The 72089-nt window shown below is 36.4% G+C and overlaps 1 protein-coding gene across 1 annotated transcript; it reads left to right on the top strand.

The window, feature by feature from the left end:
• Window positions 1–30863: 30863 nt before the first annotated feature.
• SH3GLB1 (SH3 domain containing GRB2 like, endophilin B1) lies at window positions 30864–69402 on the top strand. Its single transcript, XM_024767843.1, has 9 exons — window positions 30864–31089; window positions 40095–40236; window positions 42910–43038; window positions 45192–45325; window positions 46774–46866; window positions 57571–57660; window positions 58047–58147; window positions 63935–64163; window positions 64550–69402. Exons 1-9 carry the CDS (start codon window positions 31018–31020, stop codon window positions 64655–64657), a joined length of 1098 nt encoding a protein of 365 aa, XP_024623611.1. The 5' UTR covers window positions 30864–31017; the 3' UTR covers window positions 64658–69402.
• Window positions 69403–72089: the final 2687 nt, after the last annotated feature.

Genomic DNA, 72089 nt, shown 5'->3' with positions numbered 1-72089 from the left:
TGGCAGGCTGTCCAAGGGTAATGTCTATCAAGACCCTTCCATTAGCATCTCTACCTTAGCTGAGCCAGGCCTGCATCATTTCTCTAATGAGTATTTCTCAACTCCCTGGTTTTCGTCAAAACAAACTCCAAAAGACAAAAATTTCACCATGAGTGTTTCAGTTCCTTTTTTGACTTATTATTATCAATTAGATGTCAACTCAAGATAATAGATGTGAAATAACATTTTAGGTCTCTAGATTCAATTCTATTGATCTGGCTGACTAGATAAACAAGGAAAAATCATGCAAGATCTGTAGGACAGGTTATAGATTTTGTTCTTTATTCTACAAATATTGAGAAACCACTAAAGGTTTACAATCAAGTAACTTGATTAGAATCTGAATTTTATGATATTTATGAGACAATTGGAAAGTTGCCACTGACCCAGTATTTGCCAATATTAAGGAATTATTATTACTTTTGTTTTGGGTATGATAATAGTATTATGGTTACGTTTAACCAAAAAAAAAAAAAAAAGAGTTCTTATCTTTTAAAGAATTACATGCTGAAATACTAGTGGATGAAATGAACATAAAATTGAAAGTCATCTGTGTATATATAGACATATATGAGTGGAAGCAATATCTGTGGTATAAAGTGAGAAGAATAGAGGAATAAGGATGATGCCTTGAGGAACTCCATCTATTAAAGATGAAGAGATGAGGATGAGCAAAGAAACCAGAGTATCTACTTGAGAAGTAGAAGGAAAATCAGAGGGGTGTTATGTCATAGAAGCCAAAGGAAGAGAGGTTTCAAGAAGGAAATAATACACATAAAGTGCTTAAAACAGTTTCCGGCATATGGTAAATGCTCAGTAAATACTGCACTATGATGATGGATAAGAAGGAAATAGTGCGGAATAAGTAATGGTAAGAGGTCAAGACAGAGAAATCACTGGTGACCTTAAGGAGAATAATTTTTGTGGAATGGGGGTCGGGGGAGGAGTTACATTAGAGTGGTTTCAGAGGTAAATGGGAGGTACAGACATTGAGACGCTAATTGGAGATAATTCTTTTAAGATGTTTGACATGGGAAGGAGATAAAAAAGGCAGTGGTTGGAATAGGACTGTGAGAGTGGAAAGAGGCAGTATTTGGTTTCGCAGCAATCGGGGAAGAGGAGTTTAAAAAAAGGAGAGACCTAAGCATGTTTAAATATTGGAAAGGAACTTGTAGAAAGGGAGAAAATGAAAATATAGGAAAGAAAGGGGTAAATATATGGACCCTAAAAAGGTGGAAGAGGTAGGATCCAGAACACACAGAGAAAGGACTGATATTTGATGGGCAGAGGGACATCTCTTTTACTATAACAGGAGGGGAGAAATGATAGGAACACATGTAGGCAGACTAGAATGGATGTTTTCATTCTCCCTTCTCTAGGAAAACAATTCTCTGGAGCGTATTCAGTGGGCTTTAAGTATCCAAATCTGTGGAATTTCCTGTTCTCATTTTCTCATGCAATATTTGATATTGTAGATCATTCCTTTTCTTAAAACTCCCTACTCCCTTTTTAAATATATTTCAAGTAGACCAAAAAATGCCTTAAAAAATAGAATGAATGCCTGTATAACTAGCTTAAAAAATACAAACGAAGCTCTAATTCCATTCTCTTCTCTCCTCTCACAGATAAACACTATTTTGAATTATGTGTTTTTTCATTCCCATGCTTGTTTTTATTTTTTTTTATTATTTTTTTCCCTTATTTTATTTTTTATATCATCTTTATTGGAGTATAATTGCTTTACAATGTTGTGTTAGTTTCTGCTGTATAACAAAGTGAATCAGCTATACATATATATATATCCCCATATATGCTTGTTTTTATAATTTTACCATTTACATGTACTGTATATGATACATATGTAAGACATATGAATATATCTTTAAACAATGTACAGAATTAATGTGGATATTTTAGTCTTTCAATGACAATCTGTGAGAGGTAAGTTTTCTCAATCTTTGTCTGAAAAGTGTCATTATTTGGAACTATTAAGCGATACTTTAGTTGTGTATTAAAGTCTAAGTTTATTGGCTTTTCCTCAGCTCCTTGAAGATACTGTTTAATTAACTTCTGGCTTCCACTGTTCTTGAGAAATCTGTTGCTACTCTATTGCTAATCCAATAGTTATTTCTTTGCAAGTAACCTATCTTTTATATCTGATTCCTTTCTAGATTTTATCTTTTTTTTTTGCAGTATTCCAATTTGCTACAATGTGCCTAGAGTATACTTCTTTTTATTTTGCTTGAGACTTCTGATTATTGACCTTGAGACATTATTTCATCAATTCTTTCAAAGTTTTGAAATTATCCACCATTATCTCCTCAAACTTGTCTGTCTCCTTCTTTCTTATCTTGCTTTCTGGAAATCTTATTGGATAATATATTGAACTTTCTCACCCTATCATTTTTCTTAATTCATACTTTTCATTCCTTATTTCTTCATGCTGCCTTTCTGTATAATTTCCTCAGAACTATCTTCATTTACTAATATCTCTTCATCTGCATCTAATAAGCTATTAATCAGTCCATAAGATTTTTATTTTAATGACTGTATTTTAAATTTCCAAATGTTCTACTATTTTTAAAAATCTGTCTTTTCTTATTTTCACAGTGTCTTACTCTTTTCTTCAAGCTTTAACCTTCCTTTCCTTCTCACTGTATATCTCCTGATGGAAATCTTATCTATCACATCTACGCAAATACTCAAACAATTGTACCTTTAACCTGGTGTTCTTTCCCAAGCTTTAGTTACATATTTCCAACTGCCTCCTAATTATTAGACGTCTCCTGTCTCATGCTCTAGGGTTTACCTGACTACTCTATGTGTAGTAGAGTAATAATGTGTCCTTTCTGTGACTTTCTATAACACTTATCTGTTCTGTTCAATTAATACTTGGTATCACACAACCTCACAGTGTAGGTTTTCTTTGCACATGAACAAAACAAGATTATATGCCCTCGGAGCACAAGGATCACATTTTGTGCTTCTGAGTAAGACTTGTGGATATCCTTAACTCCAGCACAATCACTAGAATGCATTCAAAACTAGACTTTCTTAGATTTGACTTTCCATAAAATCTTATGTGGGTCTGTCCTTTGATAGAAGGGGCAATCTTATATTGGTTGGTGTACTGTATTGAATTTACCAAAGGGATTGCTCATAATAGGTGTCTGTTAGTTGATCTGACTGGTAAGCAACAGGTAAGTGGGTCTTTTGGAAATTTTCCTTGGGAACTTAAGAGTTTAAACTTACACCACTGCATTTGATGATATTGTCTCCTTATTCCCATACTTCAAAGCATCAGTGAATAACTGATGTGTACCTTTCAGTATAGGAAGTTTATTGCTAGTAAGAGTCATATTAACCTAAATTACAACAATGTGGGTCAACCTGTTATTTTACTCTTTCTTTTAGATTTCATCTCAAGTCACAAAGTAGTATCATTAACTAAAGTATAAAACAAAAGTATAATCAAGCAGAATGAGTGGAATGAGTATTCAGTTCTTCCAGTGAAAACTTGGGCATAAAGACCAAGATATTTCTAGAAATACTTTGAAAGAGAATAACATTGCTGTTAACCTAGCACTTTTACTCAGGAACAAAGAAGGTGGCAAATTAAATTATTCCAAGATCCTAAGCATAACAGGAGAGAAATTATGTCATTTTGAGGTGAGGGAAAGTTTTTACTTTTTGGCCAGTATCTATGGCAAGTCATATGGATTGTGTCAGAAGCTGCTTTGCTTTTTTCACTTGAAATATAATGCAGATTTAATGATCATATTAATCCTTAAATATGAATTACTAGACAAAATTAATTAGGTATCTTACTCTCACATATTAATATTAAATTTTTGAGAAGAAACTAGTTATTTTTTCTTTTTTCTCCTCCCTATCTTTTGTTTTTTTTGCAGTACACGGGCCTCTCACTGTTGTGGCCTCTCCCATTGTGGAGCACAGGCTCTGGATGCACAGGCTCAGCGGCCATGGCTCATGGGCCTAGCCGCTCCGCAGCACGTGGGATATTCCTGGACCGGGGCACGAACCCGTGTCCCCTGCATCAGTAGGCGGACTCTCAACCTCTGCGCCACCAGGGAAGCCCCCCTCTATCTTTTATACAACATATACATTCCTATTGTAAAACACTAAAGCAGTTTTTAAGTATATACAGTTAAATGTTAAAGTTCCTTTTTATCCACCCAGTCTCTTCCTCTTTGTCTTTTTCTCTACGTGTACCATTCTGTACCAATGTGGGTATGTAAATTTTATGCTTATGTATAAATATATATATTTTTTTATAATAAATAAATGGAATCACACTGTAGGTATAATATATGACTTGCTTTTTTTCTCTTAACAACATAATTGAGACTTTTTTTCCATTTTAGTACATATTTATCTCCATCATTCTTTTAACAAGTGTATACTATTCCAAATTATGAATGCACTATAAGTCATAAAACTATTTCCTTACTGATTAATATTTAAGTTGTTTCCAATTTTTTGGTATTAAAACAGTGTTACAAAAGTATCTTTGTATACTTATCTCTGTACAAACATGTCTTTGGATAGATTCCTACAGGTAGAATTGCTGGGTCAAAGACCTTATACATTTCATATGCTGATAAATAATTATCATCCCAAATGTCTTTATCAATGTATAAGTTCCTTCAACAGTATATGAGAGTACTTGTTTTCCTACATCCTCTAGTGACACTGAACATTAATCCTGACTCTCTGTTTAATTCTCTACTGAAAATTAGAAATAATAAAAGCAGTATAAGTTTGTAGGGAGACAAAGGAAAGGTAAAAAAATATGAGTTCTTATTATCTCATCTTTCATATAATAAGTTAATAGACAATGTCTAAGATTGAAACCAGTAGTCAAAGGAGGGGGGGGAAAAAACTCATACAAAAAGATTCCAATGACTCCAAGAGGGGTCCTTTAGGATCTAATACCTCTTGCAGAAAAGAAATAATGAAGTTTAGCTATTCATTTTTCATTCTAGTTTTTTGTTTCTGTTAAATTCAAGTAAACTTAATTTAATGCCTTTTATAACTGTCCCTTTCTCTTTTTTATCTTTCCTTCTGTGTCTCTCTCACTCATTCTTCATCTGTATTTATATAGAAAGAGATTTTCACCAAATGTTTACACTGGCTATTTCTGGGTGGTGGTTCTGGGTTGCTGCTTGCTTTCTTCCTTGTCCATTGCTTTGCCATTTCAATATTTTTAATGAGCATGCATCATATTTATTAAATCCATGAAATTGTTAGAGTACTCTAAAACTAAAAAATTAAAATATGAAAGAAATGTTATATATAAGTGTGTATACACACACACACACACACACACACACACACAAGCAAACAGACACACACAGGCTGAAAATCCAAGCGGTAAAGAAAGATACAAAATGAAAAGTGAAAGACTTCAACCCTTCCCACTCCTTGCCCCACTGTACTTTTTCCCCAAAGATAACCACTGAAAAAAAGTTTCTTAAAATTATTGCATATACAAAGTACTTATATATACTTAACAAACACATTCATTTTTTATTTACACAGACTCACACACTGTTCCACATGTTGTTTTTTTTATTATTATGTCTTAGAAATCTTTCCATATCAGCACTTTCAGATACACATATTCACTGCCAGTCCTTGCTGCCACATTCACACAGTGTTAACACTTCATGAATAAAGAATTCCAGCAGACCAATGAGAGAATAAGGTAAGTTTATATGGAAGCTTCTAACCAATGACACTGAAAATGATGAGAGAAGGAAAGGGCAATCTATAGTTCATCTTCCTTTCAGTCCTTCCTTATTCATCATTAAGCCAAAGGTACAGAATATTGGTAGAATGTGCATATATCAAGAAATGAAATTTTAAAAACTGAATTAGATTTGTACAGCATTTCTACTACTTTGGTAAGAATGAAATAGAAATGTATGGACACACTAAGAATTACAAATTGTGTAATTTCAATGATTATGCATACATGTTAAATGGTCTTATATTTGCGTTTTAAAACTGGCATTTACAATATGAAGATGCAAGGTAAAATTCATGCTAATAATCTAAATTTTTATTTATTTATTTTTTGCTTAGAATGACATTAAGTAGCAAATTAAAAACACTATGAAAGTTGAGAGACCACAGAAGAAAGGAAAAAGTTTTCTACTTTTGTACCTTTGACACTTTTCTCCTATTTCTTGAACAAGGATTTCCATACTTCCATTTTGTACTCTGCCCTGCGAGTTATGTTGCCTACTCTGTTCAGTCTAAAAACTGAAAGGAAGTTGCAGTGCAGCAGAAAGAACACAGGAGATTTTCAGTTCTTGCCGCACAGAAGCATGGCAGATATTGATAGTTGCTTGTCCTATAACTCTTCTCCACTTCTTTGCTAACAGTACCCCCGTCTTGTTCAGCATGACAATGTGCCTTGTTAAAAAAAAAAAAAAGGGTATTTTTCAACAGCGCACACTGCATTTATCAAACTCTATTGCTTTTAGAAGGAATCAAATGACCCACGTCTGGTCAAAGAGATGCAAATAAAAGTTTACTAGGTGGCGCTTATGAAAATGCTATTTTCTTGATTTAAAAAAAGAAAAAGAGAAAGCAGAATCAGTTGCAAGTACCTTTTGATTTCACCTTTCATCTTTTTTCTGCCTTTAAGACATACGTAATGCCTAGAAGTATAGGAACCATCCTGAGATATGGGGATGAAAGCTACATGCTACAAATAGCAAAATAGAAACATAGAAAGCTGCCAACCTCTGAACTTCTTAGCAGGTGAAAAAATGAATCCCTATTTTAGTAAGTCACTTTACCCAGGTTTCTGTAACTTAAGCTGAACACAATCAATTCCTAACTAATACAGTCAGGCCAGATAACATGAAAGCTCTTCCATTACAAACAGCTAGTAATGCTATGTAGAGTGAAAAAAAAAATTTTAATACATATTTGAGTTTGCAAAAACAGAGAGAAATACTTAGGTGTCAGAAATAAAGAAAGAACTGAACACTGGAACTCTGAGCACACAGTATGATCCTATCCTGAGTGGGAAGGGGGTTGGATGAGGAAGGTAGCTTTAAACTCATATGGTAGCTGGAGATAAGAATTTGGGCCCTTGGTGCACACAGAAATTAGAAACTATGAGCCCCTCCTCATGCCCTCCCCCCATAAAAAGATCTGGGAAGTTCTGTACCCTCAGCGAAAAAGTCAATCCCTGGCACAGCAAGATGACAAGGAAGATTTTCTGTCATGGAGTAAGCTCTGAAAAGGGCGGAGAGAAAGGTCTCCCAAGAGAATTTATAATCATGATTTGTGTTCCTACTGATAGGGTTTCAAATTTACCATATCTGAATGATCTTAGAACTTCTAAGTCCAGAAAGAAATTCATATAAAAATTGGTCACTGCAACATTTTTTGTAAGTTTGAAACTCTTTCAATATTTTTAAAAAATGTTTTCAAAAAGAGGATGGGTTACGGTTCAACACAGCAATATAAGAAGATCATGAACTCACCTCCTCCCATGGACATACAGTCTACAGCTACATATGGAACAATTTCCTCTTAAAAAAAAAAAAAGCCCTAAAGGCTGGCTGAACAATGACTACACATCAGGAAAATGAGAAGAAAAACACATTGAAATGGGTAGGGGAGGCTGGGACACAATCTCACCATAAACTCCACCCCCAGCATGCAATCCAGAATCAGGAGGGAATTCAAACCCAGAGCTGAGGAGCGCAGGGTTGGAACCCCACATCCAGCACCCCAGCTTTTAAGACCTGCACTTGAGAGATGAGCCCCCAAAATATCTAGTTTTGAAAACCAATGAGGCTTGCATTCACCAAACCCACAAGACTCAGAATTGGCTTTTAAAAGGCTTGAGTGCTAGGACTCATCCTCCCCAGGGCCCAGCACAGAGACAGACAATAACAAAGTGAAAGAGGCTCACTCTACTTATGTTAAAGCATTAGCCTGACAGGCAGGCATCTAATTTAACTCACACATGTAGGAGACTGCTGAAACCTTTCCTGGGGACAGAGACTGGTGATGCCATCTTTATACTCTCCCTCTGCCTTGCTCTAGCCCCCTAGGGGACACCACAACCTCTTTTTTTTTCTTTTTCCAGTGGGTACCATCTTTATTCTCCCCCCTCTGCCTCACTACAGTCAGTGGGCACCATCTTCACGCTGCCCCTCTACAGTGCTCCAGAGTACCAGTATCTCCCAGAAGGGAGTTTTTACACATGTCTGCAAGCCTGATTTGTACAGCTACTGCCCAGGGGATGCCCCTTGATTGCTGACTCTGGAGGCCAGGGGAGTTTGTGTTCCTGGGCCTGAAGGGACTGTAACAATCAGAGAGACAGTTCTAGGAAGGCTACCACCCTGGTGCACTGTCCAGACAGCAGACTGAAACACAACCCCAAGTGTGTGAAAGGAGTCTATTTGCTAGTCCAGGAGCTTTAGCCTGAGGTGCACGCCTCTGCCTTGACACATATCTAGTGGCCTAAGGAAGTGCTCGCAGGGAATACAGGCCGGTGGATGGAATCTTTGCACAGTCCCTCTGCCTTACTCCAAATCACCAGTATCTTCCAGAAAGGAACATATACCTTTGTCATATACCCCAATTTTTGCAGTTTCTACACAGGACACCTCTACATGGCCTGGCTCTGGTGGCCAGTGGAGCTTCTGCTTGCGAGTCACACAAGACTGTAATAAACGGAAAAAGAGTTCTTAAACAGATACCACCCCCAGAGCACAGAAAGAGGCAACAAAGTTCAGTCTCTGTGAAAGAGGCCTATTAGCTAATCATCATACATGCAGCCTAGAAGCAGGTTTCTAGTTAAACACACATGTAAGGGCTGACTGTAATCCCTGCCACAGACCTCAGAGGGCAACTGCTATCTTCGCACTCTCTCTCTGCTATGCACCAGAGTGCTAGTATCTCCTAGCGGGGAAATCTTACACATATCTGGTCCCTTGGTTTTTATGTCTAGTACCCAGTTTTTGAGGATACTGTCCAGGTGACACCCCTTGACTGCTTGCTTCTTGTGGCAGGGGACTTGTATGTACCAATCAGAGACACAACTCTTGACAGGCTACTATCCCCAAGGTACTACACAGACAACAGACAGACATTCCCAGGCTTTTTGTGAAAGAGGCCTATTTTCTTGTCCTGGAGCTTTGGCCAGATGGGCAAGCTTCAGGTCTGGCACACACCTAAGGGCCTATGCAGCTACTCTCAGAGAACATGGCCCAAAGGATGCCATATTTGTGGTCTCCCTCTGCCTCGCTATGTCTCACCAGTATCACAGAAAAGAGCTTATACACTTGTCTAGAGCCCTGATTTTTATGACTGCCACCAGGGGAGACCTCCATATTACCTGGTTCTGGTGACCAGTGGGGCAAACACTTGTGGTCCCACAGGACTATGTATATTTGCATATTTTAAAAGCTGCTGTCTGAGGGTCTGGCTTCCAATCAGCCTGAACCTACATGCTGACTGAGATCCTCCCCTCTGGGACTTTGACAAGTGTTGGCACACCCTTGACTACTGAGAACTATTTAAAATATAATAGGCTCCTTGGATAATCACAAAGGTTTGAGAGACAACCAACACCTAGGGCAGGGTTGAATGACAAAGTTCATCTCTTACATGAAGCCACTATTTCTAGAATGGGAGAGGTGGTTATTTCATCAAATGCATAGAAACCAACAGAACGAGTTAGCAAACAACAAAACAAACAACAAAATAAAACCTCAGAAAAAAAACTTTAATGAAATAGAGATAAGTAATTTATCTGATAAAGCATTCAAAGGATGGTCATAAAGATGCTCACCAAACTCAGGAGAAAAATGTATGAACACAGTGAGGACTTCAAAAAATATTAGAAAATACAAGAAAGAACCAAGCAGAAGTCACAGAGTTGAAGAATACAATAACTGAACTGAAAAATACACTAGAGTGGTTAAACAGCAGGCTAGATGAAACAGAAGGAAAGACCAGTCAACTCGAAGACAAGGCACCCAATCAAAGAACTCACCCCATCAGAGCATCAGAAAGAAAAAAGAAGAGAGGAGACCTTCAAGATGGCAGAGAAGTAAGATGTGGAGATCACCTTCCTCCCCACAAATACATCAAAAATACCTCTACATGTGGAACTCCTACTGAACACCTACTGAATGCTGGCAGAAGACCTCAGACTTCCCAAAACGCAAGAAACTCCCCATGTACCTGGGTAGGGCAAAAGAAAAAAGAAAAAACAGAGACAAATGAATAGGGATGGGACCCACACCTCTGGGAGGGACCTATGAAGGAGGAAGTTTCCACACACTAGGAAGCCCCTCCACTAGTGGGGACAGGGGAGATGGGGGGGAAGCTTCGGAGCCACAGAGGAGAGCACAGCAACAGGGGTGCAGAGGGCAAAGTGGAGAGATTCCCACACAAAGGATCAGTGCCGACCAGCACTCACCAGCCTGAGAGGCTTTTCTGTTCACCCACCAGGGCAGGTCGGGGGTGGGAGCTGAGGCTTGGGCTTTGGAGGTCAGACCCCAGGGAGAGGACTGAGGCTGGCTGCATGAAGACAGCTTAAAGGGGGCTAGCACACCACAGCTAGCTGGGAGGGAGCCCAGGAAAAAGTCTGGACCTACTGGAGAAGCAAGAAACCATTGTTTTGGGGTGCGTGAGGAGAGGGGATTCCTGCTCTGTGTTCCCACAGACAGCACAGAACTGCCTAAGTGAGCTCCAGAGATGGGCACGAGTCACAGCTCTCATCTCTGACTGCAGAGATAGGCATGGACTGCTAATGCTGCTGCCGCTGCCACCAAGAATCCTGTGTGCAAGCGCAGGTAATGACCCACAGCTCCCTGGGAGCCTGTGCAGCACATCACTGCCAGGGTCCCGTGATCCAGGGACAACTTCCCCGGGAGAACACACGGTGCATCTCAGGCTGTTACAATGTCATGCTGGCCTCTGCAGGCTCACCCCGTATTCCAATTATGACTACCATACCCCTCCCTCTCCCCAGCCTGAGTGAGCAAGAGAGCCCTAATCAGCTGCTGAGTTAACCCCCTTCTGTCTGGGTGGGAAACAGACACCTGAAGGTGGCCTATACGCAGAGGTGGGGTCAAAACGAAAGCTGAATCCCAGGAGCTGTGCAAACAAAGGAGAGAAAGGGAAATTTCTCTGTGAAGTTCCAGAGCAGTGGATTAAATCCCCACAATCAACTTGATAAACCCTTTATCTGTGGAATACCTGAATAGACAATGAATGTTCCCAAAATTGAGTCAATGGACATTGGGAGCAACTGTAGACTTGGGGTTTGCTTTCTGCATCTGATTCGTTTTTGGTTTTATGTTTATCTTAGTTTAGTTTTTATTATCACTGGTGGTTTTTTTTTTTTATTTTTTCTCTTTTTGTGAGCATGCATGTGTATGTTTCTTTGTGTGATTTTGTCTGTTTAGGTTTGCTTTTACCATTTGTCCTAGGATTCTGTCTGTCTGGTTTTTTTTGGGTTTTTTTTGTTTCTTTGTGTCTTTTTATGACTGTGTACATGTATGTTTCTTTGTGTGACGTCAGTTTAGTTTTGCTTTTACCATTTGTTTTGGCGTTCTATCTGTTCATTTGTTTGTTTGTTTGTTTTTCTTCCTTTTCTTCTGAGCCATGTGGCTCGTGTGGCTGGCAGGGTCTGGCCAGGTGTCGGACCTGAGCCTCTGAGGTGCTAGAGGCGAGTCCAGGACATTGGACCACCAGAGACCTCATGGCCCCACATAATATTAATCAGCATAAGCTCTCCCAGATATCTCTGTCTCAACACTAAGACTGAGCTCCACACAATGGCCAGCAAGCTACAGTGCTAGACACCGCATGCCAAACAACTAGCAAGACAGGAACACAACCCCACCCGTTAGCAGAGAGGCTGCCTAAAGTCATCCTAAACTCACAGACACACTAAAACACAACACTGGACAAAGCCCTGCCTGCCAGAATGACAAGATATAGGCCTAACCACCAGAACACCAGGCATCAATCCACTGCACCAGGAAGCCTACACAAGCCACTGAATGAACCTCACCCACTGGGGACAGACACCAAAAATAACAGGAACTATGAACCTGCAGCCTGCGATAAAGGAGACTCCAAAAGCAGTAAGCTAAACAAAATGAGAAGACAAGAATATGCAGCAGATGAAGGCACAAGGTAAAAACCCACCACACCAAACAAATGAAGAGGAAATAGGCAGTCTACCTGAAAAAAAATTCAGAGCAATGATAGTAAAGATGATGTAAAATCTCAGAAACAGAATGGAGAAAATTCAAGAAAAGTTTAACAAGGACCTAGAAGAACTAAAGATGAAACAAACAACGATGAACAACACAATAAATGAAATTAAAAATACTCTAGAGGGAATCAATAGCAGAATAACTGAGGCAGAAGAACAGATAAGTGACCTGGAAGATAGAATAGTGGAAATAACTTCTGCAGAGCCGAATAAAGAAAAAAGAATAAAAAGAATTGAGGAAAGTCTCAGAGACTTCTGATACAATATTAAACGCACCAACAACGAATTACAGGGGTCTCAGAAGAAGAAGAGAAAAAGAAAGGGACTGAGAAAATATTTGAAGAGATTATACTTGAAAACTTCCCTAATATGGGAAAGGAAATAGTCAGTCAAGTCAAGGAAGTGCAGACAGTCCCATACAGGATAAACCCAAGGAGGAACATGCCAAAACACATATTAATCAAACTACCAAAAATTAAACACAAAGAAAAAATATAAAAGTACCAAGGGGAAAAAAAACAAATAACATACAAAGGAATCCCCATAAGGTTAACAGCTGATCTTTCAGCAAAAACTCTGCAAGCCAGAAGGGAGTGGCAGGACAGAGTTAAAGTGAGGAAAGGGAAAATCCTACAACTAAGATTACTCTATGCAGCAGGGATCTCATTCAGATTCGACAGAGAAATTAAAACCTTTACAGACAAGCAAAAGCTAAGAGAGTTCAGCACCACCAAACCAGCTTTACAGCAAATGCTAAAGGAAAGGAACTTCTCTAGGCAGGAAACACAAGAGAAGGAAAAGACCTACCATAAAAAACCCAAAACAATTAAGAAAATGGTAATAGGAACATACATATGGATAACTACCTGAAAGTAAATGGATTAAATGCTCCAAACAAAAGGCACAGACTGGTTGAATGGATACAAAAACAAGACCCTTATATATGCTGTCTACAAGAGACCCACTTCAGACCTAGGGACACATACAGACTGAAAGTGAGGGGATGGAAAAAGATATTCCTTGCAAATGGAAATCAAAGGAAAGCTGGAGTAGCAATACTCATATCAGATATAATAGACTTTAAAATAAAGAATGTTACAAGAAACAAGAAAGGACATGACATAATGATAAAGGGATCAATCCAAAAAGAAGATATAACAATTATAAATATATATGCACCCAACATAGGAGCACCTCAATACATAAGGCAACTGCTAACAGCTATAAAAGAAGAAATCGACAGTAACACAAAAATAGTGGGGGACTTTAACACCTCACTTACACCAATGGACAGATCATCCAAAGTGAAAATAAATAAGGAAACAGAAGGTTTAAATCACACAATAGACCAGATAGATTTAATTGATATTTATAGGACATTCCATCCAAAAACAGCATTTTATACTTTCTTCTCAAGTGTGAAAGGAACATTCTCCAAGATAGATCATATTGTGGGTCACAAATCAAGCCTCAGTAAATTTAAGAAAATTGAAATCATATCAAGCATCTCTTCTGACCACAATGCTATGAGATTAGAAATGAATTACAGGGAAAAAAACGTAAAATACACAAACACATAGAGGTTAAACAATATGTTACTAAATAACAAAGAGATCACTGAGGAAATCAAAGAGGAAATGAAAAAATTCCTAGAAACAAATGACAATGAAAACATGACGACCCAAAACCTGTGGGATGTAGCAAGAAGAGTTCTAAGAGGGAAGTTTATAGCAATACACTCCTACATCAAGAAACAAGAAACATTTCAAATAAACAACTTAACCTTACACCTAAAGCAATTAGAGAAAGAAAAACAAAAAAAAAACACCAAAGTTAACAGAAGGAAAGAAATCATAAAGATCAGATCAGAAACAAAGGAAAAAGAAATGAAGAGAAAAATACCAAAGACCAATAAAACTAAAAGCCGGTTCTTTGAGAAGATAAACAAAATTCATAAACCATTAGCCAGACTCATCAAGAAAAAAAAGAAGACTCAAAAAACAGAATTAGAAATGAAAAAGGAGAAGTAAAACCGACATTGCAGAAATACGAAGGATCATGAGAGATTAATACAAGCAAATATACGCCAATAAAATGGACAACCTAGAAGAAATGGACAAATTCTTAGAAACGTATAACCTTCCAAGACTGAAACAGGAAGAAACAGAAAATATGAGCAGAGCAATCACAAGCACTGAAATTGAAACTGTGATTAAAAATCTTCCAATAAACAAAAGCCCAGGACCAGATGGCTTTACAGGTGAATTCTATTAAACATTTAGTAAAGAGCTAACACCTATCCTCTCAAACTCTTCCAAAATATAGCAGAGGGAGGAACACTCCCAAACTCATTCTACAAGGGTACCATCACCATGATACCAAAGCAAGACAAAGATGTCACAAAAACAGAAAACTACAGGTCAATATCACTGATGAACATAAATACAAAAATTCTCAACAAAATACTACCAAACAGAATCCAACAGCACATTAAAAGGATCATACACCATGATCAAGTGGGGTTTATCCCAGGAATGCAAGGGATTCTTCAATATATGAAAATCAATCAATGTGATACACCATATTAACAAATTGAAGAATAAAAACCATATGATTATATCAATAGATGCAGAAAAAGTTTGTGACAAAATTCAACACCCATTTATGATAAAAACTCTCCAGAAAGTGGAGACATAATAAAGGCCAAATATAGAGTCCGCCTGCCGATGCAGTGGACACGGGTTCGTGCCCCGGTCCTGGAGGATCCCACATGCTGCGGAGTGGCTGCGCCCGTGAGCCATGGCCGCTGAGCCAGCGCGTCCGGGGCCTGTGCTCCGCAAAGGGAAAGGCCACAACCGTAAGAGGCCCGCGTATTGCAAAAAAACAGAAGAAAAACAAATAAAGGCCAAATATGACAAACCTCAGACAACACTATTCTCAGTGGTGAAAAACTGAAACCATTTCCTCTAAGATAAGGAAAAAGACAAGGTTTCCCACTCTCACCACTCTTATTCAACATAGTTTTGGAAGTTTTAGCCACAGCAATCAGAGAAGAAAAAGAAATAAACGGAATCCACATCTGAAAAGAAGAAATTAAACTGTCACTCTTTGCAGATGACATGATAGTATACATAGAGAATCCAAAAGATGCTACCAGAAAACTATAAGAATGAAATTAGAACACTCCCTAACACCATACACAAAAATAAGCTCCAAATGGATTAAAGACCTAAATGTAAGGCCAGACACTATAAAACTCTTAGAGGAAAACATAGGCAGAACACTCTTCGACATAAATCACAGCAAGATCTTTTTTGCTCCACCTCCTAGAGTAATGGGAATAAAAACAAAAACAAACAAATGGGACCTAATGAAACTTAAAAGCCTTTGCACAGCAAAGGAAACCATAAAAAAGACGAAAAGACAACCCACAGAATGGGAGAAAATATTTGCAAACAAAGCAACTGACAAAGGATTAATCTCCAAAAAATAAAAGCAGCTTATACAGCACAGTATCAAAAAAGCAAAATGACTATATTGCCCATCCAAAAATGGGCAGAAGACCTAAACAGACATTTCTCCAAAGAAGATAGACAGATTGCCAACAAACACGTGAAAGGATGCTCAACAGCACTAATCATTAGAGAAATGCAAATCAAAACTACAATGAGATATCACCTCACACTGGTCAGAATGGCCATCATCAAAAAATCTACAAACAATAAATGCTGGAGAGGGTGTGGAGAAAAAGGAACCCTCTTGCACTGTTGTTGGGAATGCAAATTGATACTGCCACTATGGAAAACATTATGGAGGTTCCTTATAAAACTAAAAATTTAACTACCATACAACCCAGCAATCCCACTACTGGGCATATACCCTGAGAAAACCATAATTCAAAAAGAGTCATATACCACAATGTTCACTGCAGCTCTATTTACAATCACCAGGTCATGGAAGCAACCTAAGTGTCCATCGACAGATGAATGCATAAAGATGTGGCACATATATACAATGGAATATTACTTGGCAATAAAAAGAAACGAAATTGAGTTATTTATAGTGAAGTGGATGGACCTACAATCTGTCATACACAGTGAAGTAAATCAGAAGGAGAAAAACAAATACCATATGCTAACACATATATATGGAATCTAAAAATAAATGGTTCTGATGAACTTAGGGGTAGGACAGGAATAAAGATGCAGAAATAGAAAATGGAGTTGAGGACATGGGGGGGGAAGGGTAAGCTGGGATGAAGTGAGAGAGTGGCATTGATGTATATATACTACCAAATGTAAAATAGATAGCTAGTAGGAAGCAGCTGCATAGCACAGGGAGATCAGCCTGGTGCTTTGTGACCATCTAGAGGGGTGGGATAGGGAGGGTGGGAGTGAAGCACAGGAGGGAGGGAATATGGGGATATATGTATACATGTAACTTATTTACTTTGTTATACAGCAGAAGCTTACACAACATTGTAAAGCAATTATACTCCAATAAAAATGTTAAAATATAAAAAGAAAGAAAAAAGAATGAATAAAGGTGGAGATAGCTTAAGAAACTTATGGGACAACATCAAGCAGATAAACACTCACATAGGGGTTCCAAAAGAAGAAGAAGAGAGAAAAGGGCAGAAAAAATTATTGGAAGAAATAATGACTGAAAACTTCCATAACCTGGGGAAGGAACCAGATATCCAGACCTAGGAAACCCAGAGAGTTCCAAATAAGATGAATCCAAAGAGACCCACACAAAGGGGCATTATAATTAAAATGTTAAAAGTTAAAGACAAGGAGAGAATCTTAAAAACAGCAGTATAAAAATAACTTGTTACCCACAAGGTAACCCCCATAAGACTACGAGCAGTATTAAACTTTTCAGTATAAACTATGCAGGCCAAACAGGGTGGCATAATACATTCAAAGTGCTGAAAGGAAAAACTAACAACCAAGAATACTCTACTCAGGGCTTCCCTGGTTGCACAGTGGTTGAGAGTCTGCCTGCTGATGCAGGGGCCACAGGTTCATGACCCGGTGTGGGAAGATCCCACATGCCGCGGAGCGGCTGGGCCCGTGAGCCATGGCCGCTGAACTTGCCCGTACAGAGCCTGTGCTCCGCAACGGGAGAGGCCACAACAGTGAGAGGCCCGCATACCGAAAAAAAAAAAAAAGAATACTCTACCCAGCTAAATTATCATTCAGAATGATAATTGATAAGGAGAGAGAAAGAGTTTATCAGACAAGGGAAAGCTAAAAAAGTCTATCATCACTAAATGCAATTCACATGAAATGTTAAAGGGACCTTTTTAAGCTGAAAAGAAAGGGTACTAATTAGTAACATGAAAGAATAAATCTCAATAGAAAGGTAAATACACAGTAAAGTAGTGGATTAATTATTTATAAAGCTAGTATGAAGATTAAAAGACAAAAGTAGTAAAAGAAAAATAACTATAACTAAAATAATTAGTTAAGGGAGACACAAAATAAAAATATGGAAATTTGACATCCAAAACATAAAATGGGGAAGGATGTTCTCTCACACCTTCTTGTGAGAACACCAGAATCACAACTAACTGCTGACCAGTCATCGACAGGAAGACACTAGAACTCACCAAAAAAGATTCCCCACATCCAAAGACAAAGGAGAAGCCACAATGAGATGGTAGGAGGGGCACAATCACAGTAAAGTCAAATCCCATAACTGCTGGATGCATGACTCATAAACTGGAGAACACTTATACCACAGAAGTCTACCCACTGGAGTGAAGGTTCTGAGCCCCACGTCAGGCTTCCGAACCTCGGGGTCCGGCAACAGGAGGAGGAATTCCTAGAGAATCAGACTTTGAAGGCTAGGGGGATTTGATTGCAGGACTCTGACAGAACTCGGGGAAACAGAGACTCCACCCTTGGAGGGCACACACAAAGTAGTGTGTGCATCGGGACCCAGGGGAGGGAGCAATGACCCAAGGGGAGACTGAATCAGACCTACCTGCTAGTGTTGGAGGGTCTCCTGCAGAGGTGGGGGGCGGCTGAGGCTCACCGTGAGGACAAAGACACTAGCAGCAGAAGTTCTGGGAAGTACTCCTTGGCGCGAGCCCTCCCAGAGTCCATCATTAGCCCCACCAAAGAGCCTCGGTAGGCTGCAGAGTTGGGTTGCCTCAGGCCAAACAACCAACAAGGAGGGAAACCAGTCCCACCCATCAGCAGTCAAACGGATTAAAGTTTTACTAAGCTCTGCCCACTAGAGCAACAGCCAGCTCTACCCACCACCAGCCCCTCCCGTCATGAAACTTGCACAAGCCCCTTAGATCCACCAGAGGGCAGACAGCAGAAGCAAGAAGAACTACAATCCTGCAGCCTGTGGAACAAAAACCACATTCACAGAAAGTCAGACAAGATGAAAAAGCAGAGGGCTAAGTACCAGATGAAGGAACAAGATAAAACCCAAGAAAAACAACTACATGAAGTGGAGATAGGAAACCTTCCAGAAAAAGAATTCAGAATAATGATAGTGAAGATGATCCAGGACCTTGGAAAAAGAATGGAGGCAAAGATCGAGAAGATGCAAGAAATGTTTAACAAAGACCTAGAAGAATTAAAGAACAAACAAACAGAGATGAACAATACAATAACTGAAATGAAAACTATACTAGAAGGAATTAATAGCAGAATAACTGAGGCAGAAGAACGGATAAGTGACCTGGAAGACAGAATGGTGGAATTCACTGCTACAGAACAGAATAAAGAAAAAAGAATGAAAAGAAATGAAGACCGCCTAAGAGACCTCTGGGACAACATGAAACATAACAACATTCGTATTATAGGGGTCCCAGAAGGAGAAGAGACATAGAAAGCACCTAAGAAAATATTTCCAGAGATTATACTCGAAAACTTCCTTAACATGGGAAAGGAAATAGCCACCCAACTCCAGGAAGTGCAGAGAGTCCTATACAGGATAAACCCAAGGAGAAACATGCCGAAACTCATAGTAATCAAATTGGCAAAAATTAAAGACAAAGAAAAATTATTGAAAGTAACAAGGGAAAAACGACAAATAACATACAAGGGAATTCCCATAAGGTTAACAGCTGATTTCTCAGCAGAAACTGTACAAGCCAGAAGGGAGTGGCATGATATACTTAAAGTGATGAAAGGGAACAACCTACAACCAAGATTACTCTACCCGGCAAGGATCCCATTCAGATTCGATGGAGAAATAAAAAGTTTTACAGAGAAGCAAAAGCTAAGAGAATTCAGCACCACCGAACCAGCTCTAGAACAAATGCAAAGGAATTTCTCTAAGTGGGAAACACAAGAGAAGAAAAGGGCCTACACAGACAAACCCAAAGCAATTAAGAAAATGGTCATAGGAACATACATATTGATAATTACCTTAAATGTGAATGGATTAAATGCTCCACCCAAAGGACACAGGCTTTAACAACACCAAAGATCAATAAAACTAAAAGCTGGCTCTTTGAGAAGATAAACAAAATTGATAAACCATTAGCCAGACTCATCAAAAAAAAGAGGGAGAGGACTCAAATCAATAAAATTAGAAAAGAAAAAGAAGTTACAACAGAGACCGCAGAAATACAAAGCCTCCTAAGAGACTACTACCAGCAACTCTATGCCAATTAAATGGACAACCTGGAAGAAATGGACAAATTCTTAGAAACGTATAACCTTCCAAGACTGAACCAGGAAGAAACAGAAAATATGAACAGAGCAATCACAAGTAATGAAGTTGAAACTATGATTAAAAATCTTCCAACACACATAAGTCCAGGACTAGATGGCTTCACAAGTGAATTCTATCAAATATTTAGAGAAGAGCTAACACCCATGTTTCTCAAAGTCTTCCCAAAAATTGCAGAGGAAGGAACACTCCCAAACTCATTCTATGAGGCCACCATCCCATGATACCAAAACCACACAAAGATACTACAAAACAAGTTTGGAATCTAGAAAAATGGTACAGATGAACCGGTCTGCAGGGCAGAAATTGAGACACAAATGTAGAGAACAAACATAAGGACACCAAGGGGGGAAGGCAGCAGGGCGGTGAGGGGGGTGGTGTGATGAATTGGGTGATTGGGATTGACATATATATACTGATGTGTATAAAATTGATGACTAATAAAATTGATGACTAATAAGAATAATCTTATTAGTCATCAATTGCATAAAGAAATATAAAAAAAATTTGCATAAAGAAATAAATAAAATTTTTAAAATGATAGAGAAAAAAAGAACAGAATTCTGAGATATTTTGAAGTGTAGAGAAGGGAAAATGACAGATCTCAAACTGAATAGCCTATCTTCTCAGGGAAGTAAGAGATAAGAAAATCTATGGAAATTAACATGAGGTGTCTTAAAGTCTATAAGGAATAGAAATGACTAGGCAAGGAACTGAATAGGATATCTGTAAGATATGACTCAAGTAGTTCTTATTTTTGAAAAAAGTTGAAAGATTGTTAAAATGATAATTATTGACACTGGGTGATGGAATATGGGAATTTATTATACTGCTCTCACTAAGTATGTGTGTGATTGAAATTTTCATAATAAAACGTTTAAAATTTAAAAAAAAACATAAAATGGGGAAATAGTAGAGTAAAAATGGAGAACTTTAGATGCAATCAAATTTAAGTTACTGACTTAAGAAAGACTGTTATAGGTATAAGTTGTTATATGTAAGCCTCATGATAACCACAAAGCAAAATCATATAGTAGATACACAAAAGAGATAGAGAAAGAAATATAAGTACACCACTAAAAACTCATGAAACCACACAAGAAGAGAGCAAAGAAGAAAGGAACAGAGAGGAAGTACAAAACAACCAGAAAACAATTAACAAAATGGCAATAAGTACATACCTTTCAATAATTTCTTTAAATGTAAATTACTTAATTCTCCAATCAAAAGACATAGAGTGGATAAATGGGTAAAAAAAAAAAAACGCAGGAAAAACAAGACCCATACATGCTGCCTACAAGAGACTCACTTCAGATGTCAGGACATACACAGCCTGAAAATGAAAAGATGAAAAAAGATATTCTATGAAAATTAAAACCAAAGAAAGAGTAGCATACTTATATTAGACAAAATAGACCTTAAAACAAAGACTATAATAAGAGACAAAGAGCATTACATAATGATAAAGAAGTCAATCCAAAAAGAAGATACAACATTTGTCAACATTTATGCACCCAACGTAGGAGCACCTAAATATATAAAACAAATATTAATAGACCTAAAGAGAGAAATAGACTGCAGTACAATGGTAGGGGACTTTAGTACCCCATTTACATGAATGGATAGATCATCCAGACTGAAAATTAAAAAACATCAGCCTTAAATAACATGTTAGACCAGATGTACATAATAGACATACAGAACATTCTACCCTGAAACAATATACATTCTTCTCAAGTGCACATGGAAGATTCTCCATGACAGATCATATGTTAGAGCACAAAACAAATCTTAAACTTAAGATTGAAATCATATCAAGCATCTTTTCCAACCACAATAATATACTAGAAATTAATTACAAGAAGAAAACTAGAAAATCACAAATATGTGGAGATTAAACAACATGCTACTGAACAACAAATGGGTCAACAAAGAAATCAAAGGGAAAATTAAAAATACCTTGAGACAAATGAAAATAGAAATATAGCATTCCAAAATCTATGGGATGCAGCAAAAGCAGTTCTAAGAAGTAAGTTCACAGTGATACAGGCCTATCTCAAGAACAAGAAAAATCTCAAATAAACACTCCGTCTTTACACTTAAAGGAACCAGAAAAAGAAGAACAAATGAAGCACAAAGTTAGTAAAAAGAAAGAAATACAAACATTAGAGCAGAAGTAAATAAAATAAAGACTAAAAAGACAATAGAAAAGATCAATGAACCTAAGAGTTGGTTCTTTGAAAAGATAAAATTCACAAACCTTTAGCTAGACTCACCAAGCAAAAGAGAGGACTCAATAAAAAAATCAGAAATGAAAGAAGAGCTATTACAACTGATATCACAGAAATACACAGGATCATAAAAGAGCACTATGAACAATTATAAGCCAACAAATTTGACAACCTAGAAGAAATGGACACATTCCTAGAAACATGCAACCTACCAATACTGAATCAGGAAGAAACAGAAAATCTGAACTGACTAATTACTAGAAGGAGATTGAATCAGTAATCAAAAACCTCGCAACAAGGATACCACAAGAAAAGAAAATTAGAAGCCAATATACCTAGTGAACATAGATGCAAAAATCCTCAATATAATCTTAGCAAACTGAGTTCAACAATATATTAAAAAGATCATATACCATGACCAAGTGGGATTTATTCAGGGATGCAAGGATGGTTCAATATCCACAAATCAATCAACATGATATACCACATTAACAAAATGAAGGATAAAAATCATATGATCATCTCAATAGATGCAGAGAAAGCATTTGACAATATCCAACACCCATTTCTTATTTTAAAAAACCTCAACACAACAAAGGCCATATATGAGAAGCCCACAGCTAACATCATACTCAAAGATGAAAAGCTAAAAGCATTTCCCTTAAGATCAGGAACAAGACAAGGATGCCAACTCTTTCCACTTTATTCGACATAGTATTAGAAGTCCTAGCCAGAGAAATTTGGCAAGAAGAGAGAAATAAAAGGCATCCAAGTTAGAAAGGAAGAAGGAAACTATCACTATTTGCAGATCACATGATACAGAAAACCCTAAAGACTCCACCAAAACAGATTGTTAGAACTAATAAAGTCAGTAAAGTTGCATGATACAAAATCAATATACAAAAATCTGTTTTGTTTATATGCAGTAATAATGAACTATCAGAAAGATAAATGAAAAAAGCATTGAAAATAATAAAATTCCTAGGAACAAACTTAATCAAGGAGGTGAAAGACCTGTATATTTAAAACTACAAAACATTAGTGGAAAAAACTGAAGGAACAAATAAATGGAAAGATATGTCATGCTCATGAATTGGAAGAATGAATATCATTAAAATGTCCATTCTACCCAAAGCAACCTACAGATTCAACACAATCCCTATCAAAATTCCAATGACATTTTTCACATAAATAAAACAAACAATCCTAAAATTTGTATGGAACCATAAAAGACCCTGAACAGCCAAAGCAATCTTGAGAAAGAAGAACAAAGCTAGAGGCATCATGCTCTCTGATTTGAAACTATATTACAGGGCTAAAATAATTTTTTAAGTGTAGTATTGGCATAAAAACAGACACATAGATCAATAAAACAGAACAGACCACCCAGAAATAAATCTACATTTATATGGTCAATTTATGACAAAGGAAGCAAGAATATACAATGGAGAAAAGATGGTCTCTTTCAATAAATGGTAATGGGAAAATTGGACAGTCACATGCAAAAGAATGAAATTGGACCATTATCTTATACTACATACAAAAATTTACTCAAAATCGATTAAAGACTTGAACATAAGGCCTGAAATCATAAAACTCCAACAAGAACACATAGGTGGTAAGTTCTTTGAGGTAAGTCTTGGAGATTTTTTAATTTTTTAAAAGTTATTTTTTAACATCTTTATTGGAGTATAATTGCTTTACAATGGTGTGCTAGTTTCTGCTTTATAATCAGCTGTACATATACATATATCCCCGTATCTCCTCCCTCTTGTGTCTCCCTCCCACCCTTCCTATCCCACCCCTCTAGGTGGACACAAAGCACTGAGCTGATCTCCCTGTGCTATGCGGCTGCTTCCCACTAACTATCTATTTTACATTTGGTAGTGTATATATGTCCATGCCACTCTCTCACTTCATCCCAGCTTACCCTTTCCCCTCCCCATGTCCTCAAGTCCATTCTCTACATCTGCGTCTTTACTCCTGTCTTGCCCCTAGGTTCTCCAGAATCTTCTTTTTTTTAGATTCCATATATGTGTGTAGCATACAGTATTTGTTTTTCTCTTTCTGACTTACTTCATTCTATGACAGTCTCTAGGTCCATCCACCTCACTACCAGTCTCTAGGTCCATCCACCTCACTACAGATAACTCAATTTCATTTCTTTTTATGGCTGAGTAATATTCCATTGTATATATGTGTCACATCTTCTTTATCCATTCATCTGTCAATGGACACTTAGGTTGCTTCCATATCCTGGCTATTGTAAATAGAGCTTCAATGAACATTGTGGTACATGTCTCTATGAATCATCAAAAAATCTACAAACAATAAATGCTGGAGAGGGTGTGGAGAAAAGGGAACCCTCTTGCACTGTTGGTGGGAATGTAAACTGATATAGCCACTATGGAGAACAGTATGGAGGTTCCATAAAAAACTAAAAATAGAACTACCATACGACCCAGCAGTCCCACTACTGGGCATATACCCAGAGATTTTTTTTTTAATCTGACACCAAAAGCAAAAGCAACAAAAGCAAAAATAAACAAGTGGAACTACATAAAACGAAAAATCATTTGCACAGCAAAGGAAACCACCACACCAACAACGTGAAAAGGCAACCTACTGAGTGGGAGAAAATACTTTCATGTAATATATCTGATGAGGGGGTAATATCTGAAATATATAAAGAATTCATACTACTCAACAGCAAAAAAAAAGAAAATCCAATTTTTTAAATGGGCTGAAGATCTGAATAGACATTTTTCCAAAGAAGACATAAAGATGGCCATCAGGTACATGAAAAGATGCTCAACATCACTAATCATCAGGGAAATTCAAATCAAAATCACAGTGAAATATTACCTCACACATGTCAGAATGGCTATTATCAAAAAAACAACAAATAGCAGGTATTGGTGAGGACGTGGAAAAAAGGGACATGCACTGTTAGTAGGAATGTAAATTGGTGCAGTCACTATGGAAAGCAGTAAGGCGATTCCTCAAAAACATAAAAATAGAATTACCATATGACCTAGCAATTCCACCTCTCAGTATTTATCTGAAGAAAAGAAAAACACTAACTCAAAAAGATATCTGCACCCCCATGTTCATTACAGCATTATTTACCATAGCCAAGATATAGAAACCACCTAAGTGTCCATCAAATGGATGAAAGGATAAAGAAAATGTGGTATATATACACAATGGACTATTATGTAGCCATAAAAAGAATGAAATCTTGCCATTTCCAACAACATGGATGGATCATGAGGGTATTATGCTAAGTGAAGTAAGTCAGACAAAGACAAATAGTATATGATCTCACTTATATATGGAATCTAAACAGAAATAAAAACAAAAGAAACTAGCTCATAGATACAAAGAACTGATGGGTGGTTGCCAGAGGGGGAAAGAGACAAGAAGAAATAGGTGACGGGAGTCAAAATATATAAACCTTCAGTGATAAAATAAACACGTCCTGGGGATGTAATATACAGTCTGGTGACTATAGTTACTAATGCTGTATTCAATATTTGAAAGTTGCTAAGAGAGTAGATCTTAGAAGTTCTCATCACAAGAAAAAAAATTTTTTTAACTATGTAAGGTGACTAATGTTAACTAGAATAATCATGGTGATCATTTCACATGTATACAAACAGCAAATCTTTACATCGTACACTTAAAACTAATATAATGTTAAATGTCAATTATACCTCAATTTTTTAAAAAAGAGGATAAAGACAAGAAACAGTTCAGAGGAAAAAAATTGCCAGGACTCGATCAATGAGACATGGGAAATAAGAGGAAATAATCAAAGGGGATCAGATTTCTAGCTTAGGTGACTTGGTGCATATAATTCAACTTAAAGTTATAGGAAACCCAAAAAGAAAAGTAACTTTCAGAAAGAGTAAACTACAACAGGCTTAGCACTGGAAATACTGAATCTGTAGTTGGAAATTTAGGTTGGGGAGGAGGAGTCACAAAAGAACTGTATGCAGCTTTATTTGATTACTTTATTCATTTAACAAGAGTATTTGAGAATCCACTATGTTGCCAGGAACGTAGACCATAAAAATATAAAAATGAACAAGAAATGGTTGCTGCCCAGAAGATGAGAAACGTAATGTATCTGTAGGCAGAGGGTAGAGACTGGCAGACCAAGTTCTCAGAGGATAATACTTACATTCTCAACCTTGGCCACAGATTAGAATCACCTGTGGGAACTTCTGAGCACCCCAATGCCCGGTCCATGCTCTGGGGTTGTGATCTAGGCATCAGTGGATGCTTAAACTCTGCAGGTGATGCCAATATGCAGCCAAGATTAAGAAAGCAGTAGCTCAAATCAGAAGAGAACACCTAGGACACTTCCTTTGAAATATTTGGCAGTATTTGGGGGAGGAGTGTGGAGAAGGATAAGAGGTAGAAATAAGAGAATTTTATTGAAGGAGCTCCCTCCATATAGCTTGATGATTCATAGTTTCTCTGCAGAGAAAAAGTATCAAAGGCTAAAAATAAGAGTATATGAGAATAAGGCAGGCATCTTAGGAGAGTGGCAAAATTTTGCAGTAGGCTCTGCAGAGTGTGTGAAAAAGAGTTAATTAGGAAGAAGCAGAAGCATTTTAGGTAGTTGTAAAGGTTCAGTGGAAGTTAGCAATCATGCATTGGTACAAGCATCCATCTACAAGTTTGTACAACTCTCCCTAATGATGCTTGGCAGTTTGAGAGTACGCACAGAGAAAACATTCAACCAGGAAGGTAGACTGATAGGTCAGAAGGATAAAGGGAACTGAGAGTGCTGGTGAAAGTTAAAAATAGGACATATAAAAACAAGGCATGGGATTGCAGGCCTTGATGATGATGAAAACACACTCAAATGAGTAAAGAAGTCAGAGATCAAAGGAGGGGGAATTTTGGTCAAAACTAAGTTTCCAAATCCAAGATTTAAAGATAGCAGAGTACAGGGTGAGTATGGCAATAGATACCTAATCACTCTTGCTACCTGTCTTTGCCCCTCTCCAACCCATTATCCACACTGCCCAAAACCTGATATTTCTAAGTTGAAAGTGTGATCATCTCTCCCCACCCTCATGCCTCAATCTGCCAGATGAACTCCATCAAAAGCCAGCTTAAGACAGGGAGATCAGCTCGGTGCTTTGTGACCACCTAGAGGGGTGGGATAGGGAGGGTGGGAGGGAGGGAGATGCAAGAGGGAAGAGATATGGGACATATGTATATGTATAACTGATTCACTTTGTTATAAAGCAGAAACTAACACACCATTGTAAAGTAATTATACTCCAATAAAGATGTTTAAAAAAAAAAAGCTCAAGAAGTCCTAATTATCACCTCCCCTATTCCGGTAACTTAATACCCACCTCCTCTACACTTTCCCACCCTTGCCCAATCTTAAACAAGCTTTTACAGGTACTGTTCGCACACTGCTTTACAAGTTTGTTTCCCCTACTAGATTCTGAGTTCCCTGAAAGCTGGAACCAAGTATTATCATCTTTTAATCCATATTTCAACAATCTTCCTGATAAATGCAGCAAGTAGAAGTATTGATTCTGGCATTTCTTGTTTGCTTATGCTTGTATCAACACTTTTAATGATGATTAATTTGGGGAAAACTCTTTAGGCTACCTGTCCATTACTGTGAAGTTTTATTCAGTTAAAGCTAGATAGATAATATAATCTGCAAAGACATGGAACCAGTCACAATGTATTATGTAACCATATGCTGAAGCACATAATCAAAGTAAAATACTAATTTCAACTCTTCCAAGTTGTGGAATTCCAACTCTTCCCTTAGGATACTTCATTTACTGTTTGTTTGTGATGTGTGTCTATCTGATAAACACAAGGTGGGGAGACCAGTGTCAATCCGTATTTTTAAAAAATTAATGAAACAAATTTTTCTATTTATTAGATAAAAGTAAACGCAAGCCAAACTTCTAATATATCTTTACGTGCCCCAGTGCATCATCTTGCACACCCATGAAGTTTACATACCTCCACTTTCGATGTCATTGGTCTAAACATAAGGTAATGAACACTTTGTTAGCCACTACAAAAAAAAACATTAAAATATATACTACCTAAAATGCCATTTTTATAAAAATTTTGTTCATTTTTTAAGCTAAAAACTTTGGGGATAATTTCAGATATTCAGCACTTTATATGAACTTTAAAAGACTGCTTTCCTAATACCTTGAACTATTGGAATAAGAAGTTAGTACGGCGGACAGAAAAAGAAAGCCTTAAAAGGTGATCTGGAACACTTACAGAAAGACCAAGCCTCCAAATTAAAATTCAGGTTACTAGGTACAGGCTGGAGGTGAACATTTAAGAGCACTCTGGACTCCCCTAGGCATTTTATCATACTTATGACTACTTATTCAACTTCTGTTTTACAGGATTAGTTATAAACTCCCATGAGAGCAAGCGCTGTCTGTCTTGTTGCCTGCTATATTCCCAGTCATAAGAACAATGCCATGTGGCACACAGATGAAAAATATTTACTAAATGAATGAATGAAAGAATGAAGTAGTATAACTGAAGTTTCAATTAAGAAACTAATCAAAGAAAACAACAACAATAAATAAGTACTAAACATTGAGCTTTAAGGAATACTTACAGTAAAGTCATCAGAAGTGCCAGCAAAATAGAGTGAGAAAGTCCAGGAGGTAGCAGGGAAACCAGGAAACAATAAGGCCCTGGAAAGAGGTGTGTTGTGGGAAGGAGCTGGGTAGAGTCACTGTGGAAGTGTGAGAAAAGGCTGTTTGATTTATCAGGAAGATAACTGGCAACCTCAGGAATGCTGTTTAGGTATAGTTACAGAAGTGGAAATCAACTGCATGAAACTAGGCAGGAAATTCTAAGATGGTAAGGAAATAGAGACAACACACTAGTCTTATGAATTTGTCAGTGAAACAAAAGAATCAGTATTATAGCTATAGAGGGCTCAACAGGAACAAGTGAAGATTTTTTTTCAAATCAGATGTACAAGTTTGAGGAAGAGGATCCAGAGTGTTTTCCTCTAATGGTGAAGGCGCTGTTGTGTTCCTTTTGTAGAAACAGACATAGATTATGACAAATATACTTGTGAAGACAGATATCTGGAGATAAAATGTTTTCCACATAAAAATCTAAAATGGACAGTAAAGAACAAATTACTGATTACATATTTCCTTTTCCATATTTCTGGAAAAATGAGAAGAAAGATGGAGTCGACTCTTTCTTTCGTAGTTACCTTAGAAAGAAATGGTTGCTTCTGTCACCACCACAAAGAACACAAATATTTATGTTATCTGCTGTTCCTTATAATACCCTTAGGAACTAATCTTTGTGCCTTTAACATAGCTCCTACTGCTGTGACCGCTGCTTCAGTACAACACTGAAGCATGAATGTGAGCTCATTTCATTGCCTGCCGGGCCTGCATTTTTCCAGTCCTATGGTAACACAAAGGCACAGAGACAGAAAATACATAGAGCCTTTTTTTACTCTTGAAATACTAATGTCTCTCCCTCCGTTCTTGCACCTGTTTTAAATTAGTTCAAGCATAGGCTGTATCCTGAAGACTGCTTTAGAAGCCATTTGGAATTACCGGGTTTTGAACAGATTTCACATCATATTCTCATTAGTTATTAAAATTCACATCATATTTTCATTAGTTATTAAAATTCGCCTCGCTGAATAGTTAAGGGTTATTCTATCTCACTCACCATCTTAGACGTTCTCCACCCAGCACTTGGTGTCCTGGGCACCGTATTTCGCACCAAGTATGCACCTAGTGTTGATCTTGTAATCCAGCACATTAGGCAGTCACAAAATCCTTGTGGCAGCAAATAGAAACAAAACTGGAGCGGGGGAAGGGGGTGTCTCTGAAGGTTGTCAAGTAACCGAACTGAGAGCTTCCTGAGGGCAGGGACAGTCTTGTTCAGCGTGGTATCTCCAGCACATGATTCAATCCTGGTACACGACAGATACTCAATAATGCTGAATGAATGAACAGCAGGCTCGGTGGGGACATTAAATTCGACCCTATACTGCAAACGTTCGCCAAGTGCCATCCAGGCGTCAGGGACCAGCGGGGCGCGGGTGCTACAAGATGACAGGGAGCTGGTGGTTCTAATTTCACAGATACTGTAACTTTATGCTACAACTTCCACATTTTCACTTAAAACAAAAAGGGGGTATTTGGGTTGTCTCTGCTCTTGGTTCTCAGGGGCTTAATTGCAAACACGCAGCGCCTCAGCCGCCCAGCGGCGCGCACCTGACAACGAACACGACCCTCCCCGAGGCGGAACTGGCCAAGCTCCCGGCGCGCCCCGCGGCGATCCTGAAGGGGTCGCTGTTCCCGCGAGAACCTCTACAAAGGCTCCGCCCCGCGGCCCGCGCTCTTTTTCTCCGTTCGGGACCCGGACTTTCACGGCCGGGTTGCCCGGTAGTCCTCTGCAGGCCCACCGCGGCCCCTGCCGACGTTAGTGGCAGCACTCCCGGCAGGACAGGCCCTGTGTCTCGGCCGCCGCCGCCGCCGCCTGGGCGCGCGGCCGGCTCCGAGGCGCTAGTTCTGTCCCCTCGCCCCACCCTCTCTCTCCCCCTTCACGGAAACGACAGCTGCGGCGGCGGGACTGGCGCCGCCTCCCTCCACCTACCACGTCTGACCCCGCCACTCGCCCGGCGCCCCAGCCCGGCCGCGGCGCCTCAGCCTCCCCGCTAGGTCAGCCGGCAGCTCCGCCCGGCTTCCTCCCAGGATGAACATCATGGACTTCAACGTGAAGAAGCTGGCGGCCGACGCGGGCACCTTCCTCAGTCGTGCAGTTCAGGTACCGCGGCGGGAAGAAGGAGTGGCGACTCCCGAAGGGGCCAGGGAGGGTTCGCCCGAGGCGGCCGCGCCCTCCGCACCGGGCTTCGCCGACCGCCCGGCGGGCCTGCTGCGGCCGGAGGCCCGGGTGATGGGCGCGGCCTGGTGCCCTTCTGGGCCCGGCGGCCGTTTTCCTCCCCGCTCCTGCCCAGCCGCCGCTCCCGGGGAAGCGAGGCGGAGTGGGGACGGGGCCCGGAGCTTCTTCCCTCCTCTGGAGGTCGCCTTGATTTTGGCTTCGGGCCGAGGCACAGCACCACCCGCCTTTCTGACCTCACGACGCCGGTGCTCGTGTGACCTCCCTCCCGGGGCTGGCGGAGGCCTTGCGAGTCCGCGGCGTAACAGAGACCGTTCTTGAACCACCCCCACCCTTTCATTTCGTCTTTCTCACTCTCCTCGCCGAGTCCAAGAAGGAAGTTTCCTTTCCTTGCCCCTCAACCCAGAGAGCTGCCAGCACAGTTCCCTGCAGTCCTCTCTCACCCCGTCCGGTCCCTGGGCTTGGCAGTCCGCGGGAGAAATGGAGATCCCCAGTTGGCGTCCAGACTTTGCCAGGGCCACTGAGTTAGGGGGTTTTCGAAATGGGAAGCACTGACAGTAGGGCAGTGCGAGAGAAAGGGAAGATTCATGTTGTGCTTATAGTCACAGGGATATTTTTCAAATACACTTTAAGGGGAAAAGTTGACCGTCTCGCGGTATTCAGAAATCAAGGAAGTGTCAGTGCTAGGGAACTTGGACAGTTTTCTACAGTCATCACCCACATTATGCCAACTCAGTTAAATCTACGAACAGATGTAAATTTCACCACAACATGGGTTGTAAACAGTCTGGTGTTTAAGTTGATGGCATAGACATAGTAGCAACAACATTCTCTTTTGTAAAGAGAAAACAAAAATAGTTTTCTAATATAACATACCAAATTGATACTGAAATAAATCATTTGTATTGCATCACTGCTTTCCTTATCTCCTTTACCCCGGTTTTATTGGCATAGTTGATTGATCTTACATTGCACTATTTTTGGCAAAGAATCATAGAACTAGAGCAAGATAATGGCTGCCTATATCGTGAGCTTTGGTGTTGTTTTGGTGCTGATTCCATGTGATTCTAGATGCTGAATGCAGATTTGACACTAAGTAGTGCCACTCTTTTAAATACAGCTAGAGGGACTTACCTGGTGGTCCAGTGGTTAAGACTCCTGGCTTGCACTGCAGGGGTTAGATCCCTGGTGGGGGAACTAAGATCCCGCATGCCACGCTGCGGGGCCATAAGTAAATAAATAAAAATAAATACATACATACATACAAACATCTAGATACGTTTTCAAGGTGCATAATCCGCACTGCTTAAATAGGACACATATATTACAAATTGATTTAAATAATTGATAGACTTGATTTAAAAAAATCTTGAGACAGAGCTCTCAAGATGTACTTCCCAAATGAATTTCAATTATTGTTTCAAATTCTCTAGGAAGAAGTTTTAAAATTATAATCTGTTAGTTATCAAATAATTTTCAGTCTTAAATACTTAAGTGCCTACTCCATGTCTGTGTGTCACTACAATTTTGGACACTAGTGATACAAAGTGATACAAAAGTGAATAAAATCAACACAGTGCCCTCCTGAAGCTTACAATCTAACAGGATAAGACAAAATAGTAAATACATCAGGTGGTGATGGAGAAGACCGCCAAGGGGGATAGGTTAAGGGCAGGGGTGATGGTTGTTGCCATGTTGTATAGACATGATGGTAAGGGCAAGCCTTTCTAATAGGATCAAATTTGAAAAGACCTCAAGGAAGTGACGGTTCCCATTTTGTTTTTGGAGGGAAAGCATTTCAGGCAGAGGCAACAAGTGCAGAATCTGAGGTTACAGGGGTGCTAGGGAGACCAGTTAGGGAGCTGTGGCCATAGGACAGGCAAAAGATGTTATGACTTAAATAATGATAGCATAGCAGGGGAGGTTCAGAATCTAACCAGTATTCCATGTCATATTGGCTCTGGAGTATGAGAGAAAGATGAGTCAAGGATGACTGTGAGGTTTTGGCTTGAGCCATTTACTAAGAAGGGAAAAATTTCAGGATGAACAGGCTCTTTAATGTGACTTTTTATATTACATCTGTATCTGTTAGAGGTACATTTTGAAATATTTATGTATAAACTATATCATGTCTGAGAATTGCTTTAAAATATTTTAGAAGAAATAAAGATGGGTAGTTGAAACAACATTGGCAGAAGGTTGATACTTGCCGATGCTGGGTTATGGGTTCATGAGGTTTTATTATACTATTATTCTTTTGTTTATGTTTGACATTTTCTACAATTTTTTTAATAAGTTTGTTTTATTTTATTTTTGGCTGCATTGGGTCTTCGTTGCTGCGCCCGGGCTTTCTCTAGTTGCGGCAAGCAGGGGCTTCTCATTGCGGTGGCTTCTCTTGTTGCAGAGCATGGACTCTAGGCGCGCAGGCTTCAGTAGTTGTGGCACGCGGGCTCCGTAGTTGTGGCTCACAGGCAGTAGATGTGGCGCACAGGCTTAATTGCTCCGCAGCATGTGGGATCTTCCCAGACCAAGGCTTGAACTCATGTCCCCTGCATTGACAGGCAGATTCTTAACCACTGTGGCACCAGGGAAGTCCCCACAATTCTTTAAAATAAAATAAGTAAGGAAAAAAAGGATGGTTCCAAAATGTAATGTGAAATTTGGAATGCTGTGTGCCAATTTTCAACAGAACACCACTTTCTCATTTCTGTATTTAGTCGATAATTGAGTTCCTACTCTAAATTGAGTTGACATCAGTGTAGTGCCAAAGTGCCAAGTTTCATGCTAAGAATAGTGTAAGAGCTATGCCAGTTACTCATTATAAGCAATAAAAACAGTAGGAATGGAATTTAGCTTTGATATTTCTAAATAATTCTATTCAAATCAAATTATACCTTAAGGAATAGGCCACTCTGGTTAGACAGCTGCTATACATTTTTTCATTTTACTTAAAAATTAAACATGTTCCCTGTTTTAAAAAAAAGTAAAATCAAACTACTAAATCATATAAATGTGTCCCATTACTCCACTCTCAGTTTATATACCTCGGTACTTTAAAAAGAATATTAAGGTAAAATGTATAAATGAATAGGAGTATTCATTCCCTCACAATCCATTTTGGTGTTTTTGTTGTCCGTGATGCCTTCAGTAGAACACAAAAGGATCAGGTAATATATCCTTGATAAATTGTTGTCTTTATTAATGTCTTAAAAACCATTCAAATCCTACCTTTTCAGTCCAGATTCCTTAATTGAGAATTAAATACTCCCTTCCAGCCTTGTCTTTTCTCTTACTCATATATAAATACTTCATTCCTATCAAATTATTTTTTTAATTTCAAAAATATCTTGTACTTTTCTAACTCTAGATTTTTGTTCATACAGTTAAATTCATCTTGAATGCTCTCTGCTCCCTTTCTGTGGCCTTTCCTTACCTCAAGATATAATTTCAAGTCCATCTCAGACCACAGAATCTTGATGTGAATTCCTATGTCAATTCCTGTGTCATTTTTCAATTTTGTATGATCATGTGGCATTTTTCTTGTAATGAATTATGTAAGGTCTCTTAGAACTCTGAAATTCTGTCACTCTGTGGCTTTTGTATCATTAATAAGATTGTATGTCTAAAGGAATCAACTCTTTTAATAAATTTATTATTTATTTATTTATTTTTGGCTGTTTTGGGTCTTCGTCGCTGCGCGTGGGCTTCCTCTAGTTGCGGCGAGTGGGAGCTACTCTTCCTTGCAGTGTACGGGCTTCTCACTGCGGTGGCTTCTCTTGTTGTGGAGCACGGGCTCTCGGCACGTGGGCTTCAGTAGTTGTGGCCTGTGGGCTCTAGAGCACAGGCTCAGAAGTTGTGGCGCACAGCTTAGTTGCTACAAGGCACGTGAGATCTTCACGGACCAGGGCTCGAACCCATGTCCCCTGCATTGGCAGGCGGATTCTCTACCACTGTGGCACCAGGGAAGTCCCCAACTCTCTTTCTTATTCCCCTCTCACAATATCCAATATGGTTTTCTGTTTGGTTTTTGTTTTAATTTTTATGTCATTTTAGCCAAGAAAGTAGTATCCGTATGCAAAGTTTACTCTTTGAATCATTTAGCATGTTAAATAATTATTTTTTTAGTATTTTTCTAACATTATATCTGCTGACCTTGAAGTTGATTAACGCTAGTCTGAAACAGACTCGTTAATTGAACCTATATTTATTGAGTATTTCCTAGGTGCTTGGTATTGAAGGATACAAAAATGAATGAGAGCCAGTTACTGCCCTCAAGGACTTCATAATCTACTCTCAATTTATCATAATTAAATATTCTTTGTAGTAAATAGCCATTTTGTGAATTACTGTTCTTCATTTGATAAATCTTTCAAGTGGGCGCATTTTTAATTCAGAATTGATATTGAAGCAAAACTTTGCTCACCATTGTTAAAATGATATATAGTCTCTAAAAAAATATTTTCAAATTAAATTACTGAGGGAAGGGGGTTCATTTTAATTTTCTAACATTTTCTTTGAACTGACTACTAAAGTTACACTATGCACTTCATGAACACCAGCTATTTTCTGGGGGGGAAGAGGTCTTTAAACTTTAGTTGCAGGTTTGGCCTTTATTTCCCATTTAATTTAACAAGCACAATAGTGTATCTAAGCTGGAGTTGTAAAGATGAATTATGATGCTGGCCTCCACCAGCTCCTGTCGGATCCTGTCTGGATGCAATTCCACTCTCACGTCCTCCTGAAATTCCATTTCTTTTATAGAATTTAAATTGCAGTAACTTCACCATGTCTCTGAAATTCTAATAAATATATCTCATTCAAAGGCCATACATTTTCTCATTCTGTAAAAACTCTTCACCTTTAATGTTACCCAAAACTGTGTTCACACCCTTTGGTGCTGTTGGCATTAATTTAGTAAACAGCTAGATAGAACATGTTTTGTTAACCTGATATTAAAATAATTGTGTATGAGCTTAGAACAGTAGTTCGCAGTCTTAGCTACACTCAAAATTACCCAAGGAATCTTTACAGACTGCACCTCAGTCCAGTTAAATTAAAATCCTTGGAATTGGATTCAGCATCAGTATTTTTGAAAGCTCCCCCAATTCCAAAGAGCAGCCAAAATTGAGAACCAGTTGAGGAGAATCTACTTTACAGTTTACTAATATATTCAGAGTTTGTGTTATACGTTTGCCCCCAAGAAGTTTAGAATACTTTTAAACTATTACTTTACCCAATCAAAGAATTGATGGTTAGAGTTTATATTAAATAGATGTCTTTGATCACACAGACTTTTTACTTGTAGTCCTTTATTCTCTCTAGTAAATCAGGGCATGGAATCCAGGCTTCTTATTTCATACTGTAGCCTGCATGTCTATCCTGTAGTAAAGGAAGGATTGCAGTGCCTGGCATAATGTGGCTGACTCAAAGACAATCTTTTTCTTAAAGCAATGTTTAGAGAAAATATATAAAGAGTGGATTAACCTTTCTTTTCTCAGGTCATTTTACTGGGTTACTAATGAAATATTATGAAAGAATAGTACATCAGATTACACTTTAGAGAACATTGGGTTTGGATTTCTATGACTTTTTTGCATTCTGACATTCATCGTAGCTTGTTTTCACAGAAGTTTTTAATTATTAAATGGTAGTGCTATACATGCATTAAAATACATGCTTAAGGGCTTACCTGGTGGCGCAGTGGTTGAGAGTCTGCCTGCCGATGCAGGGGATGCGGGTTCGTGCCCTGGTCTGGGAAGATCCCACATGCCACGGAGCAGATAGGCCCGTGAGCCGTGGCCGCTGAGCCTGCGCGTCTGGAGCCTGTGCTCCACAACCGGAGAGGCCACAACAGTGAGAGGCCCGCGTACCGCAAAAAGAAAAAAATATATATATATATATATATGCTTAAAATCAAATGTAGTTTATAATGAACAACTATCAGCATTAATTGACTACAAAGTCAGTAATGATTTTGGACTTAAAGATGTTGAAAACTAAAATTTTTAGGGTAAAATTTAAAATTTTTGGCAATTAGGAAAGGGGTCTTTTTTTTTTAAAGAAAGAATAAGTCTTTTGTTCTTCTGACAAAGATATCATAATTTTATGTTTGTGTTTAAGCAATATTGTTAAGATCGTAAAATCCTTGAGGGCAAGAACCATGTCATATGCTAAATATATATCTCACATACAGTTGAAGAAAAGTATGTATTCTCCACAAATATCTTTGATTAATAATCCTCCTTAATTTAGTTGATATAACTCATCATTTCTGTAGTTTAGAGGAAAATTTATGTATTAAGTGTTGTACTAGTTCGTTAACCTAATATATCATACCTTGTGATTAACAATGGAAAAAATCTTTAAATCCCCATAGTGATAAAATCATGGGAAATATATCTTTTACAATTACACAGTGAAATAATAAAATTTAAATTTATGATTTCAACTTAAATATATAACATTAGAAATGTTCTTATGTCCCCTCCCACCCTTTTATTGTTTATTTTAGATAGGATTGAAGTTATTATCCTTAATTTGATGATGATTGAATATCAGGTAGGAAGCAGAGGTGGGCTATAGGATACAGCTCATCAGAGTGCTATGAACAAAGAAAGAGGGACAGAGAAGCACAAGGTGTGTTTAGGTAATGGTGATAGAAAATATTAATTGCTTGAAATCAGCAAATATTTTACTGGAGGGATAGCATAGTATATAATAAGACTATGATTCAAACAGATACAAGATTGAATCCCAGCACTGACATCTTAGGGCAAAATTTTAAACCATCCTGAGCCTCAATTTCTTCATCACTAAATTTATGATTCTTACCTGTGTAACAAGATGTTTCTGAGTACATGATACAAAATGCACAGCTACTCTCAGAAAATGCAAGTAAACAACAGAATTTATTACTGGTACTTAAATAAATTGCTCATGTGGTTCTTCCTACAGAATTATTTTCTGAACAGGCTTTCTATAATCAAACTATCTCACTCATACTTAAGGGTTCCATAAATTCACTCAGTTAATCATTCAGTCACTGGATCAAGAAACAATAGGACCATCTGTGTTGGTCCTCTCTCCACCATCTTTTTATCTTTGTATCCTTATTGTCAAATTACTTGTTTGTTGTCTGTCTTCTCCATTAATATGTAAGCTTCCTTAGAGCAGAAACCTTGTCTGTTTTTTGGCTTCTGAAATCCGTATGCTTAGAATAATGCCTAGCACATATGTAGGTGCTTAATAAATATTTGTTGAAGGAATGAATGGAATGAACAAACAAAATAGATATACTTGCTTACTAAGGAGCTAAGTGGAGAATTTTTCTCTACTGGTAGATCATCCTTTATAGATGATGTTCACTTGGGTGAACTACTCGCATTATCTGGGAAATAATCTATTTAACCAAGGGAGGTTAGACTTGGAACCTCTAAAATTCTAAATGTATACCTTTGGCAGGTCTACAGCTTAGAATCTTCAGGGATCTGTAAAGAGTATCAGCATTCTCTCAAGAATTAGATTGCATAGTTATCCAGCTGACCTTGGGGTCAGAGTTTTGATCTTTTTCCCAATGCCTCTCCTGTCCTTGGTTACAGTACACTGCAAGTTTACAGGCTTAGGCAATAGCTTTGGAACTATTATTCTCAGTTCCACCCATTGGGTCAGGGTTTGGCTACAGGCCAGTCTTTAAAAGACCTAAAGCTTTACAAAAGCTATTGAAGCTATTTCTAGGCCTTGAATAAAACCTTTAGTGGGGGTGTACCAGAAGTCTAAGAAAAACATTCTGAAAGCTATAAGTGCTAACTGGTAATCAATTGAAAGTATTAGACCAAGAAGGATGCTGAAAGAAACAGATAATAAAGTTCAGAAAAATGGAGCTGCAGAAGATATTTTAAAGGTGAACATTCTATTTTGTTACCCAGAAATAAGTCATGACTAATGAGTATAGAATTAGTGCTAGTGATATACCTGTGTTATGATGGGAAGCCACATATTCTAGAGGAAAATTATGCATGATAAACAGCCTGAGTCATTGCTTCTAGTATTTAATTAAAAGTGTCCAGAAGTCTCTATAAAATCTACACAGAAATACTTTTACCTCTTTGTTATTGTATGGGCAATGCTGCCTTTCCTCAAAAACCACTAAGGATAATAAAAACTGATATGTTGTGAGTATATTTAACTACATTTATGATCTTTAAAAGATGCTTCAGTAGTATGAATAGGATATGTTCCAAAAGTTAGTCCATAAATCAGTTGCTGGAACATATTTTGAAGAAACAACTTAAATGATGGTTTCCCAGAACATCCCATAAAAGCCTATCTCACTAGGTGTGATTAAAGTGCCAATGATACAAAGCCACATTAAACATAAATAGCCCTTTTTAAATTCAAAATAATAATTATCAGGCACTGAACAAAGTGATTTACATACATACCCTTACTTAATTCTTAAAACACCGTAATATATGTATTGTCTCTCTTTTGCGATGGAAGATACCTAAGGAAAAAATATTCAAAAGCTTGCTCAGGTCACACAGTTAGCAGTGCAGTCAGGATTTGAATTCAGATCCAGCTGGCTCAAAACTTTTACTCCTTACCACTATGTTATCCTACCTTTATAATGTAAGAAATATTTATATACTTTATATATAGGACAGTATGCTAGATTTTCTATAGCATTCACACCATACATTTCAGCAGAACTAAGGATATGTGTTAACTATGGAATAGGATTATCCTAAGTGCCACAAAAGAGGTATGGATAAATTACCAGAGGGGCAAAAAGGAGCATTCATATACAACAGTTTACAGACAATTATTTGTATGCTCGGGATTGTTTGGATTTGCGTTTTCTTTTTAATACAGATTCCTAAAATGTGTTGGGGGTATATTTAACTTTTTTTTTTTAACTGTATAATCAATAACAGTTCACAGAAGAAAAGCTTGGCCAGGCAGAGAAGACAGAATTGGATGCTCACTTAGAGAACCTCCTTAGCAAAGCTGAATGTACCAAAATATGGACAGAAAAAATAATGAAACAAACTGAAGTGTTATTGCAGCCAAATCCAAGTAAGAAATTTTTTACCTTTTGTCTCCATTATTGACTAATTTTATTAAAAAGTACTGTTAATAGGTTTTTTTTAATGTTTTTTAAAAAAAGTTTTAATGGCTCTTGGAAAACATTTTTTGGTTATGGCTTTGGGGTCTATACTTATTTTGTGTGTGTGCTTTTGGTGAAGAAGAGGGTGATAAACATGTCATTGTATACCCTCTAACAAACTGACAAGTAACATTTTTCAGGCCTCTGTAGAATCCTCTTGAAAACTCAATTTCAGGCAGTGAGTTTGAATTTTAAGAGTTATGAAGGCCTGTGTAGATAAATTAATCTTCCTTTCTCATCCAGGGGAGAATTGTTCCTAGTAATTAAGGGCAAATTATATAGAAACTTAAGTAGTTACCAACTATTTATGTTTATGTTAAGTTTTACATTTTTACATAAATTATTCCGTTTGATTTTCAGACAACACCATAAAGCTTTTCAGATCACCTAAGTCAATAATGTGGCAAATAAAGTGCATAATAATTGTTTTAATTGAAACTCACAAGTTAGCATTTTGTTCAGTGTAGCATAGCTAATTAGAAGTGGAACTTGAACTAGAACCAGGTGTGTTGACACCCTGAGTTTTACAGATCAAAACTGAAGGACAAAAACAGCAATAACAATGCCTGCTTTCCTTCCCCTTTTCCCCAGTGTTATTGTGACCATGTTGTGAAATGCCATAAACTTACTTTGTTACTAATTTAAAGTTCCAAGCTTTAAACTTTGTTGCTATTACGTAAACCTCAAGCACTATACAAAATATTAGTAATACTGTGCTATTTTAGTTAAATTGTGGTGACTTTTTAAAATAGTCCTCTTACACTTTGAGTGAGGCCTGTTGTTTTTGGACACTATGTGTTATTTCTTATTCATTTAAGGCTACTTAAATAATATACCATGGTATCTTAATAAAAAAGAAAGAAAGAGAAAAGAAAGTAGTAGACATTTTTCCTCTTGTTTCTTGCTCTATCCATAGTTCCTTAAATAATATAGTCTGTTCTACAACAAGTTTTTGTGATTGGCAAATAAGCTCACACTCAACTGGTAAACGGGAATAATGTCGGTAGAAGGGAGTTACAATGGCTCATATACAGTTTTACATTAGTGTTTTAAGTCTAAAGTAATAACAGAATTTTTGGGGGGTTTTATTTATGCTCTCATTATAAAGTTACACAGATTTTGAGTAGTCAGACCCAACCTTCTTTTTCCTGTAAGCCATGTTACTTTTAGTGCATGATTTTTCAGATCCTAGGATTTTTCAGAAATATACATTGTATTATAGCAGAATTGCCTGCCTTTTTTGTTAAGATTTTATGATGACCTTTTAATGCCCTGTTGAAATGAAACATTTATTTAAAATATACCAATTTTTTTTAACTGAATGAAATCAACATGGGATTCAACTTTAAACTTTTGACCAAATAGATAGATGGCAAAGATAAGAATCACTCTCATGGTCAGAAAATGAAGTTCTGCAATTAAGTTAATATCTTCTCAGTGGCTATGTTTTGAACTGACTCATTTTGATTTTAACTAATTGAAAGGTTTTTAAATTCCTGCTTAAAAACTCTTCTGATGCTGCACCAGAGTCTACCACAAAAGCTAGTATTGTTCCAACAGCCTGTTTTATGTATGAAAATTAGCACTTTTGCCAACTCCTGAAGTGTTTCTATTACTGGTTCAGCTTATTTTTGAAATTTTCAGTGTACTGTGTGACACTTTCACTTGTGGAGGAGTTATGTGAGGTGCTTAGAAGGAACCTATTTAACTGAGATTCTTTCTGGATTGTAATTTTATGTTTAATCATTGTTTCTGAAAAGTCTGGAACTTTGACTTTTTTCTTATTTATCTCTGAAATATCTCACTGTTGGGCAGCAGTGTAAATGTGAATTTCTTAAATATTATGATAACCAAGTGTTGATTCAGATCTTACAGATGTTTTTTCCTTTTTATTTATGCTAATTCCTATTATTGCTTTTAACCTTTTGTATTTTAAACTTATTTTTAATGATAAAATCGTTTGAGTGCTCAGATATTTATATACTTTAAACATAATTAAATAAAATTAAGCCAAGGAATCATATTGCTGATCTCTGTAGACTATTCCAAATCCTATTGTTCCATTCCTTAAACTCCCAGTATTTAGCCTCTAAGAGGGAGATTGAGCATATGAGCAAACTAAAGCAAAATAATAGTGGCAGAAGTATGTGATTCTTTGATTTTTCTAGGTACCTTATATCCATATTTTTATAGCTGGAAATCCCTGATTTTAAAATTGTGTACATATATTCAAAGTTAAAAGTTAGACAGTATATGAATGGGGCAAAGGCAACTTCACTAGATATTAAAGGAATACCAACCCTTTCTGGAACTTAAAATCCTATAAAATACTCATAATAGTTTTACTTTATTTTAAATATTTTTGTGCCAAAATATTTTTCAGATTTTTAAAAATAAGTTTCTTAGAGTTATGTAATACTCTTAACATGCAAATGAAAAATTATATATTAAGATATATACTTGAAAGCATAGTAATTTCATGTTTATTTTACAAGGTAATAAATGTCTAGTAGGAGAACAAAACAATCTTTCAAATAGCTTAGCTTTTTGAAATCATTGGTAATTTTAAACCTTTTTCCTAGATGCCAGGATAGAAGAATTTGTTTATGAGAAACTGGATAGAAAAGCTCCAAGTCGTATAAACAACCCAGAACTTTTGGGACAATATATGATTGATGCAGGGACTGAGTTTGGCCCTGGAACAGCTTATGGTAAGTGAAAGGCAAAAGGTCTGCTAAGAGATATCTTTACTCTTAGATTTTTACTACTTAGAGATATCATTAACATTTACCTAATATTAGTAGAATCAATTTTAACTTCAATTTTTTTGTCTTAAAATTTTGGATGCAGTGACAAATGTAGGTGACCACTAAATATATACAGTGTAACTTAGTATTTAATATATTTAAGCATATATTCTGAGAATTCACATCTTTTTATGTCTAAATAGGTTATTCCCATTGAATCTTGCAGCACCTCTGTTGTACTTTTTGTGATATATTGCAGTCTCTGTTTATATATGTCTCCTCTAGTTGATTTTTCTTTTTTAAGCTTTCTTGAGGATTTATTTCTATAATAAAGTACCTGGCACATACTAAGTATTTGAACTAGTGCTTTCGTTACCCAAGTAATATCAGTACCACAAAAATGTTAACAGTGGTTATCTCTCGATGTTTGGATGACATTTTATTTCTATTTTCCTCATATACTTTAAATTTTCTATTACGTTTCACAGTTATGCCAGCTTTTTTTAGTTGCTGTAGTGACTTTTTTAATGTATAACTCTGAAGCTCAGTTATATATCATTACCCCTCAAATCTAATTTTCTCAGAACATAAGACCATTTCAGATTTCTATAGCTTTTTTCCTGTTTTTTATGGCTAATCTTTTTATTAAGACTTCTGCAAGAAATTTATCCTTATTTGGATATGAAATGATAGGTAAATTAAGTGATTTTCTACGTATATAGTCCTGATTTATGAAATAGCATATAAATTCTGGGACTAAATTAACTTAGTTTTAGTAGTATTTATGTCAGATGGAAATAACCTAAGTACTGTGTAATGAATGCTATTAATCCATTAACTGGCTTATAGCTGTACAACTTTGAAACTATTACATTGTGTTCTTCAAAATATAATTCTTTCAGAAGTCTGAAAATGCTTAAAATTTCTATACTTTGACTTCTAAATTTTAACTATAAATTTTACAAAAACTTTATATATCGATCAGATTTGTTATTGCCTTCTTGTGCCAGACTCAGTTAGATGTTGGGGTCATAAAGGTACGTGAAAACCCAGCCCTTTCCTTCACCAAGCTGAAGACCTAGTGGAGCATGAACATTCAGAAAGCTTCTAAATTTTTTCCTTTTTAACCTGCTTAATCTGTTTGCACTTCTAATAATTCCATTGAATATACCCTGATTATTTGAATTGGGCTTTGTGAATCTATTTATTAATAATTGATAATAGTATTAGTAATAGATGGTTAGTATTAGTAATAAATTAGTATTAGTAATTGAATATTTCAGGAATTGGGCTAAACACTGTACAATATATGTATTGGTAAATCCTCACTTATATCCTACTTGTAAATTCTATTATCTCTGTGTAAAGACAGGGAAACTGAGTCTTAGGTTACATAGTTCATCCACAGCTAGTAATTCAAATGTAGATCTGTATCCAGAAATTGAGCTCTTAACTACATTATATTATTACCTTCCTTATCAATCAGATCTAATTTTATCTGAGCATGAAGGAATTAAGATCCACAGAACTAAAGCTTATTAGAGAGAGAACTGGAAGTAGAACCAATCTTGTGGTTCTCTTTCTTTTTCTCTATTTTCTACTGAATTTGTCCTATTTAAATATTAGGGTATATGTGCTGCAAAACATAGGTTGTTTTTTTTTTAACTTAAGATACAAGTATATACTCTTATTTATAGACACGAGGTAAGTGCATAAATACAGAAACAAAAGAATTTTGACTTTATCTACTTATTAAAATATTTTAAGAATTATACTTTTATAAATATATCTACACTATTTGAGCTGTGACCATAAGTATTTTTTAGTGTATCTGTCCTCTCTTGTCCCATTGGTAGAGTTGGTACAATTAACTATGATATGATAAGGAGTTCACCTTTGTCATTTTCATTTTGATATTTATAATCTTAAATTTACTTTCAAAATAAAACTACCTTAACTACAGTTAATTTTATTTGATTTTTACTTAAGTAAACAAGTAACAACTGACTTTAAGGCAGATCAAATTGCTGATTTATCTTAACATGATTTTCTGACATTACCAGACAATGGTTAAAAAAAAAAAAAAAAAAAAAAAACCAAACTTTTTTCCTTTGCAGGTAATGCCCTTATTAAATGTGGAGAAACACAAAAACGAATTGGAACAGCAGACAGAGAGCTGATTCAAACATCAGCCTTAAATTTTCTCACTCCTTTAAGAAACTTTATAGAAGGAGATTACAAAACAATTGCTGTGAGTTGGAAAATGTTCATTTTTTTAGTAAAATAATTTAGGTATATACTTAGTTTTTAATGAATAATTTGCCCTCTTAATGACTTTGTAGATGTAGCAGATTAGAAAAATTAAATAATCTAGTTAGATGCATATTCCAGCAGAACACAAAACTAACCGAAATAAAGGACTATTAATGATACGGACTCCACTTTTGTGTCCCTGTAGTGTTACTGAGGTGTCTTTACATCCATTCTTGTTCGTTACCAGCACTAAAATCTATAGAGAAGTTCCTGGAATGATTATTAAAATACGGCACAATTTATCACCACAGTATAGCCATATAGCTGTTCATTTAAACTGGGAGCCAGAATCCCAATTACTGGAAGCTATATTTCTGGCTATTAGCCTTTCTGTCTTTTTGTATCCCTAGAAGTCTATTATCTTCTTTTCACACAGCTGTGTTTTATTGCTGAAATAAAGAAAAAAATATCACTTTCCCAAACCTAATCTGTTAATCTATTTTTTTTTGGTTTAATTTGTTTTTTAAGTGATGGAGAGTAGAGTTCTAGGTGAATATCCTTTTCCTAAGATTCTTGCAAGACTGCTCTTTATTGTAAATACTACTTCAAACTTAATTTGAAGATTTCTTATTACAAAATATTATTGAAACTCAATATGTTTACAATGAATTTGTGAATAAAAAGTGTTTGGCCTGAGACAAAGGAAAAACCACAAAGATGAAATACAATTGAAAAGATATTAGATTGTCAATAGGATGATATTTGATATATGAATTCTAAGAACTAATAAAGCAAACAGTGAATTCTTATAAACTTACCTGTTATAAAGAAGCTTGATGTTCCCATGAGGAATTCTAAGATATCGTACTAATTCTAAGATATCATACTAATGTTTGTTCATTATTCATTCAATAAATTTGAAATTCTGTTTTCGTAGTAATAGAGTTGCTTTTGTTGCTGTGGCACAGAGTTTCAAGGAGCTTTGCCCTGGGCCCTCTACCTTCTTCACCATAGGCGCTTCCTAGATTATCTGTTGAATAATTCTTTGTTGTGGGAGCTATACTGAATTATAAGATGTGTAGCAGCATCCCTCGCTTCTACCCAGTAGATGCTAGTAACATCCCTCCCCCAATTGTGACAACCAAGAAGATATTGCCAAATGTTCCCTGGAGGGGCAAAATCACAGAATATTAAAACTAATATTCTTTTATATCTGCCATCACCTGCCATCTTTCCCAGATACCTAGAATGTCTCTATCATTTTAAAATTGGAAATAGTGAGAAAATGGAGTCAGATACCTGAATCGTCACTTTATAGCCAATTTTGTAATCATAGATCTTTATCAGATGATTCATATATTTAATGGAGAATAATACCTTAAATGTGTATGCTCTTACTGGATTTTTGGCATCATTAGGCTTTTTTTTTCTTTCCTATATTTATAGAAAGAAAGGAAACTATTACAAAATAAGAGACTGGATTTGGATGCTGCAAAAACCAGACTAAAAAAGGCAAAAGCTGCAGAAACTAGAGCATCAGTAAGTAGTGTTTTTTTTAATAGAAGAGTATTTGAGGTTAATAACTTTAAGACTTGTAAAAGGTTTCACTCATATAACATGCAAGCTGTAATCTATCATTAAGACTAGAATACGACTTTAGGGTATTGTTTTTGTGTTTTTAAACAAACTTTTCAGAAACTTAATACATTCAAATCAGTGAAAAGTAGTCATATCAAGAGGCAATATTCTTATTTTAGTGATACACTTGTTGCTAAAAAACAAAAATTATAAGAGCTCCTAAAGCTGTGTCATATTTTTTGAATAACCTCAGCGGTGATGGAAAATAAGTCCTCTGGAAATAGATTTATTATATTTGAAATAGAAAAACAGATAGTAATTAAGATAAGAATGAATCAAGTTTGAGAATGCTTATGTGTAGCTTAAAAATTAGATGTGACTCCCTTTCCACATGGGACTCAAACTGACCGAAGGAGTTGTCACCAAGAATAGTTTCAAAACTATTCAGATAGCGGCAACATGGAGTCCCAGGTGGCTATTTTGAAGGGGGAGGAAACCTGTTTGGATAAATAAGTTCTGGTATATTTTTTATAAAAATCAATCTCAGAGTAGTCTTTTAAGACTAAGTGGGTATATATTAAATATAGTAGTTCAGTGATTTTATATATATGTATATGTGAGGATATATATATAACTTTAATAACTTTAAAGATTTTATTTATAAGCTTCTGATTTAATGTAATATCTATATAGTTTATATCTCTTTTCCAAAGTTTGAAGAGATTAATCAGGCTTGAATTGGAGCACCTTTAAGATAGTACAATATAAACAAGTATGAATTTATTAGATGAAGCTAACAAGTTCATTCTTGAGCTAAGGGATATGTTTTGTTAAGAGATGTGACATTCCCACTGCCTTCTGTTCCCAACTCACTACCACTACTATCGTCAAGAATCATTGCCTTAGGAGCATATTACCACGGTGCTGGTAGAAGTCTATTGTGGCTCTCTTGTTTTGGGAAAGAAAAGGTTGAGACTTGGTTTAGAGTGAAATTTAAAACTGGTAACTTGGTGTTGGACAGTGTTGTCTTATGAGATTACCCAACACCTTGTATGAGCAGAATAAATTATTTTCTTCTAGACAGTTCTCCTTTTGGAGATTCTGTATTAGCAACTGCTGGAGAAGAGCTATCTTTGACAAGACATTAATTTCAAAATCACTGGCTAGTTCACCTCAGATTTATGATGACATCATCATAAAGAACGGCTTAACTTCCCTAAACAAGCTTTTTGCAGAATTAGAACTTTACAGATGAATACCATAGATGGCAAGAGACTCTAAATTAGGATATTAATTTCTAAGTTGCTAGCAATAAACTTATATAGCAAAATATGAATTGGTTTTTAAGATACAAATTTCATAATCAGAAAAAATGTTAAATAAGGATCATTTGGAAATAAGTGTTAGAACAGAATATCTTTATTTGAAATGTCTATATGTGCCCAGTGATTATGGAATAAGAATACAAAACTTTCTTTAACAAACACTGTTACAGAATAATGATAGTCTACATTTTACTTGGAAAAGTGCCAGAGAGTTCATAAATTTAACAGTATACCAGGTCCTATGTATTCTAAATTATTTTACCACTGCTATTAAAATGTGTAGGAACCAAATATAATAGTAGACAAATTTTGAGAGATAATTCCTTTTGATATATCCAGGAAAGATGTTGACAGATTTTCTGTGCTGTGTATTATTGAGGACAAAATTTTTTCCTTGAGAATTTACATTTAAAAATAAAAGTTTATACAAATGAATTTTTCAACAATTATGTTTGTACACAGCTTTTCTAGAATTTATATATTGCATTAAACAAAATTTAACTGTAGCCAAATATTAAAAATATTAGTCTAGACAAAAATTCACATTTCCTGATTTTAGTTGTGTTCTTTCCCTCTAGATAACCAACTTGTTTTTCTTCAAACTTTATAGCAGTAAGTCTGAAATACTTTGGAAAGGAAAAGCCCTCAAGCCTTGAGGCATGCCTATATTTTGTGATTTTTTTTTTCTCTGTATTTCTCTTCCGTTTACTTGAAGAATACAGAAAAATTGAAACCACTAGGAGTTTGTTTTTCCTTTTTTTTTCTTCTTTGACACATTTCCTGCTCCTAGTTGGTGGCTGAGGAGGTTACTCTAATCTCAGACTTTCTTTGATTTTACTTCTTTGTAAATTTCCTCAGATTGTTTTGTGACTAGTTGTTCCTCTGAGAGTAAGATTTGGGACCTGTGCATGTCAGCACTTTTTTAAAAATTTGTTTACTAGTTTCTTGTGACCTGTTTTTAAATTCTAGATTTACTGAATGCTAATTTTGTACAAGGTGCTTTGCTGAGAAGGAGTTCATATATAAATAGTGCAAAATGTCTGCTGCCCTCAGTTTACAATCTGCTATAGTAGATTGAATTTTTTGGTGATTTTGCCATACCAGTAAAATATTTCTGCCTATATTCAATATTGCTACTTTACTAATCTGTTTTATTAGTTAATGTGTTGAAGAATGGTAAAGCAACATCAAAGACATTTCTCAAAAATATACCAATTGAGCAGAAAAGAGAAAAACCTCCCTGAATATTTTACAATGAATAAAGTACAGCTTTGAAAATAGTATAAAACTTATATCAGAGAAGCAAAAACAAATATAACTTATGCATTTAAGTTATAAAGCACTGACATTTGTTAACCTAACTTAGTCTATATAAACTTTTTAAAAAATCATTTTAGAGTGTTGTTAATGGGAAGAAAAAAATCATCTGGTTTCAAAGCTCTCTGATATTGAGAGGTTTAGACGTCTGTTACTTTTGAGTATCCAAACATGATGGAAAATACATTTTCAAGTAACATAACAAGTATGTCCCTCTGCCCACTTAAGCATTTCCACAGCATTCTATGTCTTTAATCTGCAAACTGAGTGAATTTATAGCACCATCATATAACCTTAACTTAAATGTACATATATTAGAATTTAAAGTTTATTAAAAATACAAGGATTGACATGCCTTTCATATATCTCTTCAGGGTATGCTAAGACCTGTGAAACTGATTGAAAGAGAACATGGTTGAAGGCATCATACATTAATAAAATAGAAATGATCTTTGAATAGGGAAATTATGGGTAGGCAGAATGGCTTTCATAGGTGAAAATTTAATAAAAATTTAGGAAATTGTGGCAGTTTTTAAAGTGATGCATTTTCCCTAAATAATTCTAATTTAAAATCAAGCATCAACCATGTTTTTTATCTTTGAAAATTGAATCTTTTGAAAAAATTGAACAGGTACCATTATATGAAATTCTGTAGTTGGATTTTTTTTTTAAGTAGAAGACCATTTTATCGGTTCTTAATACTTGTTTGTGTGTTCCTTAGTGTGCAGAAGTAACTTGTTTTACTGTGTTCATTGGTATAATGTGTTCTTTGTCTCTTACCTATGCACTTAAGCAACTAAACTCAGCACGCCTTGAAGGAGATAACATTATGGTAAATTTCTCTTACATGCTCAACTTCCTGCATGTAAAATGGCTGAAGGTTTGTTGGCCTACCGTGTTTTCTACATCTTGAATAAAGTGCCTTCTCTTGCTATTATCTACATATAAAGTCTAAAATAGTTGAAGCCATGCATTCATTAGTCTAACAAAAAATACAGAGAATACTAGCTGAAGAAATATTGGAACTTGAAGAAAAGAAATTGTGTTCTAATTGCCAAATTCGGCTGTGCCAAATTAGAGTCTGAATATATACACAAATACATAAATATTTACATGTATTTATACTACACATAAATATATAGTGCCTTTTATACATAATAAAAGATGTTAATTTAGCTGGCACTTCATATTTTCACTGTTGGCAAAAAAAATTAACAAAATTTACTTAAAGAAATATATAAGATGTACAGATTTACTTTGCTTCACAGTACCTTCAGTGTTTACCTTAATTTTCACCCAAATTCAGCATAGAATTAATTTCTGTGATTCCAGGCCAAGACAAACCCAGTAGTTTAGGTATTTCTGTAGTGTGGAAGCTGTCCAGTGTTAATTCATTTAGGAGAGTTGCAGAATAGTGATAGCTTTGAATTGGGAATGAGAATTATTCTGTAATATCTTTTGTATATTATTGAGCTTGATTTGAGGAAATTTTTGAGATGTTAAGTGTTTTTAATTTTTTAACAAGATAGAAATCTGAGCATAGTCCCAAAATTCATAAATGTTAGCCAATAAAGATTTATAGATACAGTGTTTGGTATAATACTCCTGGGTGTATTACTGCCATAGAAGTAGCATAGACTCTGCTGTATAAGTAATAAATAATTGACAGTTTTTATTTGTTAAATCAATTGACTACTTTTATTTCATTAGCACTGAACTCAAAGGAGGGGAAAAAATCATGTAATAAAAAAGATTATTGTACAGAATATGTAAAATGCATTTGTTTTTTTAAACTACTATAATTATTGAAGCCCTGGCTAAATTAGAGCTTTCCTTAGATAGCAAGAGAATGCATTCATTTATTTCCATTGTCCTATCTGTATGTAGGTAAATGAGAATTGTGAAACTGTTTCCGTCATTGGTAATTTAGCGTATAAATCATATATATTTTTTAATCTTAGGTAAAAATACCCTAAACAGTTAGCAAGACTTTGTTTCATTTATTAGGCATTTGTTTTACTAGTTAGGTCATCTACTTATAGTACAATGTATTTAACTCTGGTAATTTTAAGTTCATTATATCTCAAGTTCATTGTGCCCCGCACCATGGCTAAATCAACATTTAGTGTCCATTTATCCTTGCTTTATTATAACTTACTAAAATTGCAGAATTTTGGACCTAAATGAGAAATTAGAAATCATATACTCTAAACCTCTCATTTTACTGATGAGAATACTAGAACTGAGGCATTAAATATTCCCAGTTTTGGAAAACTGTTATTAAGTTATAGAATTAGTATAAGATTCAAACATCATTAGTATTGATACATATGAAGGCATACTTTCACAGTATATTAAGCTCTACTGATTTAATTATTACTGTGTTTAATCTGTTAATGTGATTCTGGAAAAAGAGTATGCCATGTAAATTAAAATATTTACATTTTTCTATAGTAAGTTGTAGAAAATGTTAAATTCCAACTTTCATGCTCTATATTTTTCTCTAATTTTTAATGCTGGCTAGATTTGGGCAGAGGAAGTGACAAAAGTAAGTAAATCATTAAACTACAGAATTATGAAACAAGAATTTAATTGTCATTTATTCAGTAAATCTTTATTGGGCAACAACTATGGGGCCAATCACAGTCTTTGTTACTGTGTCTTATAAAATCTGAAAATTATTATGGAAAGCTTAGATCTGTTTGGCTAGTAGTAGTTCCACAGAATAATAGAACAATGCTGCAGAGATGTGGTTTGCATACACTCTAATAAATACTAGATAGCTGTTATATTAAGTGGTAATCCTTACAACGCCTTGTCAGAAGACAGTTTTATATAATACTTGGTTTATTCATATGATAATTATATAAAATATAGTTAACACAATGTCCTGTATCTTCAGAGAAGTGAATATATATCATGTCACACAAATGAATTTTCAAGGTAACTGAATCTTGTTCTCTACAGCACTAAAGCTAATATTTCTGTCATTTTAGTTGAAAATATTTGTAAAAAATTAAATACAGGATAGCATATATTTAACTTCATTATAGAGTCGTTATTATGAATATCCATTATTGTACTGTGCAACCGTTGGATCCTTTGTTTTTGAAGTATGTTGTCTCCTCCCTCAGTGTCAGACTGTCACTTTTAGAAGCTGTCCATATTACTGCTAGTGCCAGTCTCTCTGCCTGTGCTACCATTTCTAATCTGTTCTTGGCTGGGAGAATACCTAAAGCAAGGAATAAGGAATAAAATTATGACTTTAGTGCAGATTTGTTTCAAGTGCTATTTGAGGTCTTCAGAAGCATTTTTAATTTACTTCTCATGTTCAGAATCTGACCGTGAGTTGAGGACAGTGCTGGGGATTGAGGGCAGGTATTAATTGGGCCCCTGAATATTAAGTAGTTTTACAAACTTCAACTTCTTATTTTCTGACTTTGTAGGATTGCTAACTATACAGTCTTATTTCATGAATAGGTTGTGGAGCATAACTTGGAAATCCAATGTGAAATTCTTGACTTATGCTCTCACCCCTCCTTTGTGGAATCCATTCACCAACTTAGTTATGGTTACACCCTGGCCTCTGAATGTCTAGCGTGAAAAGGGGGCAGAGTAACGTAGAAGAGAAAATAAGTTGATCAAGAAAGCCAGGGTCTTTTCCACTTTGGTTAGCATACAGGTACACCAAAAAATTTCTGATTCGATTCTGCAGTTTCTACAAATTTTGGAAATAGTTGATAAAATGGCAAGAAACTCATGAAACATTATGTTTGTATACGTGAAAAAAGCTTAAAATATATCAAAATGGATTTCTGGATATATTTTTCCTCTATTCTCACTTCTGTCATTTTTATAATTTAAAAATGTATAATTTAAAAACTGCAGGGCTTCCCTGGTGGCACAGTGGTTGAGAGTCTGCCTGCCGATGCAGGAGACACAGGTTCGTGCCCTGGTCCGGGAAGATCCCACATGCCGCAGAGCGGCTAGGCCTGTGAGCCATGGCCGCTGAGCCTGTGCGTCCGGAGCCTGTGTTCTGCAACAGGAGAGGCCACAACAGTGAGAGGCCCGCGTACCACAAAATAAATAAATAAATAAATAATAAAAATAAACAAAAACTGCATATTCCTGGAATATTTTAAGATTTAAGCCCCTAGAAAAAGTAGGTAACACTGACCAAGATTGTCATAGCAAATGCCTCAGAAGCTTGACCAAAATTTCTGGCTTAAAATAAGTTGCCCAGTCCTGATAAAACAAACCAACACATTCTTGCCCTTTTTCCAGCTTACATCCTAAAAGAGCTCTTCTTGCTTCTCTAACCCAAGCTATGCTCTAGATCAGTTAGCCCAGTAACAGTATTCTAAGCAGTAGAAGATCTTTTGCCTAGAACTCTGTCTTAATTGTAAAATTAAGTTGGGGAATGAGATCTTCTGGAGGACAGAATAAAAACTCTTTAAATTCATTGTCTTTCTTTAAACCCTTTTTATCTTTCTAAAATGGATTATTTTCTTCCTAAGCAAATTAATTATGCTGAACCTAATTTCAGTTACCTCAGCCTCTCAGGTTAATTATTATGATCAGTTACATGTGTCAGAAGTAGAGGTGGTTTGGGACATTAGACTGTTTGTGGCCATCCCAAACATACACTGAAACTTGTTCAAGAAACAAGATTTGTTTCCTTCCTGTCATTTACCTTTTCTAAATATAAAGTCTAGATTGTACAACAGAATGACTTCCTAGGCTTTGTATTATGGTGCTTTCTTCACAGTTAAATAATTAAATTTTGCTCAAACATAGCAGACTGATCCTTTGTCCTTAATGAGATCATTTTATATTTTTTATTCAGTGTTTTTTTAATAAATTTTTTAACATCTTTATTGGAGTATAATTGCTTTACAATGGTATGTTAGTTTCTGCTTTATAACAAAGTGAATCAACTATACATATACATATATCACCATATCTCCCCCATCTTGCATCTCCCTCCCACCCTCCCTATCCCACCCCTCTAGGTGGTCACAAAGCCCCAAGCTGATTTCCCTGTGCTATGCAGCTGCTTCCCACTAGCTATCTATGTTACATTTGGTAGTGTATATATATCCATGCCACTCTGTCACTTTGTCCCAGCTTACCCTTCCCCATCCCTGTATCCTCAAGTCCATTCTGTACGTCTGCGTCTTTATTCCCGTCCTGACCCTAGCTTCTTCAAAACCTTTTTTTTTTTTTTTTAGATTCCATATATATGTGTTAGCATACGGTATTTTTCTCTTTCTGACTTACTTCACTCTGTAGGACAGTCTCTAGGTCCATCCACCTCATTACAAATAGCTCAATTTCGTTTCTTTTTATGGCTGAGTAATATTCCATTGTATATATGTGCCACATCTTTATCCATTCATCTGTTGATGGACATTTAGGTTGATTCCATGTCCTGGATATTGTAAATAGTGCTGCATTGAACATTGTAGTACATGGCTCTTTTTGAATTATGGGTATATGCCCATGCTGGGTCGCATGGTAGTTCTATTTTTAGTTTTTTAAGGAACCTCCATAGTGTTCTCCATAGTGGCTGTATCAGTTTAGATTCCCACCAACAGTGCAAGAGGGGAGGGTTACCTTTTCTCCACACCCTCTCCAGCATTTATTGTTTGTAGATTTTTTGATGATTCAAAGTCATGTACCACAGTGTTCATTGCAACTCTATTTACAATAGCAGGGACATGGAAGCAAATTTATTTATTTATTTATTTTTTATTTTGGGCTGTGTTGTGTCTTCGTTGCTGCGCACGGGCTTTCTCTAGTTGCAGCGAGCTGGGGCTACTCTTCATTGCGTTGCACGGGCTTCTTATTGCGGTGGCTTCTCGTTGCAGAGCACGGGCTCTAGACGCGCGGGCTTCAGTAGTTGTGGCACGAGGGCTCAGTAGTTGTGGCTCACAAGCTCTAGGCTCAGGCTCAGTAGTTGTGGTGCACGGGCTAGTTGCTATTCAGTGTTTTTAGGTTAAAAACATTATTTCTATTTCAGTCTCAAGCTTCCTAGTCACTTTTAATCTGCTACCTAGCTTACTTACTTACACCTTGTACAGAAATATTGCCATTTAGTAGACTTTCCTGCCATTTCTGCTAAAGGCTGTTAAATCAAATTTTACTTTCACCATCAAACCTATATGGAATTAGCCTCATTTGTTTCCGAATGCGTTTATTTTTGGTTTGCTATGGTTACTTCTATCAATCAGAACCTTTCAACCAAGCAGAACAGTAAATAGTGCAAATGTAACACTGGATTGGTTTTCCTTAATACTTTTTTAGGAAGAACATTGATTGTTTTATTCCCCTGTGACTTTTTTCTGCTGCATACTAGATTCCAGATGAAGCTTATTACTTAAGCCCTGTTATCAAAACACCATGTATTCTTATTTTGATCAAGTAAATTTAACTTTAACTCTTGACTTATTGAATAATTCAAGCTTATTTCCATAAATCCAGTCTAGTGGTCAAGTCTTAGTCCTCTCTGCCATATCTTTTGCCAATGGTATGAGAATGATTATAGCAACTGATTATCTCTTTTGCTGCTACCTCATTGTTGACTATTTCACTGGGTTAGCTATTGCCACCAAAGGGTGAAGGAGAGGGAAATGGGGTGTGAAAGGAAAAAGTTCACACCTTGTTTATATACTTACTATACAGTCTTGGAAATACTGTAATTATTTGGATGGCAGGGGAGCAATTTATCCTGGAGAGGTAGTGGGAAATATCATTATAGTGATATTATCACCAATAGTAATTCCCAGTGGGGGATAAGCTAACTATTTCGAGTGACCTGTGAGATTTTATTTTTTCCTCCTCACTACCAAGCAACTCTGACTAAAGGTTTGTGAGGATGTTTTTTTTGCCAGTACTTAACTATTTTTAGATTTTTTCTTTTTTCGGTGAACTGTTTTTTCCCAGCACTAAACCTATATCAGATAGTTGAAGCTAGTAGTGGTGTGCTATTATGCACATGTCTTTCTAGCTCTGAGGTCAGTAACTTCACCTTGGTAGCTTGAAATCAGCTGTGGTAGGAGTATTTATACCATTGAAACTCAGCACATTGGAGCTTTTTTTTCCCCCTGGAGAGCCAGTTTACCAGCACACCATTGATTAAAGGTCACCCATAACTTGCAGAAAAACCCTAGCATATCTTATAGGTAATATTTCTGCTTAAGACATATTCTATGCAAAGTTTGGAAAGAAAACTAAAAAAGACATTTATGTAGGATAAAGAATCCTTTGAGGGAACCTAAGAGCTACGTCCCTAGAAACAAGTGTATGCTTGATAACTAAACCCATGAGGTTAAAGTCCTAGCTTCACTCTGAAGTTTTTTCATTTGAGATTGAAGCCTATATAACTTCAAAGTAAAGTAGCTACAGTAATAATTGAGAATTTTTTGAAATAATTTATACAAGTAAACTGGGAATCTTAAGGTTTCATAAAATGTTACAAATTAGCAAAATTGATACTAGAAAATGTATGAAAATAGATTGACAGTCCCATAGTAGTTTTCCTAGGCTTTTATGTTTATGTCATTAAGCTTTGGCTTTAATAGTTCTTTTGAGTTAAGTACCAGTAAGGAGTCAGTTCTGTCTAGATTAAGTAACATAGAAAAGCTAAGTTCTGGAAACCAGGGACCACTTTAGATACAAAGCAGAATCAGGGAATTGCCAGATTATCATTTGGGGTTTGTTTGGGGGATTTTTTTTTTTAACATCTTTATTGGAGTATAATTGCTTTACAGTGGTGTGTTAATTTCTGCTTTATAACAAAGTGAGTCAGCTATACATATACATATATCCCCATATCTCCTCCCTCTTGCGTCTCCCTCCCACCCTCCCTATCCCACCCCTTTAGGTGGTCACAAAGCACTGAGCTGATCTCCCTGTGCTATGTGGCTGCTTCTGTTTGGGGGATTTTTTAACTGTCTAAATGAATGTACATAAAATGGACTAAGTCTTCTAATGAGATTCTAAAACTGTGTTCCAATTTAAGTCTGAACAGGAATTAAGAATAACTCAAAGTGAATTTGATCGTCAAGCAGAGATTACCAGACTTCTGCTAGAGGGAATCAGCAGTACACATGTGAGTGTTCATTCATTGGAAATTCATTTGGAACAGAAGACTTTGATAGTCTTAGGGAAATTCTTGGAGGAAAAACTGAACTTCCTTTTCAGTCATCTATCAAGATATTTAAATTGTAGCACTTTTCAAGATACATGAAGAAATATTTTAAATTTTTGTTTACACCTCATCACCTGATGAGGTAGTTCTCCCACCATCGTCAAGTCCGTTTGATGTTTTTTGTTTTTTGGTTTTTTTTGGCTAAACAGTTTGTTGTTGTAAATTGTAGTAAAATGATAGATACTGATGATTTACCCCAAGTACAGTGTCGTGCTCTGTCTTCCCTGAGCGTGTGCCACTTTAAGTAGATTATAGAGCTAAGAAGTGACTGTAACTTTCCTTTACAGGCCCATCACCTCCGCTGTCTGAATGACTTTGTAGAAGCCCAGATGACTTACTACGCACAATGTTACCAGTACATGTTAGACCTCCAAAAGCAACTGGGAAGGTGGCAATTTCCTTTTCATACATGAAACTCCTGATAAGAGAAGAAATTCAGATTTTTTCATATGAACTAGTAATAGAGGTGAAAAATAGAAGAATTAAAGGCTTTTATTAGATTACTTAGAATCAGATTTTTTTTTTTTAAGGAAAGTGATTATCACACTTCTGTGGTAACAAAGACATTTTGGGCTCTCCTGGCACAGAAAAATGTTAACAGGGGTGAGATGATAATTTAAATGAATACCTTTTTAGTGCTTTTTAGATAATTTAAGTGAATACCTTTTTATAACTTCAAAAAGCATTTGAAGTTCACTTTTCTCTTGAATACCTTTGCAGGTGGTTGAGGAAGATATAGTTATATTGACACTTACTTGCCCTTAGAGGTAAACTAATTTGTACTTATTCATTACTTGTTCACTGTTAAAAAGATTTTAGAATATTCTGTAAGACCTCAAGCCCATTGATGTTATTATTTTTAGTATGGTAATATACTTTACAGCACATATGTAAAGCAACACAACTCAATCATTCGTTCTCAAATATTTATTGAACACCTGTCGTATTCAAGCACTGTTCTATACTCTGGGATTATATCAGCGAACAGAACAGGCAAAATTGCTTACCTTTATGGAGCTAACGTTGTAAGGTGACACTGAAAATAAAAGATGTACAGGACAAACATGGTCTCTGCTCTCACAGCAAATACTTAAAACCTAGGTAGAAGTACAGGCCATAGGTGGACAGGCCATGTGATAAGTGGAAAGAGAAGTTCAGATTACTGTAAGGGACATCTAACTGTGACTCAAGTGAGTCTAGCAAAGATTCACAGATGAAATTATTTTAGTAGGAATAATCTAGAACAAGAAAGGGGCAGGGACAAATATTCCAGGCAGAGGAGGAATATGTATATGAAAGGGCCAGAGGAAAAAGAGTGTGGCAAGTTCAGGAAACTGACAATAGTTCATTCTGGTTGGATCATAGTGTTCAAATTTAAAATGGGATAGTAGATGTGGCTAGAATAATGAAGCCAGGTCATGTCATGAATGCCCTTTAAAATAAGTAATGATAAGGAGTTTGGAATTTACATAGTGAGGAACCATTAAAGCAGGGGAGTGATATATAATATTTGAAGGAGGAATATCAAGAGAAGTTATTTCAAGGAATAAGGAGAAAAAAAAAACCCATCACTTTGGTCTTCCTTTCTGCATATTAGTCCTTCAAAACTAGACCTAGAACAAAATTAGGCACATCCACAAAACCAATTTTAGATCTTAAAAATGAGTTGTAGTCTAATACCACTGGTTATTCTAATAGGATTTACAGAAGTATTTATACTTTTATATATTTGAAGTTTTGTTACTGGTATTAATATCTGAAATCAGAATACTACTCTATCCCCACATCATTAAAAGTATTTTAAGCCCAGGAAGCCTTAGTACTTCCTGTTCATTTTGTCCTGATACTCTCACAGTGCAGCAGAGGGGTTGCTGTTGAAACCATTCATTCTTGAATTCTGCTTAAGGCCATACAAATGCTTTGGAACTCAGCCATTCACACAAAATCTAGTCATTGATGTGCTGAGGTAGGTATTATTATTATCCACATACAGATAAGGAAATAGAAGAGCTAGTTATAAGATTAGTAAATGTGTTTTATTTTTAAATAATTGGAAAGTTTAACATATTGAGCTATGTGGCAGGAAGTCTAGAGTTTTTTAAAGTTATCAGTAAAAGTTCTTAGAAGTTGAAGATGGCCTTTCAGGGTTTTTTTGTTTGGTTTGGTGTTTTGTTGTTTTTCTTTTTACCATTAATTTCCCAAAGTTGACATAGGTAGACCTCAATGGCTAAACAAAAGCTAATTATACTAGTAAATTTGAAAGTAAAGTACATGGTTAAAGACTTTAAAAATCGTGTGTGTACACACACATATGTAGGGAGAGAGAACTTATCTTTTTTTTTTTCTCTTCAGAAATGTATATATTTAATCACTGCCAAGTTCACTGAGGAAAGGATGCTAGGAAATGTGTTCTTAACTTTAGAGTGAAACTTGAATTAGAAATTATTTCTTTTTATCATTAGAACCCTTTTACCCATCAGAGAAACATTTGCTTTTAATTTTTACAGATGCCCTATTCTAGGCATCAAGGATACAATGTAAACAAAATAGACCATATCCCTGCCTTCATGGATCCTGCATTCTATTTAGGGGTAGAAGGGAGTAGAAAATCAATGTCTATGAATTACGCAGTCTATTAGAAGGTGATAAATGCTATGGAGAAAAATACAACAGGGAAGTACCTTGGTTAGAGTAGAGGTTTACAGTAGTCAGGGAAGACAGATTGGAAAGATGTGAGGAAACAAAGCACGCAGGAATCTTAGAGATGCTCCAGAGACAAAGTACAAAAACTCTAAAGCAGGAACATAGCTGTATGTTCAGGCAACAACAAGGAGAGCTTGGCTGGAGATTAATCAAGGAAACAGGGAGCGAAGATATGTAGGGCTTTGGAAGCCACTCTTTGGAGTTTGGGCTGTACTCAGAGATGATGAAGTCTGGAGGATTTTGAGCTGAGGAGTGACATGATTTGATTTTAACCTTTAACAAGATCATTCCTGCTGCTCTGTTGAGGATAGATGTTAGAGGTCATGAGTATAAGCTGACAGACCTGTTCAGAGCCTACTGCAATAACTTGGTCAATAATCCAGTCAGGAGGTGACAGTGGCTTGGATCGGGGTGATTGTGATAGATGTGGTAGAAGTGCTCAAACCCTGGGTGTGTTTTACAGGTAAAGCCAGCAGGGTTTGCTGACAAACTTTCTGTATATGAGGCTTAGAGGTGTCAAGAATTACTGCAAGTGTTTGGCCTGAGCAACTGAAAGAATGGAGTTTTGGTTAATTAAAATGGGGAATGCCCCAGGAGGAGCAGGTTGGGGTGGGGAAGGCATGTGAGGTATATCAGGAGCCCAGTTTTAGACATGTTAAGTTTGAGATATGAAACATCTGAGTGGAGATACCCAATTTTAGGGTATACAAGTCTGGAAATTGGGGGTGGGGGTGAATTAAAAGTATAAATTAGAGAGTTGTCAGCAATATCAAGGATATTCAAATCTGTGAGACTAGATGAAATTACCAAGGAAGTTAAGTACAGGTAGAGAAAAACAGAGAACCAAGGGCTGAGCCCTGAAGTACTCCAACAAAGAGTTGAAGAACCAGCTAAGGAGGATGGTAAGGAATGAGCACTGAGGTAAGATGTAAACCAAGTGTGGCCTTGGAATAAGCTGTAAAAAGTGAGGGGAGTGGTCCACTGTGACCACTAGATAGGTCAAGTGAAAGAGAACTGCTAGTGGACCATTGGATTTTGAACATTGCTGACCTTGACAGGTAGTTTTAGTGGAACAGTAGGAGCAAAAGCTTGTTTGTTAATGTAAGGGAATGGAAGGAGAGGAGCTGTGACAGTAAGTTTAGATAAGTCTTTCAAGGAGTTCTAGTGTAAAGAGAAACAGAAATGAAGCACTAGCCAGAGGAAAAAGTGGAGTCCAGCACATTTTTGAGTTTTTTTTAAGATAGGAGAAATAAGAGCATGATTGTAATCTGATAAGAATGACACAGTAAATGGAGAAAATATAATATTAGAAAGAAAGGGAAGAATTGGTAGTGTGATATCCTTGAGAGGAGATTTTGTACACAGGTGGAAAAATTAACCTTAAAAAAAATAATCTTAAGAGCATAGATAGCTCATCTGTAGTAGGAGGAGAGATGACCAAAGCATGGAAGTTTCCTGATTGTTTTTTTCTCCTCTCAGTTAAAAAAGAACACAACTTAGCAGCTGATTATAAAGGTTAGGGGAGAAATGCTGGAATTTTGAGGATGGATGAAGGGGTATGAAATAGTCATCAGCAGAATGTTAAAAGTGGGTAGACTAGAGAAATGTAGTGTAGTTGCCAGGCAGCATTGTGGACCCACTTTAGGTTCCTACTCATTCATTGAGTGTGAGACCAGACAACATGGTTTTGTAGTTTTTTACTGTCATAGTACATACATGGATACTGAGTAGATAATTAGAAAGATTTTTACCAAACGAGTAGTATGAAGTAAAGGGCAAATGATATGAAGGCATGTGCAAGGAGGTGATTATAATAATTTACCTTGGACACGAAGGGCGTGTTGGTAGGATGATAGATGGTAGGTCTGTGGAGGACTATAGATCCAGGATAGGCTTGTTGAAATGAGAGTACTAGGGGAAACAAGATGATGGTCAGAGAATGGGATGTTGGAAATTGATTATTGTAAAGGTTATAGTTTTTGGAATTGATATGGTCTAGATGAGGCATTGGGAGTGGGTGGCTGAACTAGGTCAGTCACAGAATCACTGGAAGAGAAGAGCTCACGGGTCTGACAGGCCAAAGTGTTCAAATAATTGTCTACATGGATATTAGAACCACCGAGAATTAAGATCCACTGTTAGTGAGCCAGGAGCTAAAATCCAGAAATAAAGGGAAAAGAATGAGATGCCTGTAGATGATTGCAACAAGAGATGGTAGGTAGTATATAGTTGAATAACATGAAATTCAAAGATTAGGTAGGATTGGTTAGGGAAAGGAGTATAGGAATGGTAATGAGGAACGTGCAACTCCTTCAACATCCACCTCTAGGCTCAATGATAAAGGGAGTGTGGGAGATTAAACACAAGCATCAGGAGGTGAATGGAAGGGTTGGAGAAGAGGTTAAGGATACAGGGAATTTTGCTGCTGGCTGACTGATTTCCAGATGGCACAGGAGTCATAAAGAAGAAAACTATTTTATGAAGGGATTAATTTCACCTACCCTACCAGATGAAGCATTTTATATTTTAACTAATGGATTTATTTAAACTTAAATATGAATTTTCATAGGATTTTTTTCAACCTTAGAAGTGGTTGGATTAGAATGATTATAGGCCAGCCATCTTATGCTGTTTTCCGTTGAGTATTATTGGAGAAACAGTAGGCTTACAATAAATTGAAAATTATCTTTAAACTATTTATAAGCACATTGATCACAGGGATTTCACTAATTCCTAATAAAACTTTTATTTTTCCCCTAAAAAATAGAAGACAAAATGAACTTGGGACATTTCCGTATTCTCCCATTGAGTCTTCATTATGTTAATTATCAGTCATAACATATTATTTGAATGTCCATCTCCTCACTTATCTACATGTCCATAAAGGAATGGCATTGTTTCATGTTTATATCTCAGCTTGTGGTAGTGATGTTGAACATGTAGATACTCAATAAGTACTTGAATGAACAGGAAAATGTGATTGGATCGATTTTATGAAAAAGAGTTCAGTTACTCAAATATTTCTCAAAGAATTAACTTGAGAAAACTTCACTCTTGCAGTAGTATCTAACATTTAAGTAAGTCTTTCATTGGTATTTTTATTTAACAATTCATAAAGGGAGGAAAAAATTAATGGAACATACTTATAGAAGGTTGTTGGAAATATCATAAACTCATTTTTCTGGAAAAAGAAAACCATTGTTTTTTAAAAACTTTTTAAAGTTTATACTTGTAAAGATGGCTTTGAAACAAACTTTCAAAGATTTTATATTTAAAAACAACCTGCATTTTCTCTAGTGTAATTGACCCTAGAGGGGTGAGCTGGATAGCGTACTTTGTCATTAAAATATTGGCATCCTCAAATCTTTAGCCAAAGTGAAGGTTGGTAGAAGGTAAACACTGCCCCCAAGTGGTGGTATACAGGAACTTTGGTCACTTGCAAATAGATAATTGGCCATTTTCTTTTCAACAGTTTTCCATCCATTTATCATTGTAACAACAACCAGACTTCTGTGGCACCTATACCATCTGCTTCATCAAACGTGATTGGTTCTTCTGCCTTGACTTCAACAAGTGGCCTAGTAATCACCTCTCCTTCCAACCTCACTGACCCTAAGGAGTGCAGTGGCAGCAGGAAGGCCAGGGTTCTGTATGATTATGATGCTGCAAACAGTACTGAATTATCACTTCTGGCAGATGAGGTGAGTAATGTGGGTATAAAAGGAAAACTATATCATAGATTGACTTACCTTCCAGTATAATAAAATGCAAATTCCTCATTACTTATTTGGAAATAGTTTATTATGAATATTTTCATAGATTACAGCTGGTTATATTAACATTTTATAATTTTTTAACTACTATTTTTTAACAAAATAGAACATCACAGAAATATTTAAAGCTTTTAACTGCTAAATCACTAGATTTCTAAAACTGTCTCTAATAAAATCCTTTATCTTTCACCAAATTGATAATAATGTTTAAATTCTTTGATAGTGAATAATTTATACTTTAAACAAATTAAGTCTGATTAGTTTTCTGTGTGTTTATTAACATAGTTAATAACTGGAAATGTTTTATTTTGTAGGTAATCACTGTTTTCAGTGTCATTGGCATGGATTCAGACTGGCTAATGGGGGAAAGGGGAAACCAGAAGGGCAGGGTGCCAATTACCTACTTAGAACTGCTCAATTAAATAGGTGGACTATGAAAAGGTACACCGTATTTATATACAATTAACTCTTAATAAAGCAGGTTTAAGTATCTTTCATGTTAATGTCTTAAGAGACTGAAAAGAAAATACTAGCCATCAGAAACTGGCCTTTCTGCCAATAAAATTGCATGGTAAATATTTCATTACAGAATTTATGTTAAAGCTTTCATGCCAAGAATGTTTTCTTACAAAATTCTTTTTCTACTGAGGTTTCACTAATAAGTAGCTTCTACTTTTGAGCCCCAACTTAAAGCATAACTGTTTTCTACTGAATTTTTCATTAATGGCAAGCTTTTTCTTTTACGTAAAATAAATTTATTGTGAATTGATACGTGACTCATTTATTAGGTATAATTAATAGCCAAAGAATAAAGTTAAAATTTGTTTTTAACTGTTGGTTTAAAAAGAGCTCTAGGACGTAAACCTCTTTTGTAAAAAATATAATGTTTCTGAATGTTTTCATAAACAGAAATGCAGTTATACCATGTTTACCTTGTTTTCCAGCAGACATGGAATGATTACAATATTCTAGTTCAGTGAGTTATTTTGAGGGTTTTTTGTTTTATTAAACACTACTGAATGATTTCTTTTAAGAGTAACTAGTCCTTGAGAAGTACCACCGTATTTCTCTAGTACATTTGCATTTAAGGTTCTAAAACATCTGGGACAAATTCAGTTCACTAAATAATGTTTTTAAGATTGTTCAATTGGTACTGTTTAATCCATAATCAGAATTGGATCTGTTAAGAAGTTACTGCAGTAAAGAGAATTTGTTCTTATTGAACAACAAATCCTTATAAAATGGATTAGCACAACTGTGTTCCTTATAGAGTAAATTGTATGCAAACAGAATACACTTTTGGTTACTTTGAGCCTACAAATAAAATGTTGAAAATTTACTAATGAACTTAGGTTATCTTGATCAGGCTCTCTAGTTATGAAACACATACTAATGAAATGATTAGTGATATACATGGAATCAGAAAATTGCTATTTAGACCACTGCTATGAATTAGCAGATTATTTCCATGTCAGGACTTCTGCTCTCATTTTCATTCATTCATTCTTTCGTCAAACATTTGTTGGGGGCCATGCAGTATGCTGATCAACTGGGAATACGACCCTGAACAAGATGCACACAGTTCTTCCCCCTACAGATCTTAAAGACTGGTGGTGGAGACAGAAAAATAAGTAAGCAATGGTCATATAACAGAATCGGTGTCATGATAGAAGAAATACAGGGTTAGTATGTTTCAGAGTTTTGGGAGTCACCTAATTCAGATTTTGGGAGTGGAGATGGTTTGGAGAGGAAGTGTTCTAGGCAGGGGAGGAAGTTGTGACAGGCCTGGAGCTAAGAGAATGTAGCACATTCTTAAAGCTAAAAGCAGTTCAGTCTGGCTTATGCATGAAGTGTAAAGGTGTAGTTAATTTCTTCAGGAAGTGTTAATGTGTCAAAATGATATTTTTCTGGTACTTTAAAAAATGAACACTTAGCACAAAAGGATATTTTTAAATGGTGTTTAAGAGTTCCTAATAAGAGCTTGGTAAACATGTTGGTAATTTAATTTACAGTTCAGATTTTAACAGTAGTTGTTACATTTCTGTGCTGTGAGACAAATTCCTCTGCAGTTTTATAGTTATACAAGATGCTTTGATTCACACTGTGAATTGCCATACTGTTAACCCCCAAAGCTGCTCAAGCTGGTTAATTAGCTTAGAACCACTTGAGTGAAGCTTTTTCCCCCAGAAATGAAGCTCTGTGGCCAGCCTAGAGTACCATCTATTATGTTATATAAATCAAGATTTAGGCTTTAAAAGATCATACAAAAAAATCAGGTCAACTTTAATAGCAACTGTAAATTAGGTTTATGAGAAGTAGAGTAGTAAAAGGGAAAGAGTATGGGTACTGGAGTGAAATTGTCCTGGATTCAAATCCAGTCTTCCTCACATACTGGGCTCTTTGAGCTTCGACTTAGATGTCATACAAACTGCCATTTCCTTGTTAGCAAAATGGGGATAACAGTTATGCCACTTTAAGGTTATTGTGAGGATTTTATAGCAAAAAATAGTGTTAAAAGCAGTTATAAAATAACTATAAAATCTGTAACTATAGATTTCTAACTATCTTGTATGTTAGATAATTTTTAAGGAAAGGCTTGGCACAGTAGAAACATGCTGTGAATATGTTTCCCCTTGTTAGCCCCTGTAGCTTCCTGACCTATCCAGACGGTTGGCCTTGTTTATGACTATGTACCAGACAGACATCTTCTGTTGCAATGCTCTGTTCTACTCCTTATCAATTCTATCCTCCACCCTCTTTAAATGAGATGCAGATCTAGGTTTAACCTCACCATAGTCAGTGTACATTTTTATCAGAACCTTCTGCTTTCCATCAAATGAATGTTGATTATAGTAACCCAATAATGTACAGTAGCCTTCAGTAATGTGAGGATTCAAAGGTTATTTTGTGCCTTTGTCCACCACAAATTTGCCACAATATGTGGGCTCATTCTTATGTTTATTGTTTTTTATTTTAATGGGATTTTGTTTGATTGGTTGGTTGGGGGGTTTTTGGTTTGTTTTATTTCGGTTTGGGCTTATTTTATAAAGTCACAGGTTTAATTTTTACTCAGGTAAAGGCCCATAGGTTCTTAGGCATGGAAGAAGAGCTTTGGAAGCCTATTAATTCATGGTGCAATTCAGAATTATTTAAATAATCTCTGTGCCCCTGAGCTTAATCTAAAGGGATAGTAATGTGAAGGATGCATTTATGAATGAAGTAGTAAACTTGGAAATAATTGTAGGCTCCTTTTACAAACAAAAAAAGTGATTGGATTGTTTCTGTGTTTGTCCTGAAGGTAATTAACCTAAAAGATCATTGCATTAAATTGTTTTTTATGGTGCTAATCAGAAAAATTCATATTGTAGGAGACTAGGTCCCAGAAATGGGAATGAGCCTCACTCTGAGTAATGTAAGAAACCTGAGTCCAGGGTCACTAGTGGGTTAGAGTCCATCCTCCTAGTCTGCTGTTATCCTCACCAGAACAAAGGAACAGAATGAGAATGGAGGAGCTGGTGTTGGGAGGACATGCAGAAGATGAAGGATCCCAGGACAAAAATCAACAACTTTGTCTACCCAGAGAGGCCTGGCTTACTTTCATGCTTTGTTGACAGTATTCCTTAAAAATATCTTCCCTAGCTCCCAAACACCCGAACGTTTGAAATATGTTGCCCTAGTATGTGGCACTTCAAGTCTGGGTGAGAAGCCATAATAATAGATAGGAGACTTTGCAATTTGACCTACAGCCAGCTTTGCTTCAACCCCTTCTCCAGATGATTAAGTGGCTCTTACCTCATGGTGAGACTCAAATGGGGGTCTGTCTGGTGGTCCACAGCAGAACTGCCCTTTCTCCCACATTATCCTAACGAGAAAGTCAGCCCAGCAGGGCAGTGGTTCTCAGTGTGGGACCCCCAAGACAGGCAATGTCAGCATCACGTAGGAACTTGTTAAAAATGTTAATTCGTATCTCCAAGAACCTTTTTTTTTGTACTTATTTGTTGTCTTCAAGGGGCTATAAAACTAGTCTTAGTTCTTCCATGTAACATTTTTTAAAATATTTCAAGACAAAAACTAAATTCTGATCCTCTTTACTGTGTTCTAGCACTAATCATAATTATATAGTTACTTTTAATAATTTATTTGTTTAGTATGTATCTGTCACTAGAGTGTAGGCTCCCTGAGAATGAGACTATTAATTCTTTTGATCACAGTTAAATTCCCAACTCTTAGCAGGAGACCCAGCATATAGTATGTACTCAATATTTGTCAAAGAAAGAAAAAATGCAATTCTTAAGTCTTATCCAAGCTCTACTGCATCAAACTCTGGGGATAGGGCCCAGCATTCTGTTTTACAAGCCATTTAGGTGATTGTTAAACTCTCAAGTTTGAGACCCACTTCAGTAGAATAAAGAAATCGTGCCTTTTACCTTCAGACGTGCTATCTGACATCGCTTGAAAATTCTCCCTGCCTTCTGTATACCAACAACACTGCTCTCAAGTATAGAGGAACGTTGCTGGGCTGTATTACAAGTGGGTGTGAAGGTATAAGGTATGCTTAGTGTAAGAAAGGGAAATATTGCTTGGAATGCCAGTACTTGGTTGCTGTGGAGGGTTTCTAGGGATGGATCCCTTAGTCTGAAGAAGGGTAAGCACTACCACCACCCACATTTCCACTCAGCACAGTCACAATTTGACATCAAAGCTCCCTGACAAACCATTAAAGTTATATCAGACTAATGTGTACACCCCGGTGCTCAGGTTGCCAACTCCACTCTCTCTACTTCAAAGGAGACTTTTTAAGAATTGTTAATGCTTTTTTTTAATACTACAAGTCATAGATGCATTGGTAAAAAAGGGAAAAAAAGAATATATAGTTTAAAGATAAAAATCACCTATAATTCCACCATCCAGGGAGAGCTACTGTTACTTAGGTGCATAGACTTCCAGATTCGTCTGTGCTTTTATAGATTGTTTTAAGTGGGATCAAGTTGTACATACTGTTTTGTAACTTTTTCACTTGACAATACCATGACTATCCTGCCATGTCAAAAATGTTTCTATATCTTTTTTTAATGGCTGCATGGTATTTCATCTTATGTGCCACATTTTATTAAACTACTGTTTTCAGGTTGTTTCCAATTTTTCGCTAATAAACTGCTTAAAAGAATATTGTGTTGTTAACTCTTTTATGTGTTCTTAATATTTCCTTAAGGTGAATATTTGGAAGTCGAATTGCTATTGTAGAGTATGCCAGTTTATAAAAGCTTTTGTCGCTGCCACTTTGCCCCTTAGAAAACTTATCGGCTTACACTTTATTGGCAGTATAAGGAAGTATACTATTTCTTTTTGGAGGGCTTCCAACTGAATGTTCTTAGAACCTTCGGTTTAAAAATAAAGAGTAAAAGGAAGATAAAAAGACCCTGCACAATTAAAACCAAGATCAGACTTAAATTATTCTGACATGACATCATTTACTGTTCTACCTTCTATTATGTATTTTGTGATACTTTGGGAATGATTGTAATACTGGCTTTCCCCTTGCTTTTATTCAGTCTCCTGGAAGCACTGACTTTTCTGACTTTTGCCGAAATGGTAGGAGAACAATCCTAAACGGACTGGATAATTTTGATACAGGCTTACTGTTGCATCTAGGGAGCGTGGACATCATGGGGAAAGTAGAAACTTTGGAAGGTAGGCAGAACATTGGCTCTCCCACTTGGTTGCCTAGTTTTATGTCAGTCAACCTCTTTGAGCCTGTTTGCCCATCTGCAGAAATGAGAATAGTATAAACTTGTAGGGTTGAAAGAATTAATCATATTATGGGCAAAGTGCCTGGCACCTAGTAGATAATAACTTAATAGAATTTCCACCTAAGTAGGTTAGAGCAGTTGCTATTATCTACCTCAGTGGAGTAAATATCACTGCCATTGCCAAATAGAATCTTCCTTGAAAGGTGTCACAATAAATGGACATTGCCTTGTACATCCTACCTACAAAATCTGGTTTTTAAAGGGTGTCTCATTTTCTCCACACAAGTAACCTAACCAGATAAAACTCCCAGACAGGTAGCTAATGGAACATTTCAACTGCTATGCTTTTATGGAAGTGTATCAAAATGGTAATCATATTATTCTAAAATAGTAATCATATTATTCTAAAATGGTGAGCTGGACATGTCAGCCATGCCAAACTTCCCCTTCTGACTGAAACCCCACCTTTGACCTACAGCTGATCTTTGTACTTTGGATGGCTTGCCTTCCACCAGTGAGAACCTGACACGGAGGGCTCAGCTCAATAAAGGTAGTGATAACCAGTTAAGTCTCAATAGCATCCCCAGGATGAGAGAACACACAATTGATTCATTGATAATGAAGTAAATTTATTTAGAGAAGTATCTGAATTGTAAAAGTTGCTCAGCAGTATTTCCAAAAGATAGATGTCCCAGAGGTAACATCTCCAGTAATCATAGCAGACAGCTCCCCAGAGACCAACCCATTTTCAAATTTGGATGAACCAGATACATTGAAATTAGCATCTAGTTTGTTGATTATAACTCAGAACTACTCAGCCAATAAAAAATGAGTAGTAAGAGAACTTAAAATAGGGGATGTAAGGAAGGAAGGCTATACAGGAAGCTTTAGGTTTGTGAGAACAAAACAAATTAAATGAATAATTATGAGGTGAAAGAAGATGGGCTACAACTCTCAGCAACTCTTCTGAAAGCCTGATGACCTAGGGTTAAGAGTACATGTTTCTGCCTAGTCCCATTTTCTAGTGAAGTCGTATGAAACAAGGTATAATAGGTAACCCCAGCAACCATATGCTTTGATACTTGTTTGCCTTTGGTATATAGTTTACTCAGCTCTACCTGAAGACCCTCACTTATTAAGAGTAAGTTCAAAAGCTCCCTCTGGTACGAAGATATTCTGGATTCCCTCAGGCAGAATTAATTATTCACATATATAAATGTAACTCAACTGTGGCATGTATTGCCTTGAATTGCAATTACTTGCTAACCTAGCTGAGCTCAAGGACAGGGACTTTGTGTCCCCTAACTCTTAGCACACCTAAAGCTGAGTTTCAGCAGCCCTCATAGCTGCTAACAGCATTCTGATTTCTACAAACGATCTTTAATGATTCAGGCTTGGTGCTGTTACGTGTGTTTGCCCTAAGAAACATTGCCCGCTTTGGACAGCAAGATCAGAAGATGCACATCTAGTTTCTATCATTATTGTTATTATTGTCACCACCACCATCATCATCATCACTATCAGTATTTCTAAAGTAATGAATGAACTACATACCCTTCAGGCAAAGTTCCATATATATTTCTCATTATCAAGCTTTTCATAAGAGCTTGGCAGCTGAAGGTTAGAAGTTAAGTTCTCTGATGAGAATGTGGAGTACAAATCCCTATACTTTAACCAATCACATAAAAAATGAATTGAAATTATTTTTACCATAAATTAACCAGTTGAAATCTGTAGAGAAAGTGACTATCTCTGCAAAAAGGAGCACTTGGAGAAAGGGTCAAGATTTTCCTCAGAAAACAGTCCAGTGTATGCGTATATATGGAGAAATGAGACATTGAAACTCCGTGATCATTTTGACCTGAAAGTTTTCAAAGCATTTGCTACCAATTACGTGTTGTGGTTATGAAACAGTTTCAATCATGCACTTACAAAATGTCTAATTTTATTCCATGGAACTTTCTGATGAGTGCCTCAAGAGAAATTTGTTTCATAATGTAACCCTTGGAAACTAAGTGAATTTACCTTCCAGTAGGGTGTTTAGATATAAACCAATTACATGTTGCAGGAGACTAAAACAATTGTTTTAGAATAGTTCATCATA

Source organism: Neophocaena asiaeorientalis, unplaced genomic scaffold (genome assembly GCF_003031525.2).
Source record: "Neophocaena asiaeorientalis asiaeorientalis breed wild unplaced genomic scaffold, Neophocaena_asiaeorientalis_V1.1 scaffold546, whole genome shotgun sequence".
Classification (NCBI taxonomy): Eukaryota; Metazoa; Chordata; class Mammalia; order Artiodactyla; family Phocoenidae; genus Neophocaena; species Neophocaena asiaeorientalis.
The sequence above is the reverse complement of the archived record's forward strand: the minus strand, read 5'-3'. Positions and strand labels throughout refer to the sequence as shown.

Bases quoted from the DNA above. Each gene is read 5' to 3' on its own strand.
- SH3GLB1 (XM_024767843.1), top strand. From the start codon at position 31,018: ATGAACATCATGGACTTCAACGTGAAGAAGCTGGCGGCCGACGCGGGC. The intron at 45,326-46,773 runs GTGAGTTGGAAA...CTATATTTATAG, and splicing joins GAGATTACAAAACAATTGCT to AAAGAAAGGAAACTATTACA. The intron at 57,661-58,046 runs GTGAGTGTTCAT...TTTCCTTTACAG, and splicing joins AGGGAATCAGCAGTACACAT to GCCCATCACCTCCGCTGTCT.